The 72,089-nt window shown below is 33.8% G+C and overlaps 6 protein-coding genes across 8 annotated transcripts; 2 read left to right on the top strand and 4 right to left on the bottom strand.

The window, feature by feature from the left end:
- Window positions 1–1,225: 1,225 nt before the first annotated feature.
- Window positions 1,226–6,150, bottom strand: LOC147410260 (GDSL esterase/lipase 5-like). The gene is made up of 5 exons (XM_086433343.1): window positions 5,873–6,150; window positions 5,141–5,259; window positions 4,405–4,635; window positions 3,426–3,675; window positions 1,226–1,523 (listed from the first exon to the last, which is right to left on the bottom strand). The coding sequence occupies exons 1-5, from the start codon at window positions 6,138–6,140 to the stop codon at window positions 1,285–1,287; spliced, it is 1,107 nt and encodes a 368-aa protein (XP_086289469.1). The 5' UTR covers window positions 6,141–6,150; the 3' UTR covers window positions 1,226–1,284.
- An 8,623-nt stretch (window positions 6,151–14,773) lies between these two features.
- Window positions 14,774–19,649, bottom strand: LOC147410259 (GDSL esterase/lipase 5-like). The gene is made up of 5 exons (XM_086433330.1): window positions 19,359–19,649; window positions 18,349–18,467; window positions 17,594–17,824; window positions 16,617–16,866; window positions 14,774–15,094 (listed from the first exon to the last, which is right to left on the bottom strand). Exons 1-5 carry the CDS (start codon window positions 19,624–19,626, stop codon window positions 14,856–14,858), a joined length of 1,107 nt encoding a protein of 368 aa, XP_086289456.1. The 5' UTR covers window positions 19,627–19,649; the 3' UTR covers window positions 14,774–14,855.
- Window positions 19,650–22,823: 3,174 nt separating this feature from the next.
- Window positions 22,824–25,365, bottom strand: LOC147410258 (GDSL esterase/lipase 1-like). Its single transcript, XM_086433320.1, has 5 exons — window positions 25,045–25,365; window positions 24,700–24,818; window positions 24,305–24,535; window positions 23,769–24,027; window positions 22,824–23,179 (listed from the first exon to the last, which is right to left on the bottom strand). Exons 1-5 carry the CDS (start codon window positions 25,349–25,351, stop codon window positions 22,887–22,889), a joined length of 1,209 nt encoding a protein of 402 aa, XP_086289446.1. The 5' UTR covers window positions 25,352–25,365; the 3' UTR covers window positions 22,824–22,886.
- A 4,808-nt stretch (window positions 25,366–30,173) lies between these two features.
- LOC147410257 (putative disease resistance protein At1g50180) lies at window positions 30,174–33,725 on the top strand. Of its 3 annotated transcripts, none has more exons than XM_086433300.1 (2): window positions 30,174–32,173; window positions 33,536–33,725. In XM_086433300.1, the coding sequence occupies exons 1-2, from the start codon at window positions 30,584–30,586 to the stop codon at window positions 33,593–33,595; spliced, it is 1,650 nt and encodes a 549-aa protein (XP_086289426.1). In that variant the 5' UTR covers window positions 30,174–30,583; the 3' UTR covers window positions 33,596–33,725. The 3 variants fall into 3 exon arrangements, with proteins under 3 accessions (XP_086289426.1, XP_086289416.1, XP_086289433.1); XM_086433290.1 differs by having other exon boundaries at window positions 30,176–33,364; XM_086433307.1 differs by lacking the exon at window positions 33,536–33,725 and adding an exon at window positions 33,102–33,236 and having other exon boundaries at window positions 30,176–32,173.
- Window positions 33,726–49,049: 15,324 nt separating this feature from the next.
- Window positions 49,050–56,445, top strand: LOC147410256 (RING/U-box superfamily protein). The gene is made up of 2 exons (XM_086433280.1): window positions 49,050–50,022; window positions 56,197–56,445. Exons 1-2 carry the CDS (start codon window positions 49,175–49,177, stop codon window positions 56,267–56,269), a joined length of 921 nt encoding a protein of 306 aa, XP_086289406.1. The 5' UTR covers window positions 49,050–49,174; the 3' UTR covers window positions 56,270–56,445.
- A 12,214-nt stretch (window positions 56,446–68,659) lies between these two features.
- LOC147410255 (ethylene-responsive transcription factor RAP2-12-like) lies at window positions 68,660–71,796 on the bottom strand. Its single transcript, XM_086433268.1, has 3 exons — window positions 71,322–71,796; window positions 69,168–70,110; window positions 68,660–69,034 (listed from the first exon to the last, which is right to left on the bottom strand). The coding sequence occupies exons 1-2, from the start codon at window positions 71,566–71,568 to the stop codon at window positions 69,206–69,208; spliced, it is 1,152 nt and encodes a 383-aa protein (XP_086289394.1). The 5' UTR covers window positions 71,569–71,796; the 3' UTR covers window positions 68,660–69,034; window positions 69,168–69,205.
- Window positions 71,797–72,089: the final 293 nt, after the last annotated feature.

Genomic DNA, 72,089 nt, shown 5'->3' with positions numbered 1-72,089 from the left:
ATTACTTGAAGATGAGGGAGTTTAGGTCATTTTACAATGATCTATACAAGAAGACCAACACATCTCAAATATTCACCAAAACTTGGAGTTGTATAGCTAAATCACCCTTAAATTTTAGGTAATCTTTTTCTTAGTAACAAAGTTGGGATCCGATAAGCATTTGTAGAGGTTCAATTTAGATAAATTCAAGAATGTTTTTTGAACTTGTTGACCCTAGACCTGCCTAATTATTCGGAATTTTTCAAGATTAGGCTGGCCCCCATACATTTATTTATATAGGATAGTTTATGATTATTACTATTCAACCCTCGAATATTCAATGGTTCAATGCCCCAAAGTTCCTCATGGTGCTTCCTTTTTGGATTTATTGACCTGATGAAGTGTTACAAAGTATTGGGTTTAAAGCCCATGATGAAAATAGGCCATACAATGGCTAAGAATAGCCTACCAAGCGTTGTTGTTGTTATTGTTATTATTATTTTGTTATGTCCTGTAATTGTTACTTCCAATCAAATTAAACAGCTCACCATATCATTTTGTTAACATCAATATGATCTAATTTGCTTGTCTAACAGTTAATGATACCTTTATGAAATGGTTTATTTATTAGGATTGACACGAGGATTCAATTACATTGCATTATCAAAATCCTTGTTTTAGTTCCTTGTTATTGCATAATAATCTACCAACTAAAATTTTGTTTAGGGCTACACAACCCAATCTATAATTCAAGTGTCATACTAGTATAATGATTGGGTCAAATCACCTTAGAAAAAAACATATAGTATAATGTTTGGGCCAACCTATTAAGTTTTGGATTTAGCTTGTTTGGATCAGGCAAATATGTAATTAGAAACAAACACATTCGGGAAAATGTGGGAATAACTTTAATATACAATAATATAAGAAAATGTCAATTTTGATGGTTTGAACATGTTTAACGAAAACCAATAACATCTCTTATTAGAAGAAAATTTAAATGAAAGTCCTAATAGAGCCAAAGGAGGACAAAAATATATATATATATATATATATATATATATATATATATATATATATTGAAAAAAGATAAGAACTCACTTTCAATGATATAAAAACATTTCTCTGGACAGAATGGAATGGAGGAACAAGATTTGTCTAGTTGATGGTAGGACTTTCAAGCTCATTAATTATACTAAGAATGTCATGCATATAATAAAAACCAACAATTTTCATTTATTTATAATATAAAATAAAACAACTTGTGGTACAAACAAATCGATAATAGTATATTTGTTGCTCAAATCAACTCGACTCAAATAGATACTTGAGATTGTAAGAACCCACCACATTAGGGGTCCCACTCCACATTTTCTGTGCTATATATTGATAGGCTATTTCTGTAGGATGAGCAGCGTCCCAAAATAGATGCTCACTGGGGTTATCACATAACTGATACTCTTTAACTGCTCTCTTCCCTCCACAACTGAAGATTCCTCTAAATGGTCCTGTCCCACAACATGCACTTTTTCCTTCCTTCAAACCTTCACCCAAAACATAGAAACAACTTTAGTAGATGGATTCGATTGCTTAGAAAATTTGTAGAAAAATTACTTCCCTTATATATATATAATTTGTAGGCGTTTGATTTGTTTTTTTTTTTTTTTTATTTGTCCCAAGAAATTGATTATCTTCGAGAAGAAAAATTGATTGCAATCCAAAATTTCATGTCCAAATAATTTTCCAGGTAAACAAATTTCTTATGGATTTTCAACAATTAAAAGTATTATAACACTATTTGTATCAAATTTATCATGTCATTTAAGATGCATTTTTTGGGACGCAAGTGACCAAGATACACATCCATGGGCCCAAAAAATTAATCGATTGGGAAGAGAAAATGTTCAAATGTTTTTTTTTAATTTTTAAATTTTTTTAATAACTTTTTTTTACTTTGTATCCAAATAGTCCTCAACAAATATAACGAGCTGATTTTTTGTGAGGAATTTCACTATGGTGAGGAGATCATCCTCACAAAAAATCATTCCAATCTAAAACTTTTAGCCCATATAACTCACAACTTTGGCTGTTGAACCCGACCCATATATATATATGGAAAATGTTTGGCAACCTACTATTTGCCCTACGTGTTTTGTTTTACATGGGTTAGTAGTTTTGGTATGACTGATTTTTGCTGAGGATGATCCCTATGGTGAGAAGATCATCCTCACTAAAAATCAGCCCATTCCAAAACTTCTAGCCCCATGTTTAAAGTTAAAGAATCGTGAACCATCAATTTTTTGTTAACCATTTTGATGGGTTAGAAGTTTCGGAATGAGTTAATTTTTGGTAAGGATAATCCCCTCACTATAGAGATCATCCTCATAAAAAACAAGCCCATTCCAAAACTTCTAATCCATGTAGGACAAAGCATGTAGGGCAAAACGTAGGGTAAATAATAGGGTGCCAAACATGGCCCTATATATATAGGGGCGGATCATGGGAGATATGTAAAAATAATGATTTTTTAAAATATGGGTTAGAAATTTCGGATTGAGCTAATTGATTGTGAGGATGGTCTCTATTATGAGAAGATTGTCCTCACAAAAAATCAGCTCAATCTAAAACTTCTTAGTCCATTAAAAGTGGTTTACAAATTATTGGTAAAAAATCGATAGTCCACATTCTAAATAAATTTTGATGGGGTAGAAGTTTGATCTTGGAGTGATATTTTTATAGTATGATCTTCTCCTCATAGAGATCATCCACACAAAAAATTAGCTCAATTTGAAACTTCTAAGTCCATCAAAAGTGGTTTACAAATTTTCAATAAAAATTTATGGTTCATAATTTCTAAACCATTTTTGAAGGGGTTACAGTTTAAATTGAGCTGGTTTTTATGTGAGGATGATCTTCTCATCATAGACATCATCCTCACAAAAAATCAGCTCAATCCGAAATTTTTAAGCCACATAGGACAAACAAGTTGGATACCGAACCTGACCTATATATATATATGTGGAATGTTAACTTCCAAGACCTTATGGAAACGTTATCATTTAATACTATATTTCTTTTCAATAATACCCCTATCCATTTTATTTTTTATTGAAAAAATAGGGATTAGGTTGCCTTTTACATAATAAATGCTTGTTTGCATTGATTGTTATATCATTTATTGAAGCAACATTTGAGGTTTCATTATTGAAGGAAGATTTGTAAGAAACCTCAATAGACTTTCACTTTTAAGGAGGAGTGGAGGTGTGTATTTAAGGAAACATAGTAAACTACATGCCTCAAAACTTCCTAAATTTCATGTTATTCTAATCCTCTTCTCGGTTTACTCCATTAGATAAATTATATGAATTTACAAGTTAATAAGAATTCTAAAAAAAGCGAAAGGAAATATAAAATATGAGACAGGATATATTATAGACGTAACATACCATATTCCGTGGGGTGATTCATTGCTTGGCTAATATAGTTGTAGGTTTTGAAATGTGAATATTTGAATCCTTGTAACTCCTTTTCTAGTTTGTAGAGGCATTTTAACAAAGCTTTATTGTGTAGTTTTGCCAATGTTGAGGATTCTTTAATGCAGTCACCCTTCGTTTCGAGTACTCTCATAACCGGTACACAACCCAAGGGCATCAAGCCAATAAAACTAAATTTTCGGCCACCACTTTTGTAAATTTCCTATCAAGCCAACCATCTTAGCATTAAACATTGACACATCAAAATCACATGATGAACCAAATCAACCACAATGATCAATACAACACATTAATATTATGGGACCAAAGAATCTCGCCTCCATGATATGCATGTGCACGTAAGAAAAATTAAATGCATTCTATTCCTACCTAACGTCATTGACCAAGTGAACACAGTTTGGATTCTATAAAATTGGAAGCTAATTCCCTAGTTGAGAGTTGTTCAGAGAATCCCATAATAAAGGCAAGGACTAGGACATCAAGTAATCATAACCTATTCGTAAAAGGCGATTCTGACAAAAAAAGAATTTGGTTAAGATCATGCCAACCCATTGTATAATGGATGAGAATTGGAAGCTAATTCCGCAGTCAAGAGTTTTCCAAAGAATATCATAATAGGGTACAATCACAAGGACAAGAAGAAATTAAGACCTATAAGTAGAAAGTGATTCCGACATAACAAAATAAGTTAAGATTTAGGCGAACCCACTATGTAAAGGATGAGAATTGAATGTAAAGGTAAAATGAAAAAAATATTTCTTGAATCTTGATATTCTATGAAAATTGAGATTGACTTATTTGTCAGAGATGTAGTAAGATCAAACTTATTATTCAACTTTAATAACATTAGAGGAGAATTGAAAAAATTACGCACAAATACTACATATAATTCGAGCAAATAATGCTTTAGTACGAGTGCAAAAGTACTTACTTTGATTACAGTAGTCATGTTGCCAATCACCATTCCTACATATTTTGTATGAGAGTAGTACTCTAATACATTTGAGTTCGCTAACCAAGGGACGAAGTAATCATTGCTTCCAACGCTAAATAAATAAACAGCTCTTGATATTGTTTTCTTGGCTTCAACATGACCTAATTTTTGTATCAACCAACTCTCTACCTTCTTGAAGTTCCTTAGCTGTGCGTGTAGATCGATTACCTGAAGAAAAAACATAATAAAAAAAAAAAAAAATAAAAAAGACCCTTATAAAGTTCATGTTGATTAATGAATTTGAAATTAGTAGGTTATATGTTTAGGATATAGCATATAAAAGAAAATTATAGACCCGAACACTTGTAACTTGGGCCAGGCTTATACATAAGAATCTGTTGTTAAATAGGTTCCAATTCTTCCAACTTGGGTGGGCTTTGGGGATCGGATTAGACGTTTTTATTTGGCTCTGTTCCGCCGTTTATATGGGTAGGTCAGGATTGTCGACAGTTTGTTTTGCAGCCCAATTAGTATTGGGTTAGTCACAGTCCAACCCTAACTTAGTCCGGTTCAAACATGGCCACAAGGCCAATACTGCAAGATGGTTAAGATGATGATTTGGGGATTCAAATTAATAGAATTAGTGGATGGGCTATGATACAGTGTAGAAGCGATTGATAATAATAATGTCTAGCGTCATTGGATATAATTTTGGTATGAAAATGGTACATACAAATCCTTGCTGAGTTTCAACAAGAGCTCCTGCTCCACCAGATGCGAAGTTGGCCCCATCACTAAATTCAACTCCAGGTTTATGATACGGTGGAATCAACGGCAACTTTGCATATTCCGCTACAATAAAAAAGAAAATGATTTTAAGTGAAAAAGATGATTTAGAAAAAAAAAAGAATAAATTTTCAAATTTAAAAAATAATGAATATCGTTGGTAGCCCTTCTTTCACAATTTAATATAATTTTAGAATTGACTATATCAAATATTATAATAGATCAACTAATTAATGACAAACATTATCAATCAGATAAAATTATTATTTTTCTACTCTCTAACATCTCTAATAAAAATTAGTTTAATGATTTTCTGATGCCCCCTCTGACACATCCCCCATCATAGAATAGTAGATTATTTTTCTCGGGATATGCATAATGATAAATCTTTTTTTTGCATGGTATTTCAATGCAACTGATCAATAGTTCTGTGGTAGGTGTGTGTCAGAGGGGGGGAGGAGCGTCATATTATCACGACTCTAAAAACTATGGAATAGAAAAAATAATAATAATAATAATAATAATAATAGAAATAAAATAAAAAATAAACACTAAACACTAATGATTATAAAATCACTTGTAACCCCATCTCAATTTACACGTGCATGTTATGTGCATGGGGTCCATTCAATCTCCAAATGGGCAAAAAAGAAAAACAAAATTGTCATATTAATCTTACCAATGAAATCACAGATGAGACGACCATCAGAAGCTCGTCCAGTGGGGTACTTAAAGTATGTTTCACCGTACGGCCAGATATTTGCCCGGAAATCGTTGGTAGTGTTGATGTAGACGTTGTTTCCAGGGTCTAAAACTGAGTCCCCAAAGATGAAGAAGGCCACCGGTTTTTCCGGTCCCCCGGTAGTTGCTGTTGTTGGGATTAGAAGGATTGCATAGAGATGCAAAACATACAACAACAAAAGGTTGTAACTTAACTTAATTGCCATTCTCTCTCTCTCTCTCTCTCTTTGAGTTTGTTCAATAATTATGGATGGTCTAATTTATATAGATCTTTCTAAAACTCAAAACCCATTCAACTCGGATGCTCAAAGATTCAACTCATGATTCACAAGTCCACTTGGATGATCAAATAAATATATATTATACCCTATTATTGGGTAAATTACCATTCCATGAATTGAAAACGAGTTATTTACAATAAATTAATTCGACAGGTTTAAAGTGACAATTTGAAGAATTTTTTCGACTGCTATTAAGAGTGTTTTTTAATTCTTAATATTTTATAGTGTGGAATTATATTTTTATAAATCATGATAATCTGACTACCCCACGCGGCAAACTCAATCCACTATCCTAACGACGTGACAAGTTTGGGAACTGTAGATCTGTACTCCTTGGGATACACAGCAGCACTACTTTCTCATAAAAAAATGTATCTCGAGAGAACCGTGTATCCCAAAAGCATATTTCTATGATTCTGAACTTTTCACATCAGGTAGTGGATTGAGTATGCAACGACTCTATTTTTATTTCTTTATTTTCAAAAGGAACATTAGGCACACATACAACTCGGTCAAGTTATTGTCAAACGAGTTCAATTCCGAGTCAACTCACGTGACTAAGTTTGCATGTCAAAATCTACGGATTGAAAACTCAATCGGTTGGCGCTGTCTAGCTACAAGTCAAAACTGAGTTTTAAAACTAAGATGATTATTTAGACATAACCCCCAAGGATTTGGTAAATATGTGAGATAGGCCCTATATTTTCAAAATGATGTCATACTCCTTGACCAGTGACCACAGTCTTCTATGATCTTCAACTTCTTACCAAAATCTTGATTTTCTTTCCAAAAATCCATGGACTTCAAACTCCTTAAAAAGATATAAATTAGAAAAAAAAAAGGATCTATCTTATTCTTGAGGTGTGAAGGTTGAAAGAGAGATAATATTGAGGTTGAGGATGGTGGGTATTGAAAATATTTGAAGAGGGATGAGTGTGTTGGAGAAATGTTAAGAAGGGTTTCTTGAAAGAGGTTGAATACAAGATGATTTAGGCCATATTCTATTAGTCTCTTATAGATGACCTTAGTCAAGGGATTATTCTTATATTCAGTAAAAATTAGAGGAGTATATCAAAATTAGCCGTCAGATGGGACTCGAAGAGGTTTGAATTCCTATACACTTTGATATACATAGGTTTAATTTGACCAGTAACGACGCTAGCACGGAAATCATCATTTCTAGAGGTTTGAAACTGGGCCAATCCGGGCTGTAATCAAGTTGGTGCTAATCGGGCCTTACCCTTGTTTAATAGGATCCGAAGCGTGCACCTAATATTGAATGAGTGTCTTTTTTTCGAGATATCCGTTTATATAAATAAGTCAATTTGTCAAAAAAAAATTATATATAAGGATGCCAATAGGCACGTGTATGTAAGGATGTAGTTTGTCTCCATCTGATTGGGGATGCCTAACCGATTCTTAATCTCAAAAAAAAAAAAAAAAAAAATTCAGAGATGAGACGACCATCATTGTGTCGTCCAGTAGGGTACTTGAAGTATGTTTCACCGTACGGTAAGAAATTCGCTTGGTGGGTGTTTGTTTCTGATTCAAAAAGCAGTATTTCACGCTTTTGCATTAATAATTTGCGTTTTTTTATCGTGATTACCGTTTGATACAAAAAATTGTAAAAAATCATGTCACGTTTTTGCGTTTTTAAATACAAATATTAAAAGCGGATATCAGTCACTTTTCCAAACTGCGTTTGCGGGAGATTTTTTTATCGAAAAATAGCTCTTGAGAAATTACCGAAATATCCCTCATACTTCGATGAATTTACAAGTCATCCTCATCGATTTTTTAACCCTTTCTTCTCGACAGAGGCTCACACACCCTAACCCTAACCCTCACAATAGCTATTATTGTTTCGTTGGTAGCTCCGATCGATGACGACAAGCAGTTATGATTTCTGATCGATGGCAAATACGCAATCGACAATAAACATTGATGATTTCGTTGGTAGCTCCAATGACAAACACGCGATCGATGACAAACACAGATAACTCTTCGACAATAGCCATTATCATTTTCATTGGTAGCTCCGATCAATGACAAACATTAACGATTTCTGATCGACGACAAGGCAAACCAACTTTTTGTTGTCAAACATTCGCTCCAAATCGTTGACGAAGGTATGATTTTTTTCCACGAAGATGTTCAAGCTTTGATCTACGAATTTTTACCCCTTCCAGATCTTTGAAGGTTTTTGAGTTCCGTTCTTTGTTTGATTCTTTGATTGTTATTTTTTTTTTTAGAATCTATGGGTTGTGGAGTTCTTGTAGAGTTGATTGTTTAATCCTTAGGAATTTTTTCAGATTTTCTTAAATTTTTTTAACAGAATTTGGAGCTTTTTTAGAAATCGAATAGAATGTTATGGTATTTGATAATTTAATTTATAATTTTATCAAATTTATAAATTGAATTGAATGTTATTGTGTATTTAATAATCTAATTTATAAATTTATAAAAAAAAAAAAAAAATTAATAAATTGAATTGAATATTATCGGGTATTCAATAATCTAATTTATAAATTTATAATCGAATATTATTGGGTATTCCATAATCTAATTGAATACCCGATAACATTCGACGTAGTTTGTAACATCCGTTGGATTTCAAATTCAAATTGGGAAAAATAAAATTAAAATCCTAATGTAGTTTGAATCGAATCAAATATTATCGGGTATTCTAGATTCTTGGTGGTGTTGATGTTTTAAGTCACAATTGGTCTAACACAATGTTGTTGTAGTTGTAGTTGCTTTGTTAAAAATAAAAATAAATATATCAATCAGGTTCTTTGTTTGGGAATAATTATGTTCGTAGTGAAGGTTTTGTTAAATTTGTGTTGAATTTTATTTGATGGAGTAAAATTTGGGTTTAAATTCAATTCAAACCCAAGACTCTTACAGTTGTGCAATGGCCTCAAGCCTAAGTTTGATCGGTGGGCCTAGAATCCGCATAATTAGGGTTTAATTAGGACTTTCTTTGAGTTTAATTAGGTGTTATTAATAAGTCAGGCACGTGGGTTAATTTTTGTAAGAGTTTTTAATTTTATTTTGGAGGAATGGATAAGTTTATAAATTGGGATGTACTCATTATATTTTGTAGTTGAATGAGATTTTTTTTGGATTCAAAACCTTGTATGCAAAGAGAGATTCTTCATTGAGTGGTGTGAGAATTTGTAGTCTCTATAGTTGCAAACTTGTAGGGTATGTTGATGTACACAAAAATTTGCTTGATTTTTTTAGCCAATGTGTTTCTAACTTGCAATATGTTCAAAGAATAAATGCAAAATTTTGCAATTTTTGTTGGAATCCATTACTGTTAGCTTGATTTGAGAGTTACTATTTATATATATTTAATGTAATTATATATTTATAAGGGTATTATGATAATTTTTATGCATTCTGAGTGCATTATTGTGGCGCCCCGCCAAACGCTAACACAAAGTCCCATGTCAGATCTCGAGGCACAAGTTGACGTCTTGAAATTTCGGCATAGTCTCCTCCGTTTATGTTAGCATTCCAAGGCGTTCAACATATACTTAATAACGACATACAATGTTGCATATATACATACAAAATATAATACTAGCGGAAGCCTATATACATCTAATAACGTACGATAAATTAGAGTGCAGAAGAAGAAATTTATACATAGGATTATATAAAAATTTCTCACTCTAACAAAAGTCCTAACACTCAGAACAAAATCTATAATATTCTTGGACAAATCGACACCACTAGGGTATAACCCCAATACTCATCAAGTGACAGATTCTGACTGTCTATCTGACCCACCAGATGATTCTCACTTATTTTCTACACCTGTCTCGCCAAGCTTCGGATCTGAAACTAAAAAAATAGAGATGGAAAGGGTGAGTAACAATGGTTACCCAATATGGAAGCAAACAATTTCTGCCAATAACCTTTTCTAACATGAACGAATAAACATACTGAATCATTTTAAAATATACAAAGTTTTACGGAAGAAACTACGATTAATTGATACATATAGTTAGGGATGAGCAACTAAACATTTTAAAACTCACATTACATCAATCAACAGTACCCAATATAACATTTTCTTTTTATACAAATTTAATTGATCAAATGGAAATATTAAACATGCATTTCATTTTATATATCAAAATAAGGCAACAAATACATAATACACAATGGTAGAGTAGTGGAATTATAGAGTTGGAATTCACAATTAGATCGCTCCCAATCGGGACATGATGTCTCATAATAAAGTATTAATTCCTGATTTTGTGGCTAGTCGCTATTTATCATACTTGCGGGACCATTTATCCGGCTCAAGCTAGTCGTTTGACGTGACCGTAAGCAATGGGTCTCTTTTCAATGTGTCAGAACGTTCGATTACTATAGATTATTAGTTATCACTGACTGATCATCTTCGTCTATGCCTATCAGGCGTGCATGTGATTCCCAAATATACATATCATTCGTATACGATCATCTTTACATTACAAGTTCACTAGTAAAAATATAAATGAATAAACCCGGATTTCAGTTGTGACTTCATTCTCATACGCGTCCCATACCACGTATAAGCTTGATGGTCCCTACCGTATATCCCAGGATAGTACACTACTCCGAATTATATGACGTAGTATCCCTTCAAGCATTTACAAACTCTTTAATAGCTCCCAAAATAATTACATATATATATATAATGAATATCTAGTTTCTTATCATGCAACTGTGGCCACTCGGTCTAAAATAAATAACAGAACGGAAAAGTAAACAACACATCACGCTAACAGAAAGTAAATAAATATACAACTAGTAACATTATCCCTGGATATTCGTTCACCACCTACACACAACACAACAATGTAAAATGCAGACATCACCCCTCGGGTGTGACTCTGACATTTTACCATTTTATACCATTTTTCCATTTTTTTGATTTTTACAATTTTCAATCTCTCAAACAAAATAACTTTCTGATATTCATAAACTCAATATGAGTTCATTGAATATTAAATCATTTTTTTAACTATGAAATTTATTTTTATCGATAACATTGAAAAAGTATAAAACTTAGATCAAAACGAAGTCCGAGTGGTGCACAGGATATAATTGACAGAAATAACCCGATGAAATATCCTACTAACGTAAAATTTGTTATAAAATACAATTAAACATATAACATATGCAAGTTCTGACGTGAATTTGAAACAACGAAAAAGAATTCTATATTTTGAAAATATAAAATAAATTTCTGCTAAAATCCTAAATGCAATTTTTAATAAATCTATGGTTAACGATAGAGATTGAGAGTCCTTACTATCACTAGGTGACAGAATTGAAGTACGTGCGCATAAATCGAGACTATCTACACAGAAATTGAGGAGGTTCAAACTTCAAGACGGTTGATTTTCAAATCTAACCCAGTGATTTCAAAGGTCTCGATGCTGTCGTTCTTTCTCTTTTCTACGACGGAGGACGGTTTAACCCTAAAATAGATGAAATCCGAGGTTGAAGTTACGAAATCTTCGTATATATATACAACTGATTTTTTATGATACGAGGTGAAAGAAAAAAAGAAACTGAAAGGAAATTGGGTGGATTTTATAGGGAACGAGGCTGTAGACAATTTTCTTTTCTGCATCGAAGGTCGAAGACGGATCGTTCGCAACAAATTAGGTATTCTGGTCATTTTATCTTAATACAACAGATTCTAGAAGTTGTATCAAACAGTAATTACTAGATTCTACTAAACAACACAACATTTTTACAAAGCTCTATCAGACAAGTTTTTCAGTGTTTCAATTTCTGACAGTAGATTCTGACAACAGATTCTGACAACAGAAGCTGACATTAGATTCAGGTAGTTGAATCAAACGGGGACTTGGTAATCCACGATAGTGTTGATGTAGTTATTGTTTCTAAGGTCTAAGATTGAGTCCCCAAAGATGAAGAAGGTCACTGGTCCTTCCAGTTTTCCGGTAGTTGCTTTTGTTGGGATCATAAATAGTGCATAGAGATATAAAACAAACAACAACATGTTGTAACTTAGCTTAATTGCCATTTTATTTATGGACTTTTGTTTATCTCTTTCTACTGTTATAATACCTTACATCATATATATTTAGAGATTATATTGCCACATCAACTTTTGCTAACAACACTCCAATTCATATGTAATCATTATAGAATTAATACAAATCTTAGTGTGCCGTTAGTAAAACCTTGAGGAAAGATAGAATTTTTATAATAAAAAAAATCAAGAGTTTCCACAAATTGACTATCTTGTGAATGAAAATGATGGATTCAAGATAAGTTGAATGGATAAAAATAATTTACCATAGGGATTGAATGACTTCATGATGATGGAGGTCTGGATGAAAAATCATAGGGTTTTTAAACTAAAGATTAATTAAAGATGAGGGAGGTTAGGTCATTTTACAATGATCTATACGAGAAGACCAACACATCTCAAATATTCACCAAAACTTGGAGTTGTATATCTAAATCACCCTTAAATTTTCTTATGACCTGTAATTTTTACTTCCGATGATAATCAAAATAAACAGCTCCCCATATCATTTTATTAGCACTAATATGATCTAATTTACTTATCTAACAGTTAATGAAACCTTCATGGAATGGTTAATTTATTAGGATTGACACGAGGATTCAATTGCATTGCATTATCAAAATCCTTGTTTTAGTTCCTTGTTATTGCATAATAATCTACCATGAGATATGTGTTGACCCAACTAAAATTTTGATTAGGGCTACACAACCCAATCTATAATTCAAGTGTAATATAAGTATAATGGTTGGGTCAAGTCACCTTAGAGAAAACAATGTAGTATAAAGTTTGGCCCAAGCTGCTAACTTTTGGACTTAGCTTGTTTGGATTAGGAAAATATGTAATTAGAAACAAACACATTTAGGAAAATGTAGGAATAACTTTAATATATAATAATATAAGTATATGTCAATTTTGATGGTTTGAACATGTTTAAAGAAAACCAATAACATCTCTTATTAGAAGAAAATTTAAATGAAAGTCCTAACAGAGCTAAAGGAGGACAAATATATATGTGTATATATATATATATATAGGGTCCCGTTCGGCACCCTAAGTTTTACCACACACTTTAACAAACGAGTTTTGTCTTACATGGGTTAGAAGTTTCGGAATGAGCTGATTTTTGGTGAGGATGATCTCTATGGTGAGGAGATCATCCTCACCAAAAATCAGCTCATTCCAAAACTTCTAACCCCATCAAAATTGATTTACAAAAAATGGACGGTCCACGATTTTTCAACGTGTAAACATGGGGCTAAACATTTCGGAATGGGCTGATTTTTGGGGAGGATGATCTTCTAATCATAGAGATCATCCTCACCAAAAATCAGCTCATTCCAAAACTTCTAACCCATGTAGGACAAAAAACGTTTGTTAAAGTGTGTGGTAAAACTTAGGGTGCTGAACATTTCCCATATATATATATATATATATATATATATATATATATATATATATGGGTCCCTTTCAGCAACAAACATTTTGGCAAACATTTTGGCAAAACATTTTTCAAAACATGGGTTAGAGGTTTTGGAATGGGCTGATTTTTGATGAGCATGATCTCTATGGTGAGGAGATCATCCTCATCAAAAATCAGCCCATTCCAAAACTTCTAACCCCATGTTTACAAGTTGGGAAATCGTGGACCGTCCATTTTTTGTAAGCCATTTTTGATGGGTAAGAGGTTTTGGAATGGGCTGATTTTTGGTGATGATGATCTCCTCACCGTAGAGATCATCCTCACCAAAAATCAGCCCATTCCAAAACCTCTTACCCATATTTTGAAAAATGTTTTGCCAAAATGTTTGTCAAAATGTTTGTTGCTGAACATTTCCCTATATATATATATATATATATATATATATATATATAGATATATATGAGTCCCGTTCAGCAACAACATGGGTTAGAGGTTTTGGAATGGGCTGATTTTTGGTGAGGATGATCTCTACGGTGAGGAGATCATCCTCACAAAAAATCAGCCCATTCCAAAACTTCTAGCCCCAGTTTACAAGTTGAAAAATCGTGGACCGTCCAGTTTTTGTAAATCATTTTTGATGGGGTTAGAAGTTTTGGAATGGGCTGATTGTTGGTGATGATGATCTCCTCACCGTAGAGATCATCCTCACCAAAAATCAGCCCATTCCAAAACCTCTAACCCATGTGTTTGGAAAATGTTTTGCCAAAATGTTTGTTGCTGAACATTTCCCTATATATATATTGAAAAAAAGGTAAGAACTCACTTTCAATGATATAAAAACATTTCTCTGGACAGAATGGAATGGAGAAACAAGATTCGTCTAGTTGATGGTAGGACTTTAGAATAAGGCTTTATTGTGAGGTTTTTTTTTTTTTCCTTCTTCCAAGTATTGTGTTGGGCTCAACCACCGTATAACAAAAAATGCAAGGTGACACCCGTGATAGGCGATCATATTACATCGTGGGCTAGGGCCATTAATTATGCTAAAAATGCTATGCATATAATAAAAACCAATAATTTTCATTTATTTATAAAATAAAATAAAACGACTTGTTGTACAAACAAATCAATAATAGTATATTTGTTGATCAAATCAACTCGACTCAAATAGATACTTGAGATTGTAAGAACCCACCACATTAGGGGTCCCACTCCACATTTTCTCTGCTATATATTGGTAGGCTATTTCTGTAGGATGAAAAGCGTCCCAAAATAGATGTTCACTAGGGTTATCACATAACTGATACTCTTTAACTGCTCTCTTCCCTCCACAACTGGAGATTCCCCTAAATGGTCCTGTCCCACAACATGCACTTTTTCCTTCCTTTAAACCTTCACCCAAAACATAGAAAAAACTTTAGTAGATGGATTCGATTGCTAAGAAAATTTGTAGAAAAATTACTTCTCTTAATATATATAATTTGCAGGCGTTTGATTCATCTTTTTCCCCCCAAGAAATTGATTATCTTGGAGAAGAAAATTTGATTACAATCCAAAATTTAATGTCCAAATAAATTTTCAGGTAAACAAATTTCTTATGGATTTTCAACAATTAAAAATATTATCACACTATTTTTATCAAATTTATTATGTTAATTAAGATGTATTTTATAGGACCCAAGTGACCAAGATTCACATCCATGGGCCCAAAAACTTAATCGATTGGGAAGAGAAAATGTTCAAATGTTTTGGTCATGTAATAAACTTAGAAAGATTAGACTGCCACACCAATTTTTACTTTTAACATGTTAATTAGAGCTCTTTTGAATGCATTTATTTATTTTTTTTAAGTTTAAAAGATAAACAATAGTAAAACCAAACCACTTTATATTTTCTTCCAAAACTACTTTACTCAAGAGTTTTTTTTTTTTTTTTTACTTTGTATACAAACAGTCCTCAACAAATAGAATGGGCTAATTTTTTGTAAGGATGATCACTATGGTGAGGAGATCGTCCTCACAAAAAATCATTCCATGGGCTATATATATATATATATATGGGTCGGGTTCAACAGCCAAAGTTTTTTCTTATATGGGCTATATATATAGGGGGTGGATCATGGGACATATGTAAAAATAATGACTTTTCAAAATATGGGTTAGAAGTTTCAGATTGAGCTGAAACCTTCTTAGTCCATCAAAAGTGGTTTACAAATTACTGGTAAAAAATCGACGGTCCACATTCTAAATCACTTTTGATGGGGTTAGAAGTTTCAACTTGGACTGATTTTTTTTCAGTATGATCTTCTCATCATAGAGATCATCCTCACAAAAAATCAGCTCAATCCAAAACTTCTAACCCATATTTTGAAAAATTATTATTATTACATTATTTTTACATATGTCCAATGATCTGTCCCTATATATAGGGTGTTGTTCGACAACCAATCTTAGGAAGCCAACACGTTTGTTCTATGTGTGTTTGTGTGTGGAATGTTAATGTCCAAGACCTCGTGGGGATGTTAACATTCAACACTACATATTTTTTTTTCAATAATACCCATATCTATTTTATCTTTTATTGAAAAAATAGAGGTTTTGTTGCCTTTTACATAATAAATGCTTGCTTGCATTGATTGCCAAATCATTTATTAAAGTTATATTTGTGATTTCATTATTGAAGGAAGATTTGTAAGAAACTTCAATACACCATCACTTTTAAGGAGTGGAGGCATGTATATAAGGAAACATAGTAAATTACGTGCCTCAAAACTTCCTAAATTTCATGTTATTCTAATCCTCTTTCCGGTTTACTCTATTAGATAAGTTATATGAATTTACAAGTTAATAAAAATTCTAAAAGAGAGAAAGGAATTATAAAATATGAGACGTGATATATTATAGAAGTAACATACCATATTTCGTGGGGTGATTCATTGCTTGGCTAATATAGTTGTAGGTTTTGAAATGTGAATATTTGAATCCTTGCAACTCATTTTCTAGTTTGTAGAGGCATTTTGACAGAGCTTTATTGTGTAGTTTTGCCAATGTTGAGGATTCTTTAATACAACCACCCTTCGTTTCGAGTACTCTCATAACCGGTACACAACCCAAGGGTACCAAGCCAATAAAACTAAATTTTCGGCCGCCACTTTTGTAAACTTCCTATTAAGCCAATCATGTTAGCATTAAACAATGACACATCAGAACCACATGATAAACCAAACCAACCACGATGATCAATGAAACACATTAATATTATGGGATCAAAGAATCTCGCCTCCATGATATGCATGTGCACCTAAGAAAAATTAAATGCATTTTGTTCCTACCTAACATCATTAACCAAGTGAACTAATTAAGTCCTAACGCTATAAAATTGGAAGCTAACTCCCTAGTCGAGAGTTGTTCAGTGAATCCCATAATAGAGGCAAGGACAAGGACATCAAGTAATCATAACCTATTAGTAGAAAGCAGTTCTGACATAACAAAATTAGTTAAGATCATGCCAACCCATTATATAATGGATGAGACTTGGAAGCCAATTCTCGTAGTCTAGAGTTTTCCAGAGAATGCCATGATAGAGCACAAACACAAGGACAATAAGTAAACATGACCTATTAGTAGAAGGCGATTCCGACGTAACAAAATCAGTTAAGATGAAGGTGAACCTACTATTTAAAGGATGAGAATTGAATTTAAAAGTTAATTTTTTTTTTCTTGAATCTTGATACTTTTTAAAAATTTAGAATGACTTAATTGTCGGAGATGTACTGAGATCAAACTTATGATTCAACTTTAATAACATTAGAGGAGAATCAAAAAAATTACTCACAAATACTATATATAATTCAAGCAAATAGCACTTTGGTACGAGGGCAAAAGTACTTACTTTGATTATAGTAGTCAAGTTGCCAATCACCATTCCTACATATTCTGTATGGGAGTAGTACTCTAGTACATTTAAGTTCCCTAACCAAGGGGTCAAGTAATCATTGCTTCCAATGCTAAACAAATAAACAGCTCTTGATATGGTTTTCTTGGCTTCAACATGACCTAATTTTTGTATCAACCAACTTTCTACCTTCTTGAAGTTCCTTAGCTGTACGTGTAGATCGATTACCTGAAAAAAAATATAATAAAAAAAAAGACCCTTATAAAGTTTGTGTTGATTAATGAATTTGAAATTTGTAGGTTATATGTTTAGGATATATAGTATATAAAAGAAAATTATAGACGCGAATATTTGTAACTTGGGTAGGGCTTATGCATAAGGATCTGTTGTTAAATAGGTTCCAATACTTGCAACTTGGGTGGGGTTTAGGTATCGGATAGAAGTTTCTATTTAGTTATGCTCGACCATTTATATGGGGCTAGGTCAGGATTGTGGACAGTACGTTTTGAAACCCAATTAGTATCGGGTTAGTCACAACCCAGCCTAACCCTGACTTAGCCTGGTTCAAACATGGCCACAAGGTCAATACTGCGAGATGGTTAAGATGATGATTTGGGGATTGAAATTAAAATAGAATCAGTGGGCCCAAAACAAGTGGGATGATGGGCTATGATACAGTGTAGAAGCGATTGATAATAATAATGTCTAGCGTCATTGGATATAATTTTGGTATGAAAATGGTGTAGGCATACAAATCCTTGATTAGTTTCAACAAGAGCTCCTGATCCACCAGATGCGAAGTTGGCCCCATCACTAAATTCAACTCCAGGTTTATTATACGGTGGAATCAACGGCAACTTTGCATATTCCGCTACAAAAAAAAAAAGAAAATGATTTTAAGTGAAAAAGATGATTTAAATTTTTTTTTTTTCAAATTTAAAAAATAATGAATATTGTTGGTAGCCCTTCTTTCACAATTTAATATAATTTTAGAATTGACTATATAAAATATCATAATTGCACAACTAATTAATGAGAAATATTATCAATCAGAAAAGATTATTATTTTTCTACTCTCTAACATCTCTATTAAAAATTAGTGTAATGAGTTTGACACCCCCATAACAGAATCGTAGATCATTTGTCTCGGGATATTCATAATCATAAATCTTTTTTTCTTGCATCTCGATGCATTTGATCGAGGGTTCTGTGATGAGGCCGTAAGGGGGGGAGGTTTGGTTTTCACAACTCTAAAAATTTTGGGATAGAAAGAGAGTCATGCCATTGGGTCGCCTTTTTGACTTATTTTTTACACGCTGAAAATTTTTTGTGTGGTCGAGGTGTGATCATAGTGAGGCAGGACCTCTGTAACCACTTTTTTCTTACTTTAGCGCTTAAGGACAATTATCAAGGTGCCATGTCAACCACACAAAAAACTTACAACACTTAAATTTATTGAAATTTGGAGGTCCAGTGACCGTCCATTTTCAAGGTCTTGGATAATGAAAAAGAAAACAGGTTTTTGTCAATTTTTTGTTTGTTTTGAAAATCAGATCTAATTAAACAATTAATACAATGGGGCTATGGTGTTATTTTCCTTTGATGTTGCAGTCTTCTTGACTGTAGACATAGTACTACAGGGTGCTACAGTGAGAAAGAAAGATTATCCATCTTCCTGGATTATTAAGATCATATCTATATCAACAATATGAAACACTAATGATTATAAACATCACAATTTACATGTGCATGTTAATCTTACCAATGAAATCACAGATAAGACGACCATCGGAAGCTCTTCCAGTGGGGTACTTGAAGTATGTTTCACCGTACGGCCAGAAATTTGCCAGGTAATCGATGGTAGTGTTGATGTAGACGTTGTTTCCAGGGTCTAAAAGTGAGTCCCCAAAGATGAAGAAAGCCACCGGTTTTTCCAGTTCTCCGGTAGTTGCTGTTGTTGGGATTAGAAGGATTGCATAGAGATGCAAAACATACAATAAGAAAAGGTTATAACTTAACCTAATTGCCATTATATTTATCAACCTCTCTCTCTCGCTCTGAGAGTTTGTTCAATAATTATGGATGGTCTAATATATATTTTTCTAAAACTCGAAACCCCATTCGACTCGGATGTTCAACGATTCAACTCATGATTCACAAGTCCACTTGGATGATCAAATAAATATATATTATACCCTATTATAGGGTGAATTATCATTTCATTTCATGAAAATAAGTCATTTACTATTTTGACTAACTGTTTATTTTAATTACTAAAACATGAATAATCACATTTTTGTTAAGAAAAAAAATTCAGAATAGTAATGAATTCGGTGGTTTAAAGTGGCAATTTCGCACTTTAAACCTGCTAAAGTCACTTTAAAAAATCATCGAATCCGTTGGAGGGTAAGAGTTATCTTATTTGAAGAATTTTTTTTAACTGCTATTAAGAGTGTTTTTTTATTCTTAATATTTTATAGTGTGGAATTATATTTTTATGAACCATGATAATAAAATGACTACCCCATGTTGCAAACTCAATCGGCTACCTGACGTGACAAATTCAGGAACCGTAGATCTATGCTCCTCGGGATGCATGACAGCAGTTCTCCATAAAAAAGTGTATCTCGAAAGAACCATTATCCCAAGGAGCCTATATCTATGGTTCCGAACTTTTCACATGGTACAACTCTATTTTTATTTCTGTATTTTCAAAAGGAACATTAAGTACACACACAATCGGTCAAGTAATTGCCAAACGAGTTCAATTCCGAGTCAACTCATGTGATTAAGTTTGCATGTAAAAATCTACGGATTGAAAACTCAATCGGTTGGCGCTGTCTAGTCAAAGACAAAACTGAGTTTAAGACTAGGATGATTATTTAGACATAAACCCCAAGGATTTGGTAAATATGTGAGATAGGCCCTATATTTTTAAAATGATGTCATTCTCCTTGACCAGTGACCACAGTCTTCTATGATCTTCAACTTCTTACCAAAATCTTGATTTTCTTTCCAAAAACCCATTTACTTCGAACCTCTAAAAAAAGATATAAATTAGAAAAAAAAAAAAGACTTATCTTATTCTTGAGGTTTGAAGGTTGAAAGAACGATAATATTGAGGTTGAGAATGGTGGGTATTTAAAAAATTTGAAGAGGGATGAGTGTGTTGTAGAAATGTCAAAAAGGGTTTCTTGAAAGAGATTGAATACAAGATGATTTGGGCCATATTCTATTAGTCTCTTATAGATGACCTTAGTCAAGGGATTATTCTGATATTCAGTCAAACCTAAAGGAGTATATTAAAATTATCCTTAATTATATTCACCAACTTGAACTTCTACAAAAGCAGCCAGAGAGGACTCGAAGTGGTTCGAATTCCTACACTTTGATATAAATAGGTTTTATTTGACTAGTAATGACGCTAGCACGCAAATCATCATTTCGAGAAGTTTGAAAATATGGGGTAATTTCACATTAGTTAAGGGCTGTGAATGGGCTGGGCTTCGTGGGACCGTCTGGGCCAATCCGGCTGTAAACAAGTAGGTGCTAATCGGGCCTAAAAACTCATGAGGCTGCAGCGGAGCCAAGCACCCACGACCATAGTGACAAAGTCAGGGTTTGGGAATATTTTGGCAAGAGAAAGCTTCGGCAAAAGTCCGCAAAAGTTAGGAAATTATAGGATAAATTAACAAGAACAAAAAAATGTAAAAAATAATAATATGTATTTTATATATTAAATGAAAAATAATACTTAAAATTGCTAAAAAAGCAAAAATGATCTGTGAATTTTTCAAAAAATCGTCGATCAAATCATATGATTAATCATGATTTTTTTCAAAAACTTCAATTTTGTTTTTGAAAAATCGTAATTTAATTGACAACTATCAAAATTGAGCTACCTAAATGGTAGGTAAGCGACGGATGTATGATATTTGGAGTTGTCTTTTGTGCACCTATCCCCAATTCCTGAATCAGTGATCTGTTCCCCTGGCCCAAGCCTAGATCCATCATATGGCCGGGCGAAAGAAAAATCACAATTTTCGAAGTCTGACTCAGCTCGTAAGTATTTGGACATACTTACAAGCTGTGACACCCGATTCATTTTAGAACATTGTTTCCTTCTATACATTTTAAATATAATTATATGCGTCATTGGTCTGGGCCACCCAACGGGCTTTGCTCTGAAACTAGAATCTCCATCAATAACTAAATGGGCCTGATAACACTACCCAAATTAGGTCCTGGAAAAGCAGGGCCTACCAGCCTTAACATCAATGTAAATGATTGGATCTTAGTCTTATTCCACGTACCTTGTAGAAAGTAACTTCATGAACTTTGTTTAATTATGGGATAGTTTTTTTGGGTTCTATAGAAAATGAAGTTCATGCACTTTGTAAAATTATTGCAGAGCCATTTGATATTGCTTTTCATCAAAATAGGATTGTAATATTTATCAGTGAATGTGTAGAGAAAACCTCAATAAGGAAGACATTGGTTATTGGTGAATGTGTGTGTGACATAGGGATTGAAAAGCCAATAAGAGAAGGTCTGGAATCCAAAGAAGAGAGAGAGGATATGGGTGGTTAGGATGTGCATGCTTTCATAAGGTAAGGATCGGCTCAAAGTCTTACCACTTTTGACTTTATTTTAAATGTCTAAAGTTGGTGAGATATTGCCATGTGGTAGATCCAAGATCAATGGTGTAGATGTATTCTTGTTGCATTGATAAGAGTACTGTACTTGAAGACGATCTAAGGATTATTCTTTGTGACTTTTGAAGGAGAGCGAAAGAATTTTCAACGTACAAATGGATTTGAAAGACATTTTATCTACTAAATGCATCCATTCTAAAACCTTTAGGTTTTAGTTTATTTGACTTAACCATATGGCCAAAAGTTTTGAGACTAAGGCTCTGCTTGGTACAAAGCAAATAATTTGCAAATGTAAATGATTTGTTGGAATCTAATTTACAGATGCTTAGTTACATTTTGAATTTTTTTGCATAAACCGCCTAAACCCTCCACAAATTTCATCAAATAGTTTGCAGCCCCAAAAGTGCTGCAAATCATTTGTAGTGCAAAGCTTTTGCATTTGCAAATGATTTGTACCGTACCAAGCAGGGCCTAAGCCCTGCATGGGTCAAATCTGATGGTTTCTTCTAGGCTTTGAATTCCCATTAAAGAACGACAAGATAATTGATAAAAAAGATGAGATACAAATGAGATAAGAAAGTTATTATATTAGTGTACCACAAACAAGAAAACTATAATAAATATGCTCTTACATTTTAATATAATTGTTCTTCCCCTAGTTTATCTACTATATCTCCAATGGTGACTTTCTCTTGATTGAAGAAAAGGGTTTCTAGGCTATATGGTCCTACTGAAGAAGGGGACCCACTCCAAAGTGCCTTCGCGAATTGTTCATGGATCCTCTCTGTTGGATGGAACGAATCCCACCATATGTGATCATCGACATTGTTGCATAATTGGTAGTCAGATACCGCCTTTGTCCCTCCACAGGTGTATACACCCCCAAAGGGTCCTGTCCCACAACAAGCATTCACTCCTTCCTTGAAACCTTCACAACAAAATCGTGTATAGTTAATGGGTTCGATACTAGAATCAGATGTTACATGTGGAATACGTTTGAACCCTTTGAATATGTGACATTTTTGTGTTTAGATATGTAATATATCGTATCACATCATAGAAATACGTTAGCAAAAGGAGGTTATGTTTCCTAATTTTAAAATTTGGAAACAAATTTTCATAATATGATTATGACAATTCAAAATCAGATTCTTGAATTAGAATCTAACAATCTAAACCTGATAAATTTGGGGGTCCAACTCAAAACCAATTGATAATGAGTGGAGAGGCCCAAGAGTTTATAAGGAGAAAGGCAAGGTAATGAGTGTTCGATGTGGGACTAAACTCAACACGCCCCCACACGTGTGAGTACCAAGATAAGCTGGGGGTCCAACTCAAAACCAATCGGTAATGAGTGGAGAGGCCTAAGAGTTTATAAGGAAAGAGACAAGGCAATGAGTGTCCGATGTGAGACTAAACTCAACAAAACCAAACACCTACAATTTTACTAATAAAAAGTATTTGGTGCCCATGGGAGCAATAAGTATTAATAAAATTAAGAGAGAGAGAGATCATACCAAACTTGGGGGGATTTTGAATTCTATCAGTGAGCCAATTGTAGAAATTGGAGTTGCAATATTTGAATCCTTTGAATATGTGTTCTAAGCTTGTTAGGACAGCTGATAATGCATTGTTATGTGCTAGTGCAAGTGCACAAGCTTCTTCAAAACATCCCCCTTCTTTGGCGTTAGGGTTCATGGCTCTAAGGGCTGGTAAACAACCCAAAGGAGACAAACTAAGGAAACCAAATTTTCTTCCTCCTTTCTCATACAATACCTGCACAAATCCAATTAATTAATTTCCCTAAGAACTTCTCATTTTGTTAAAAAACACGTTACCTTAAACTCTATTAGATTCCTACAAACGCTAAAAGCCGGAAGTTGATCTAGACAACTTGCAAAAAGGGAAAAGTTGAGCTGCCACCATATCTTAAAACATTTTTGGGGGCCAAGAACATGGAAACGATCCCCGAAAATGCTCCCGAGCGTTACCTTACATCCTACGCTTTAGGTCTATGCATTCAAAAATGCTATTTCAACGGATTTTGACTTACTTGGATTGCATGAGTTAAATTGCCGATTACCATCCCTACGTATTCTTCGGGACGATATAATTCTTGCATTTTAGGATTCCCAAGGTAACCACCCATGTAATCGTTACTACCCATGCTAAAGAAATAAACGGCTTCCGATATCAATTCCCTTGCTTTCTCATCACCCAACTTTACTATTAATGATTTCTGCACCTCTTCAAAATTCTTTAGTTGTGTCTGAAGATCAATCACCTGAAAAAGTTTAAAATAAAGTTACAAAATTGTTACTAAGCTATGAAATTAAGAGACCTTAGATGTTTTCGAGCAAGAAATAAAAATGAAAAAACAGAACAAGATTGTTACAAAAATAGAAAGTAAGGGATCATCAATGTTTTTGAGTGAATTACTTTACTTACAAATCCATTATTGGTTTCAGATAGAATTCCAGCTCCACCAGATGCAAAGTTAGCACCATTAGTAAATTCAGCAGAAGGTTGTAAAAATGGTGGAATTAGTGGTAATTTTGCGTATTCCGCTGCTCGATAATATTAGATAATTAGCACAAAAAATAAAATAAAATAAATAATCTAATATTAACATAGATCGAAGCAATTTAAAAACAAAAACGAATTACAACCTCTAGCATCCTCATCAATAATTTGATCTATAGCATATAACACATTTTCATGCATCCTCATATATCAAATGAAACCTTTAGAAACTAATATTTGTAAAAAATAGTCTTTGAGATCCATAATTACAAATAAAATCCACGATGACACGGCCATTGGAGAAGCGCCCAGTGGGCCCATTAAAGAACCCATTTTGCCCATATGGCTCATAATCTGCTCTGTTTTCGGGGATGGTTTTGATGTAGTTGTTGTTGCCTGGATCGACGGTCGAATCCCCGAAGATGAAGAATGCACTAGTGTACTCCAATGGGCTACCATAGGATGTGAAGTTGATCGATAAAAGAACCATTAGAGCTATAGTTACTAAATCAAAAAGGGTGATTGGACTCGCCATTACTAAGAGTTTAGCTATTTCCCTTCCCCATTTGCTTTGCATTATATAGAATTCATAATATATCTGCTAGTCCTGGCGATTATTTCAAAGAAACTCTATATTTAATTTGAAGGAGACGTCACAGGGACCATATTAAAGTCATTTTGCACCAAGTTTCGTTGGGTTGGACCCCCAACCATAAACTTTGAACTACCTCAATGGAGACTTTTTAATTAGTGTACAATATTGAGAATCATTTTGATACAGATTCTAAGTGAAAGGTTTGATACATAAGTCCTTCAAAATTTGCCACATGGCCCACACTCTTTTGAAACGGTAGGCATCAAAATTTCAAGGAGGCATTTACAAATTGTTATAAATAAATATCCCTAATTTTATTAGTGGGCCTCAAATCAAAATTGAGTCCATTAAATGGGAATGTACCTCTTATAAGTCTGAGTCTTGGGTTTTCACAAATAAAGTCCATGATCCAGCAAATCCAAGTGATCCATATTAAATATTAGGCCTTATATCCAAATAAATAAATTTGGCCCAATAATAATCCATAGAATCCTTAAATGGGATTTGGACAAATTTAGCCTCTTAAACAAATCAATTAAGCCTGTTTAAGTTGGGGTATAATTGGAAAGCTAAATTATTTTAAGTCTATAAATACAAGAACCTCTCTCATGGAGAAGGGACCGGCATCACTTTCTCTCAAAAGACAAAAGTTCTTCCTCTAGAGAAGAAGAAGCTCTCAAGCCCTCATCTAAAGATAAAGCAAGGTTTTTCAGAGATCTGGACTCCGACTAAAGAGAAGATCAAACACAAAGCCCTTCCCCGAAAACCAAGAAAACCTTCTCAGTCGATAAAGCGCGAAATCCGGAGAGAAGAAAATCTACAAAAGCCTCTACAGAAGATCAAGTACAAAGCAAAGCCAACGTTAAAGCATTATTCTCAGTCGATAAAGCGTGAAGCACGGAGAGAAGAAAAGCTACATACATCATCATCACTATTTTTGTATTTGACTGTTAATCAGAGGAAACATTGAGATCTGTATCCACTTTTCATCAAAAATCAATAAAATCATTTGCGATCTTATTTCACGAATCTTGAGGTAGATCCGTTAAAATTTATTGTCGACAGAAACTATTGATCTCATGGATCTTTGTCCCAGTCTTGATGGGTGTACATATCAAAATTGAGGCTGATTGGCAATTTAGATATTGGAACAAAATTCAATGGACCTTCGTTCGTGGAGTTTGACGAATTTCATCAAATTCAACGGACCTCGGTGTCGAATTTACCCCCCCCCCCTTTTTTTTTCTTAAGGTAGTGTGTCTCTTCTCTTTTTTTTTTTTGGTAGGCCATGTGTCTTTTTCTCTCATGAAACTCAGAATGGAAAAAAGAAAAAAAAGTGTTCCACATGGCACTTGATGGAACATATGTATCAAACTTTTGATACAAAAAACTGCACCAAAACAGACAGAAAACATCTTGCTTTGGAGGTTGTAGCTGGTTCGGGTCTGCCTTAATCCTGTTGACCTTAAAAAAAAAAAAAAAATCTTGCTTTGTAATAATCATCTACTAATCCTTGAAGCATCTGTCTTTGTGATAATCACTGAGAACTTCAGAAAAGATTATAATATTATCCTTTGTATCTATCTTCATTCCATATTTTAAAATTGGATTAGTTATTTTAATATGCAACAATAGAAAATGTTTCCTAGATATTGCTTTTTTCTTGTCATTATGTATTGATATTTATATGATTAGGGATATTAAGCATGGTTAGGTCTTTGTCTTATTGTCTATTACTTTATCCAAATATTGGGATTAGAAATATGAATCTTATTTCTCCACTCAAATTGATTTTGAGTAGGCTTTCTATGGATTGGATTAGACCCCCAAACTCCGATTTGTTCCAATAAATTTGGATTTGGATCACGGATTTGTCTCTTATAAGTATCCGATTCGATAAGTTTTATTTGACTTGGTAACCTATTGGATTAGCCCTTTGATCAATTAATTCTAATCCTCATAAAATTGATTTGTTTTTTATTATCAGTAATCCTAATAAAATTGTTGGCTTAATTTAATTTTCTAAAAAGCTACTATTAAGAATAATAATTATATTTGTTTGATTGAATATAAATAATTGACTAAACAGATTTGATTAAAAAAATGTAAAAATATATTCTCAAGGATTTTCATTAAAAGTATAATATAAAGCAAATTACCAAAAGGATTGATACAGAAAATAAAATTAAAAAAGAAAAAAAAAGATAAGAAGAGATTTGTCCACCCCTTACATATTTGATCAAGTCATTTTTTGCTCACAGGCTCCTCAGTACTTGCCACATCAGGTAGACGAAGGTACTTAATTTCATCAAATACAAATCATCTATTGCCACACCATTTTTTACTAATGCCACGCCAATTCTTATGTAAATCACTAAAAGAATTGCACATAGTTGGTGTGGTATTAATAACAGTTGGTGTGGCAATAGTAACTCTCTATGTTAAATAACTAATATTACTAGGATTTTAGAAGGGATATTCCAATAAGTATTTACTATTTAGTCAGTAACCTCGACCAGTTTCATCCTTCTTAATACTGAAACAATTTTTAGTTCATCATTTAATTTCAATATTGAATCGATTTTTGTTTCATGAATTTAAATATTAAATCGATGTTTTATTTCATCATTTTCATATTTTTATAAGGTTATTACTGTTTATTTTCATTCTCAAGAGCGAACAAGTGAATATACTTAATTTCATCATTTATAATAAAATTTTATCTCAGAACCGCTTATATGAGTATTATCCTTTCAGTGAAGGTTCTCATTTCATTGCACTCTCAAGCTTTTGTTATTCCAATCCTCACATTCACTATAAATTTTGATATTGGTGTGGTGCCACCCTTTTCTTTTCTTAACACATTGATAATTCACACAATTAAAAATCAGACAAATTAGATTTATTACTATGATACAAGCATAAAGCAGGCTTCATAAGGTAATTTATAGCATAATTTTCATGTTTTTGATTCCTAGGTGTAATACAGAATCTATCTGTGTAACCTTTTGCTCAAGAATAACGTCGACAATTGAAGCATCTGAGGTTACATTAATTGGAGATATATGATAGAAGGAATTGTTCTCTTTCCAAACTCACCGTCAACAAGCGAAGGTTTATTTCACTAGTTTTTTTTCTTTCTATCTTGAATCATGGGAATTTCTATTAAGACTGAGAACCATAAATAAATAAACATAAGCAAATCGGTGTAACATGTCTTTTATATAGGCCTGTTTAGGCATTCACAATTTGACCTTAAGAAAAGCATTTGTTAAAGGAAAAATACTTTATTTACTAAGTAAGATTTTCAGTCATACTAAGGGTCGAATTGCTATGGATTACCACATTGGCAATCCAACACCACAACCCTCTAGATTTCAATGAAAAACTCGTATAAAAAAAATTCAAAAAAAGGGAATTTTAACCTTCATCCAAGGTTTCGAATTGATGGCTACCAAACTTCAATGAAACTCCTAAATTTAAAATTAAAACTCAACGGTGAAAAATATATATATTTTTAATTTATTTGAAAGTTTATAGAATTTTGTCTTCTACAACCTTGAAGCATTGGATCATGCTTTTGGATGCCCCAAGGTGAGCTCAAGGACCCTTAGTAAGGCTAGTCAAACAATTGTTAAAATGGGTCATAAGAGGATTCTCTGGGATAAAACAATAAATGTGATAAACAAACAGTCATATAATCGTGCTTGCATAGACATTTTTTTTATGCAATAACCTTAATTAAAGGTATAAGAGTATTAGCTGAACTAATTCATGTTTTTTTGATAGACAAGTAATTGATAGAATTACGGACAATGTCGGTGTTACAAGTTTTTTTCCGTACAAGGAGGGATCAAATAGAAATATTTTTTGCTTACAGAAATCTCGGATCCACTAATCACATGTACCCATGTGTATTGAATAGCATTCCTAATTTAAAAAAAGTATTCTTGTTATTTATAAAACTACCCTTGTATACTTGACGTGGAAAGTATTGAGGAGTCTATGAACAAAAAATGACTTGATCAAATATGTAGGGGCAGACAAATCTCTTCTTATCTTTTTTATTTTTATTTTATTTTTTATTTTATTTATTTATTTATTTTTAATTTTATTTTATGTATCAATCCTTTTGGTAATTTACTTTATATTATACTTTTAATGAAAATCCTTAAGATTATATTTTTACTTTTTTTTTAAATCAAATCTGTGTAGTCAATTATTTATATCCAAGTAAATAAATATAATTATTATTCTTAATAGTCACTTTTTAGAAAATGAAATGAAACTAACAATTTTATTAGGATTACTGAAGAAAAAAAAAATCAATATTATTAGGATTAGAATTAATTGATCAAGGGCTAATCCAAATAGGTTACCAAGTCAAATAAAACTTATCAAATTGGATCCTTATCAGAGACAAATCCTTGATCCAAATCAGAGTTTGGGGGTTTAATCCAATCCATTGAAAGCGTACTCGAAATCAATTTTCATGTTTCTAATCCCAATATTTGGATAAAGTATTAGACAATAGGACAAAGACCTATACCTAATCATATAAATATCAATAAATAACGACAAGAAGAAAGCAATATCTAAGAAGCATTTTCTATTGTTGCATATTAAAACAACTAATCCAATTTTAAAATATGGAATGAAGATAGACACAAGCGATAATATCATCAACTTTTCTGAAGTTCTTGGTTATTATCACAAAGGTTAAATTATGAAGGCTTATATGGCCCAGTCAAAACATATGTTAAACATTAGTTTCATGCATGATGATCATTCATGAGGCACCCCCATAAAAATATTATGGGGAGCATTCAAGTATGTTGATGATCATTTATATCCATTGGATGAATTTAGATCTTTGAATGGGAATAATCAAAACATACAGTAGCAAATATTTAAAGCTGCCTTCGAATAAATATCTTTGCCAAACTTATCACTGATGTTCGTTTGAACTTATCTCTGATGTTCGTTTGAATGTATAATTTTCTACATTTAAATAAATATAATGGGGGTGGGTATTTAAAAGTCATAAAGTCAAATCCACTTTTCAAAAAGATGTTTGGTATTTAATAAAGTTCATGAATTATTGACTGGAAAAGATTCTGAATGATGAGGTACATGCAATATTCTTATACATTTAGTACTTATGCAATAATAATCCTTGCAAGAAGAAGAAGAAGAGATAGCTAGCATACATTCATGGCTGTTGAGGCTGTTGTTTCTGGGGTGGCAAAGAAACTTGGTGATCTTCTCATTGATGAAGCAACTTTACTGTATGGCGTGAAAGACAAAGTCCAGTGGATTCAAGCAGAGCTGAGGCAAATGCAATGTTTTTTACAAGATGCAGACAACAAACAACAAACAAATTTGAATGTTAAGAATTGGGTGAATGATATTAGAGACGTTGCTTTCGATGCAGAGGATGTCTTGGAGACCTACATCATCGACAAAAAACTACAGAAGCAAAAGACTTTCATAATGAGGTGGGCTTATATCCTCATTAACTTGTGTACCCAACATCAGATTGGTACAGAGATTGAGCGGATTAAGATTAGGATCCGTCAGATTTCCGACCGTCGGTCCACCTATGGTATTGAAGCTATTGGAGGAGGAGAAGGGTCAAGCTCTGCAAGTGAAAGGTTACGGGGATTTAGACAAATTTATCCTCATCACGAGGATGAAATTGAGGTTGTTGGTTTAGAGAAATATGTAAATGCCTTAAAAGCTCAACTAATTGGGGAATCCCATTCCCCACGACGAGGACGATGTGTGATTTCTATCGTTGGGATGGGTGGTTCAGGCAAAACCACACTTGCTAAAACAGTTTATAATTGCGATGAAGTTGCGAGGCATTTTCAATGTCGTGCTTGGGTTTCAGTGTCTCAAGTTTACGATATTATGGATATTCTGCAGAACATAGCAAAGGAGTGCTTGGGTCTCAAAAGAGAGGAATCCCAAACGATGAAAGAAGTAGAACTGGGAGAAATGATCTATGAATTCTTGAAAGCACGAAGACATTTAGTGGTCTTGGACGATGTTTGGGAAGTTGATGTATGGAATCGTCTGAAGTCTGTATTTTCCGCCACGAATAATGAGAGTAGAATAATCTTCACTACTCGCTATAGGGACGTCGCCTTGCATGATGATAAAAAAAGCCTTCTTGAGCTACAACCTCTAAGTAATGAGGACAGTTGGGAGCTGTTTGTTAAGAAAGTTCTCTCAGTGGAAGAAGTTAATACTCTTCCAAAGGAATTAGAGGAAGTTGGAAAATCCATCGTCAAAAAGTGCAGCGGTTTACCTCTTGCAATTGTACTATTGGGAGGTTTTTTATCAAGGAGAGGCAAAAGCTCTGTCCACGACTGGTCTAACGTGCGTGATCGTGTAAATTGGCAGCTCAATCAAAAAGAAACACCGTGCACACCAATATTAGCTTTGAGTTATAACGACTTGCCTTTCTACCTGAAATCATGCTTTCTATATCTTGGTATTTTTCCCGAAGACTATAAGCTCTCTGCAAGGAAGTTAATACGTATGTGGATATCAGAGGGATTTGTGCAACAACGAGGTGTTGAGGTAGCTGAGGACGTCGCGGAGGACTACTTGCAGGAGTTGGTCAATAGAAGCATGGTTCAAGTGGTAGAAAGGAGGGTTAACGGGAGAATCAAAACATGTCATATTCATGATGTTTTGAGAGACCTGGCAATATCCAAAGCCGAGGAAGTTCAACTTTTTCACATTCATCCTCTTGCAAATTCTTCTTCTGCGGCATCTTCTCCAACATTAAACAAGGTTCGTCGACTCTCATTGCATTTTACAATCAATGACCTTTCTATGGAGCATTCCCAGAAGTATATCCATTCTGCATTTTGCTTTCTCTTATCGGGTGGAATTCTTAATGGAGTCATTCATAGTATTGTGAGTTTTGGAATGCTTAGAGTGCTTCATATAAGTTGTTCTTTTCCATATGGGTATAGATCTACTTTGCTTAAGGAAATAGGGAAACTTATTAATTTGAGGTATTTACGATTACAAAATATTGTTGTGAGAACATCAATCACGAGCAACCTTGAGAACCTAGAAACATTAGATCTAAAATGGACACGTATGGAATGTGATAGTCCTTACGCCATATCAAAAATACACCACTTGAGACACTTGAAGTTGGCTCAATTCAATGAATTCCGATTGGATCCGCCAAGTGGGGATGACTCTTCTTCTATAAGGAACCTTCAAACATTGTGGGCACTATATATAGACAACCAAAGTCTTGTGAAGGATGGGTGGGACAAGTATACCAACCTCAGAAATTTGTACCTGCGTGGTGATTTAGATTCGCATGTAGAGGCATTAGCTGATTGGATTGCTAAATTGGACCGCCTTGAATCCTTGCACTTGGATTTCAAAGTAGGAAGTAATTTCAAGAATCCAATTCAAAGATTGAACATGTTCTCAAGGAATAATCACTTCAGGAATTTCTACAAGCTCTGTTTAGAAGGCGTGTGGATAGAAGAGCTACCCGACCCTTCTGAATTCCCTTCCAACTTCTCCTACCTATCCTTAAGTTTTTGTACATTAGGAAAAGAAACGTTGCCAATGCTAGAAAAGCTACCAAACCTCAAGTTCGTCAAAATAGTGCACAGTTTTCTCAATGTAAAAGATATCAATTTTCTTTCTGGAGGGTTCCCTCAGCTTCAACGATTGGAGTTTTTTTGCCTAGACGGTCTAGAGGAATGGAAGTTGGAAGAAGGCGCACTGCCCTGTCTTAGAGAGTTGTCAATTTTCCATTGTGAAAGGTTGAAGGCTCTTCCAGATGGATTGAGTCATGTAACCACCCTACAGAATTTGATATTGGGTCGTGAATTCGAGCCACGGGTCAGGCCTAATGTGGGAGAAGATTGGGGAAAGGTTAAGCACGTGCCCACCATCAGATACGTCATCACACGTTTGCTATCGGAAATCGTACGTGAAGCCTTGTAATCGGTGAGCTTAGTTTTATTTGTTATTTCGATTTATTACCTTGCAATAAATAAAAAAACGTTTGAAGAACATCATATATTTAAATCATTTTCTATATGTCTTGTCTCAATTCATGGTCTTCTGTATCTATCTAATCTCTATAAGTACACTTTGTTTAAAAAAAATTAAATGCAGGTTGGAGATGATGTGAATGCTGCAGGGAAGACAATGCTTGTAATTGTTTTTAATGTTTAATTCCATTTGTATGTTTCAGTTCTTGGATTGGATTTGGGCTTTGTTCTGTAGTAGGAGCTATGACTATGAGAAAGTACTGTGTTGCTTGTATTGAAATTCTATTTTATTTTATTTTTTATAATTTCTGCTATGTGATCTTTTTAATTTCCATGTGGTAGTTTAAGACTTGATGTGGTTTGATGGTTTTATTTTATTATAATTACACATGTGGAAGTGAAACATTTTGGCGAAGAAAAAGGAGAGAAAAAGGGTCTTTTGGGTATGAAAGTTACGTAAACACCGTTCATTTTAATTTTTACCCATTTGGTAAAAAAAAAAAACTTATTTTTGAAAACAGTAATTTATCAATGCACCATTTTTGGAAGTAATCAATCTTTGTGCACCATTTTGGTAAATTTCCCTACTTTTTTTTCTCTCCTTCGTTTTGTGGAACCAGTTCACCAAGTCAACTTGAAAAATCATCAAGTCAACTCATCAATTCGGTAAGATGGCGTTTGGATAGGACTCCTTGGTTACTTCTGACTCTTGCGGGGAGTTAGAAATCGTTTGGATAATTTAGATAAACAACTCTTTTGAAGAATTACTCCGTGCAAGAGCAAAAAATTGCTCTTTATGAAAAAGTCGCTAAAACCTACTTCTCAATTTCGCATCTTGTGGGGAGTAATATTCTAACGGCTCATTTTATCGAAATACCCCTAACTTTATTAATTTTCTACGAAATACCCCTAACTTTACCGAAATGCCCGTTTTATTAATTTTCTACGAAAATACCCCCGTTTTAAACACATTATATTAATATTTAATATTTAAAATATTATATTATATTATATTAATATTTATTATATTATATTATATTAATATTTATAGTTAAAATGTCAAAAACAGTATAGTTTCAAGGCATATTATGATATTAAAAAATAAAAAACAGTAACTAATATAATATAAGGGTATTCTAGTCTTTTTTCTAAAAGTCATGAGAAGTCAATATGGTTCCCAAACAGACTTCCAGCATAAAAGTACTTCTGTCAGTACTTCATAGAGTTGATTGCCAAACGCCCTTTCTGCACAGAATTACTTTTCCAGCTCCTCCACAGAGTACTCTAGCTCCTGCTCTTTGGAACAGTAGTTCTGCTCCTGGTATCCAAACACGCCCTAAATTTCCCTATTTTTAGTTAGTTGCTTGTATAACTAAAAAATCTTAGTTTTGAGCTATAATGACTGCCTCTCTTCCTAAAATCATGCTTTCTATATGTTGGCATTTTCTTTGAGGACTATGAGATTTGTGTGAGGAATTTGATATAGGTCTGGATGTCAGAGGGATTTATACAACAACAAGGTGAGAAGTATCAAGGGACATCTCAGAGGATTATGGCATGTAAAGTTGATCGATAGATGCATGGTTCAAGTAGTAGAAAGAGGGTTTAATGGGATTATGAAAAAAAATGTTGTCTTAAAATCTTTTGAAAGACCACAAAATACTCGTTTTGTATCCTACTATCAATGACGCGTTCCCCTCAGAATATCCGTTCTGCATTTTACTTTCTCTTATTCGATTATAAAATTCTTTATGGAAGCATTCATGGTATTGTGAGTTTTAGAATGCTTAAGAGTGCTTCATCCAAGTTTCCATGAATACTTTGGTTATGTAGCTGACTTGCCTAAGGCAATAGGGAAACTTATTAATTTGAGCTACTTAAGATTAATAAATATTAATGGGGGAACATTTTCATTGACCATAGGCAACCCTACATTTGAAATGGACAATAATGAAATGTGTTTGTATTTATTGAATTATATTTATTTTTCTTATAAGTAGTCTTTCATTAATTCAGATCGATAGTAGTTTATAACTTCTTTTTTTTAAAGCGCTCTGACAAATTCTATTGGGTGGGGAGCTTTCTTTTCAAATAAAATTCTGAATCTTTCCTTCCATAACTGTTAATGTTCATTGATTGTTAAAATTTTGCAAAGATCCTCTTATAATAAGAAGATGTATAATAGTTTATCACTAAGAACACAATTAGAAATGAACCTATTTAAAAATAAAATTGTAAGAGCAACTCCAATAGAGAACTAATGGAGAGAATCTATATTTAGATGATTGGGACACGTTCAACAAAGGTCAATTACAACTCTACTTAGAAGAAATGTAAAACTTGAAAGGTGGTAAAAAAGTGAAAGAATGGCATTGATTGGGAGAGTAGAATTGAATATAAACTCACTTTCAATAGCCAAAAACATGGCTTTAGACTGAATTGAATGAAGGAACATGATTCTTTTAGTTGACTTCAAATCTTTGGGATAAGGCTTTGGATGATGACGATCTCAAGAGAAAAATATTTTTAAACCAAGTATCGATCAGGCTCTACAAGCTTTCCTTCTTCACAAACAGCCATTAAAACGTTCGGAGTCTTAAGTTACTTGGAGAGAATGCCAACTACTTTCACAAAGCTTTTACAATGAAGAAAAATATTACCATTCTTCTTTGTCCGTAATGTGAGATGGTACCATTTATCTCACACATAAAGAAAATAGTTAAGTTGGTTGGAACATATCTAAGATAGCAATGGAAGTTCGAGAACAAAACTCTGAGCTACACCTTGGTTATTCCTTCGTTGAGAGGGGCTTTTCTTCCTTCTGATACCATTCCCCTTTGTTTACCTGTACGATGATCATTGATCGTGTGCCCATTTTTTCACTCAATCCCATAAGATTGGATTCACTAAAGCTTGATCAATACGTCCTTGAGCTCGAATGTTTACATCTCATCAGTGGTTTCTTTAACATCGAACAATCAAATATATATATAGTAAACTTGTCTTTCACAGCTTAGTGTTCTGCCTTGATCACAAGATAAATGTTCATGATAGAAGATTTATATTTAACAATGAAGCTTTCTCCATGAGAGGGTGAAGATTATTGTGCTTGACATCATGCTGGATTCATCCAAAGACACAAGACACTCTTTAAGATAACATATATTTATGAAGTTAAATAAGAAAAGATGAAAATGTTTGAAAAAAAAAACATCTCTAATTTATTCTAAACAATTATTTTACTTCAACAAAACCCAAATGGAAATTACAACAAGAAACATAGTACATTGTTTGATGACATAATTAGCTCAGAGCTTCAATGTTAAATCAAGCTCTACACAATCAACTTTAGGGCATATCACGCCTTCAAACTCCTGCCGCGTTCATTTCAACTTGGCACTCAAGCCATTATTTCTAAAGTTGTTGAGAGGAACAGCCTCCAGTGCCAAAATCCATTCCTCAACCTTGACTCGTGATGGACCTTTTGCTGGCCTATCACCAGTCCCGTTAGCAAGACTAAGGTCTAGAGAAATCGGTGGCAGCCTTGGAGATGGTATTGTCTCCCTTGAGAGAAGTTTCAGATTTTCCCTCTCTTCGCTTATCTGGGTATCTATTTCCCTTGTGTGTGCATGAAGATGACCTTGTGGCACGAGACAGGGTGATGCTCCCCTTCGAGACATAATAAGAGTTCCTCCTTGTTGCCATCTCATAACCTCTCTTTCTTCTTGGCAAGCGCCCTGGTGATAGCCAAAGGCCCGTGGGGTGGTGAAGAATTTTTGACACAATTCACATGTACAAATCAGGCGAGTCAGTTGCCCCTGCCTCTGCTGATCCACGGCACCTAAACTCACATGGTCATTGCCTTGCAATGCCCGTTGAGCCATAGCTCTCAACTCATTAAGCCACAGCATGAGTAACAAAATTGAAATGTTTGTTCCATAGGTTCAGCAACAGTTCCATGGATTGCATGATTATGCATAGTGATCAAATTGGGCAACGAAAAAGAAATGTAATGGATGAAAAGGTAGTCAAAGTACCAAAGAAGAAACAACAGATGCACAAAAAGAGAGAGATTAAGTTGTTGCGACATGCAACAATGGCACCTACAGAAGAAGAGCGAAGGTTGGGATGACCTCATTAAAAGGAGAGAAGAAATATATTTTTCTTGCTGCAATTGTAAATATAACACATTCCGAGTCCTGTAGTCTATCTCCGTCTCAAAGATCTGCTTCTACGACTTTCCCTACAGGCCCTGCTGCCGCACTGCATCCAGCCTCAAAAGCAAAATGCACGCCACTACAAAATGTCTTCACAGCTTTAGAATCATGACCTCACCCCCAATCTGTTTCACATCAAACGAAAATGTTACATGTAAAAGTAATCGAGTGTTCATTTTTCTTTTATCAGACAAGATTAAATTCAGTAGTTTTTATAAAAATGCTGAGTCCATGTGAAAAAATATTCTTAATCTTTGTGTTTATCACAAGCAGTTATTTTGTGAGGATTATATTACAAGTTGATGACTCCTACGTCCCTGACTCTGTCAATTGATTATAATGACTTCCCCAGGCTAATAGTATCCTGCAATTGGTGGGGCACCTATTCAATGGGGGGTATGGATGCCACAGGAATATCCTTAAATTCTATATAATAAAATAAAATGGTTGTTTTCCCCCAATCATCTCGAGAAATCCTTTCAACTTAATTCTTTTTTCTCTCCTCCATTTTCAAAAATACTCATTCAACTTTATTGTTTTTTCTCTTCTATCCCGTTTTCTATAGTACACTTTTAACTTTATTATCTTTCATTTTCTCCTTTTCCATATACCCCTCTAATTATATTATCTTTACCCTTTTACCTTTTTTCTAATAATACTCATGTAACTTTATTGTCTTTACCCTCTTACCCCCTTACCCCCAAAGAGGAGGACCGTGCCTTAGGCAAGGTCAAACTTTAGAGCAAACTAAAACTCAAACTATATAGAGAATTGACAATCATGCAAAAAACCTTGAATCAACTTGCTGTAAAAATTAGGGTTGTCAATGGCTTGGATCAAACCAAAAAAGTGACCCCGAATAGATTTGATAATTCAATGTTTGGATTGATGTTTTGGGATCTTGTAAGGACCCCAATCCAATTTACCAAACCTAGTTTTTAAAGATAAGGCTTTGATAATGGTGGTGGTAATATATTTGTTTATTAAAACTAATTTGATCCAATCCAGGATTAGGTAACGTTGTTGAGAACCAATTAAGACCACCTCTAATAAGTAATTGGATCACATCTGGACCCAACCTGAGCCGAACTTGATCAATTTGAACAACCTTAATAGAAACTCTAATTGATGTGGATTTTCACTACAGCTTACTACGAGGACAGATTGAACAATCTAATTGACGAGTCAATGTGCCATGTCTTTGCTATGAAGGGAAAGCACCATAGATCTTGATGGGGATTGAAATCATCACAAATACATACGTAAAAAAATATTATTTAGGGTGTGAGATGGTTCTAATAATTTTAACCACTCCCTTCGTACTCTCACCGAACCACTAGGAGAGACCACTGATTAGCTAATTCTTGTTCTTGTTTTGCAAACTCCCTTTCTCTTTCAATTTTTTTTTGGGTTTTGCTGATATAGTGTGTTTTTTACTTAGAGCAACTCTAATGCAACAACCTCTACCCATACCCATAAATGAGTCTTTTAGGTATTGTGGGTTGCAATTATGGATATCCATATGATATGCACTCCAACCATACTACTTATAACTTGTTTAATAATCCTTTAATTCAATTCAGATTTAAAATTTTCTGAAATTGGCTTATTTTCAACATGACTGCCTGAATTTTTTCCCTCCAAAAATGATGGGTAACCAAGTAGAAATACCTTGGTTTGGTATAAAAATTTTCAAGACCCAAAAAATAGAGTGGGATGGGTCTTGGATGAGAGACACTATTTGGACTCCACTACCCAAAACAGTAGTTGGGAGGGATGGGCATGGCGTTGGAGTTACTTTTAGGTGTGCCTTGGTAATTTTACTTTCTTTAGTTTGATCTCTATGAAATAGTGGGTTGTACATAAAATTATTTTGGCTTGATTAAGTTAGAAACATTGGTAAGAAATAAGAGAGATAGGTTTATCATATTTTTAATCCAAGAATTATTTTATTTAAATATGAAGTTTTACTTATATAAATATGAATTGAGGTGATGTTAGAAAAAGTTGGTGTGGCAACAAAATCTCTTTAAAAAGGGTTTGGTCTATACCACGAAAGGGGTCTAATTCAATGGATTTGTAAGAGAAGGAAAAAAAAAAAAATCATTGATTTTTTTATATTAAACAATAAAGAACAATTATCTATATCCTTACAAATCATTGAATTTGAAAAGATTGGTGTGTTACAATTAGCAACCAATGTGCAAATTTAAGTTCTAAAAAAATCATTTTTTTGTTTAATGTGATCAAATGCAAGGGGTATACAACCAATTTGCAAATTCAGGGGTATATCTAACTTCCACAAAAACCTAGGGAGGTACACCTCTAGATTATCATATTATTTTGTCTGACAAATGAGAAACAAATGTTAGTTGGCCCAATCTACCCCCCTTTTCGATGAGTCAAAAGTCTGCCCAGTCCTAGGTTTATTTCATGAATTATAGGACAAAGAACTTGGGCTAATGTTGGCTAATGAAAGGCAATACAAGAATGTAATACCCCGAATTTTTACTTCATATCTCGAGGAAATTAAATATTGAAAATTTGAGAAAATTTTAAAAGAGGGATTTAGGGTATGTAGACATGAAATGTTCACAATGAACCTCAATGCTACATTGTTTAGAGTCGCCACCATTCCTTTTTGGAAATGAGTGTGAATGGGCACCCGAATTGATTTTTTTGAAAACCATTTTTTCATGGCATTGTAGTGACTCTTATTTGTTGAAAAGGGCAAGGTCTACTTAAGATCTAGGTAATGAGGTCCGGTTAGAGAATGGAGAAGGTGTTAGGCACCCCATCCTCTCCACCAAAGGTGGTTACCTTACTTGGCCATTTTATTTTGTAAAAACTTGAGAAAACAAATATTGAAAATGCATGAGAATGCATGACAAGGGTGGTGTGTGCATTAAAGTGAAATGTCCTCTTTTTAAAAGGGTCTTGATTTTAAAGTGACATTAAGGGCATTCTATGGAAGAGAATGACCCATGTAGTCACATTAAATTTATGAATATGAATGTAGGTTTGAGCTTTTAGAAAGACTCCATGATGAAGTTCTCTTGAGGCCATAACCTTGATGCATGTATGCATGGCTAGAAACTTAGTGTTTCACCCCATCAAGAGGGTGACACATTTCTTCATCATTGCCATGCATAAGTGAGTGTATGCATTGTGTACAATATGATGCATGATTTTAAGGTAAAAATGAGCTTCAACCCCCATCCTTTCGATCGAACCTTAGTCCAATCTACCGGGGATGGGAGAGGGTATACATTGCATCTTAGGGATTTCTAAAAATAAAATAAAAGAAGAGGGCTAGAAGAAGAGAATGCAAACTTTGAAATAAAATCTACATGTTAAACCCCACATTGTCCCTTGATGAACTTGGACCTTGAAAGGTAGACTTGAGAGTTGAATGAGATGGTTGATGGTTGAGTGGATTGAAGTTTAAAAGATGAGAGAGTGAGTAGAAATTTTGGTAGAGTTTTAGGTTGAGAGATGGGGGCTTGAGAGCATGAATTGTTCTTAGAAAATGAGGGTATTTATAGAGTTTTTGGAGAACTTTTAGGGATAAAGTGGTCCAACCCTAAAAATAAAGAAAATGGACATAGGGTTTAGGTTATTTCTTTTTGAATTTTTCATTTATATGAGGGCAAAGATGACATTTGTGAAGAAATCCTAAAAGCATTCTTTGATCCTTGATTTTTTGTAAATAGAAGTGAGAGAACAAAAGTACTTTTGGGAGGGTGAATAAGGGAGTGACATGTGTAAAGGTGGAGTGGTAGGTAAAAAGTAGATCTTGGTTCATTTGTAAATAACAAATAAAGCAATGGTGGAAGTATAATTTTGAAATAGGCCAATGGGAAAACAAAAGTACTTTTTGGAGGGTGAATAGGAGAATGGCATGTGTAAAGATGAAGTGGTAGGTGAAAAGTAGATCTTGGTTCATTTGTAAATAACAAATAAAGTAAGGATGGAAGTATAATTTTGAAATGGACCAATGGGAGAACTCCATGTATGTACTTGAAGATTCCCACCTTTTGAGGGCATAATGGGAAGTTCTCTCAACTTTATGAATTATTACCAAAGACCAAAGTATCTTTTTGGTTTGACTAACCTTTTTAGGAAGGGCATTACTGAATTTTCACAAATGGGGAGTTGACTCTCCAATTAGATGATGCATTGGGTATTGGGGGCTTATGAGAGATTAACATGTGTCATCTTGTGAAGGGGTGTGAGAGAATGAGTTTGGAATGGACTTGGGTTTGGGCTTAGAATATGGACTTAGGTTTGGGCTTAGGATATGGATTTAAAGTGGATTAGGGACAAGGTATGGGCATGCAATAATATGATATGCAATAAGTATGCACGTATGCATGAATAATGATGTCAAGTGGCAATGCCAGCCCGTCAAAAATCTTGAGTTCTAAATCGGAATCAATTCGAGAAAATTTGGATTTTCCTAACGAATTCGTGCAAATTGGGGTGTCTATAGGGTAAAACACTCGGATTTTATTTTGTTCATTTTTAACGAAATCTAACATCACCATTGGATTCAAAATGTCTAAAAAACATACTTTAGTTTGTAAGCACACTCAAGTTCAGATGGAAAAATTACAAAATCCTCGATTCCATGTCGGACAAGACCTAAATAGGTGAGTTTTCTTTATAACGAGAATTAGTAAAATCTGATCACAGCATTAAGTCTGCAATGAAAAATTATAAAAAATGGAGTGCTTATTTGTCAAATTCCGAGTCTGGAAAGTCAAGTTACCGTCAAAATAAAGACAAATAAAAAAATACCAACAATACCCCTCCAATTTTTTATAAAAGAATAAACTATTCTTTTATTTCATTCTCTTCTTCTCCAAAGAACCCGAAACTTAGCCGATTGACACCCAAGGGTTTCCCATTGCCTTCTCATCAAGATTCGTTGCTATCGAGTCATCGTTAAGCCTCGATGAAAGAGAGAAAATTGTCGGCGTCTCTACAACCTTTGATCTTCGTTTCTCTTCCTTTTTCTCCATCTCTCATCAATAACCAACGAATAGGTTTTGATACATTCCACTCGGAGTTTCCTCTAGTAGAAGGAGAGTCATTCTTCATCGTAGAAGAATCGAGAACACCGTTATAGAGAGGTTCGTAAACAACCTAATTGTTTCACATCCAAGTCTATCCAACGTTGAGTTTCGCACTGTAAATCCTTGATTTCCGTGCTAGCCCATTGTTTTCGACAACCACAAACTTCGCTAGAAAACTTTCAATTCCTATTGGTAATCGTAGATTGCAAAATTACATTTAAAAAATTTTTTAACAAAAATTTGTGATGTGTTTCAAAATATAGAATTATTTTCATTTATTTCAAATTCATGCCAAAACCTTTATGTTTGTGTTTTTTTATCATATTTTTACAATTGATTCATGGGTGAATTAATTGATCAAAAAAATAGTGAAAGAATCCGAAAAATTTGGACGAAAGACCACACAGCAAATTTGTTATTTTTCCCTTACTTCCGGTTCCACCGGTCCATGACAATGTTCCCACCGATTTTAGCAAAATGTTGTCAGAATTTTTTTTATAAAATTTATTATGTTTTGTCAAGGTGTTCACATACAAAAATTGAATATCTTTTGCGTTACTTTGAATTGAGTCATAAAAATTACATAATGACAAATCTGGTATTCAAGGCTTTCATATCCAAAAAATTCGTTTTCAATTTAAAGAACTTTGAAAAATTGTTTTTCCAACACTTAGCCAAATTTTCATCAGCTTTTCATAGTTTTGAAGACAATGATTGGATTTGTTTTTAATTTTTAATTTTTAATTCCATTTTAATGTTTAAGGTCTTGTATTGGGTTTGAGTTTTTTTTTTCATTCTATACCACGTAATGATTATGACTATGAGCAAGTTCTGTGTTGTTTGTACTGAAGTTTTATTTATATATTTAATTTCTTCTATGTGATCTTTTTAATTTCGATGGTAGTTTAAGACTTGATGTGGTTTGATGGTTTTATTAAATTATAGTTATAAATGTGGAAGTGAAACATTTTCATGATAATAAAAGGATTATGAGAATATTTTTTTTTGTTAATTTACCAAAACATGCATTGAAAATTGATTAATTGTCAAAATGGTGCACAATTCAAATTATCCGAAAACGATAAATTACCATTTTCAAAAATAAGTTTTTTTTATCGAATCGGTAAAAATTAAATTAAACAAAGTGTTTTGGTAATTTACTAAATTTTCATATGCAAAATACCCTTTTTTAACACTTTTCTTACTAACATGGTAAGATTTTAGGCCTTCATAAGGGTTGTTTCGCTCAAATGGATTACCACATCAGCAATTCGACACCACAACCCTCTAAATTTCATCAAAAAACTCATAATCCAATTTTTTTTTTTGTTTTTTTAGCTTGATCCAACTTTTGAAAATGGATGGCTATTGAAAACCCCAACTTAAAATTAGAATTCAACAGTCAAAAATAATTTTTTTTCAGATTTTTTTTTCAAAAATTCATAACATTTTATCCTCTACAATTCTGAAGCATCAAATAATGATTTTTGATGCCACAAGGTGGTACGAAGAAGAAACTTTGTTCTTCTTCTCCATTTGTTGCTTCTGCCATTAATGAATCAGACAAGAAAACAAAAGTTCTTAGGCTTAGCTTTTGGCATCTAAAAAAAAATTTTGATCCCATATTTCAGGTTGTAGAGGATAAAATTCTATGAACTTTGAAATAAAAACTCAAAAAAAGTTATTTTTCACTGCTGAATTTTAATTTTAAGTTTGGGAGTCCGCTAGACGTCCATTTTCAAAAGCTTGGATCAAGCTCAAAACAATTTTTTTTTCTTTTTCGGATATGAGTTTTTCAACGAAATTTAGAGGGCCGTGGTGTCGGATTACTGATGTGATAATCCATTTGAGTAAAATGACTCTTAATAAGGTTTAAAATATTACTATGTTGTTAGTAAGGAAAGTGTTACGGAAAAAAAAAATGAAAAAAGAGAGAAAAATGGTATTTTGGATATGAAAAATTAAGTACACACCGTTCATTTTAATTTTTACCGATTTGGCAGACAAACTTATTTTCGAAAATGGTAATTTATCATTTCGAAATTAATTTAAACAGTGCATCAGTTTGGGAATTAATCAATCTTTGCGCTCTGTTTTGGTAAATTTTTGTATTTTTTTTCTCCCCTTCATTTGATGGAACCAATTCACCGAGTCAAATTGAAAAAGCATCAAGTCATGGACCCAATATAAAAACAATGGGTACAGCTTCTTATTAAGTACTTCTTACAATTTATCAAGGAGAAGCAAAAACTTTGGCGAGTGGTCTAAAGTTCTTGCTGGTATAACTAAAAAATCTTAGTTTTGAGCCATAATGACTTGCCTTTCTTCCTAAAATTGTGCTTCCTATATCTTGGCATTTTCCCAAAGACTATGAGATCTGTGTGAGGAATTTGATACAGGTCTGGATGTCAGACGAATTTGTACAACGAGGTGAGAAGTATCAGGGGACATCGCAGAGGACTATGGCATGCAAAGTTGATCGATAGATGCATGGTTCGAGTAGTAGCAAGGGGGTTTAATGGGATAATGAAAAAAAAAATGTCGTGTTCATGATCTTTTGAAAGACCTTACAATAGGTTTGAGTTACGTGATATCGAAAATGTTCCACTTGAGACACATGAAGTTGGTCTTCTACAATGAATTTCGACTGGATCCGCCAAGCAGGAATGGCTCTTAATTCTTACTCTCCAATAGAGAACCTTCAAACCTTGTAGGCACTATAAGTAGAAAGGCGTAGTCTTGTGAAGGTGGTTAGGACAAAGTATACCAACCTCAAAAAATTACACTTGAACGAAGATTTAAGAATCACAAGTAGAGGCTCTTGTGGATTGGATTGCTTTTATTTTTGTGCGATGTGAGGTACAATCTTCAGATCACTTCAGCATTCTTCTTATTTTTATATAGGCAATTCACCTAATATTCGAACCTCGTCAGGCTTAATCTAACAGTACTCCAGGCCTTTATTTTCATCTATAAATTCATTTTATTGGCTTACTTTTTGGCTCCCAATATAACTTTAGTAATTATTGAATTCTATCTATTTTTCTTATAAGTAGTCTTTCATTAATTCAGATGGTAGTTTGTAACTTCGTTTTTCAAAGAACTCTAATAAATTCTATTGGGTGGGGAGCTTTCTTTTCAAATAAAATTCTGAATCTTTCCTTCAATTGATTTGTTATTAGACAGCTAACCTCATTAGGCTCCTTTGGAACGCCAAATAAATCTGATATATAGCAGTCCTGTTGTATGGAACTCATTTTCCTGTAAAAGCTTTCAACTCATTTGTACACACATTTAAGTGGAATTGCTTTTTGACAATGCAAGAAGGTATAGAACAAACTACATTTACTTAATATTTCCAATTACGATGATCTAGATCTTATTACTCATATTGTGTGCCATCAAATTGATTTTGAATGACATTGCTTTATCATTTTCTTCTCTTTAAGAACATTCGTTTCCCAAATCACATACTTGACCTACACATAGGGCTGTCAATGATCCAAAATATATCCGATGTCCGAACCGGTCCGATCCGATCCAAAAAATGAAAAATCAGATTTTTGAATCAGTCTCAGATCTACCCCAATCCATTCCGAAAAAAATCTGATCCGAACATATTTTACTACTTTTTTTATTATTCTAAATTTCATATACATATATATAGATAAAATGTTTTAGTCTTTTTGTTTTCCCTAAATATTTGTAGTTGGAAAGTGGATTTTTAAAAAATCTATATGATTTTCTATTTTTTGAACATTGATCATTTGAAAATAAGGCATGTGCTTGGATTGGATCGGATCGGATCGGTTTCAGATTAAGGATGAAATGAAATAAATCGAATCCGGTTCACATATTCATTAACCTGTTTGGATTGGATCAGATTGGTACATAATGAAAAAAATTGGATCAGTACTAGAATGGTACTGAACCGATTTGTTGCCAGCCCTACCTACACATGCATTCGTGTAGACAATGTTTGTTTTGTCTTTCTACCAAAACAATTTGATTATTGGTGATTGTTAGTCATATTACTAGCTACCAGTTTCTAACACCTCCCTAAAGATTTTACATACATGAAATATTTATTTCTCTAAATTTACGTTTTATACGTTGAGTTCATTATTTTTTTGCTAACCGAGTGTCCGGGCCAGCTTGTGCGCACCACGACTAATCTCGGGGAGGACTACCACAGCAACCCACCGCCATGATCCCCCAGTTAAATCATGAGAAAAACCCAAGAGGGGAATCGAACCCATGACGTGCGCCTAACCCACACTTCACGTGCTCGCCCTTACCACTTAGGCAACCCATGGGTGGGTCGTTGAGTTCATTATTATGTTGCTTAGTTTACCATTTGGGTTTGTATCCATCTTTATTACCATGAACATGAATTCATTTGTAGGGGTTTGTTCAAATCACCCGTTTTGTGCAAGAAAATATATTTTCACGATGCAAGATCTTTAGAATATCTTATTATGCTGCAAATGGCGATCCAAACAGGCCCTAAAACTCAACTCAATACTAGGTTCTATATGGTTGTCATTTGATAGCAAATCTGGATTTCTAATATTTAGTTTAGTTTACATAATTGTTGTAGAAATGCACTCTATCCTCATTTAAGGGAGGGGAAAAATCTGTTTTAACACGACAAAATCCAAAGTTTGTTCATTTGTAACCTACTTTGTTTCCCTTTTTTTTGTCTGTTATTTTACCTCAAGACTTGTTTGGATAGTAGTTCTCAAATCCACATTTTATTAGTTACTTTTTTAAGAATCGATCGAACATATACAAATCGAAGAAATTTGGGAGCTGAACTTTAGTAAGGCTAAGCAAACAAATTATCCAAACAAAAACCTTGATTGCCTAAATCCTTTTTTGTACTAGGTGATTCTTGAATACCAAATCAATCCAAACAGACCCTTTAACTCTTGCACCGCTTACCAAAATGCCATGCCAACTCTTTAAGGTCAAAAGATTTTCTTATAACTAATAAAAGTAGAATAAAAAATTAAAAAAATCCCGAAAGTTTCTAGGTGCCTATTGGCATTTGCAAAGTTGTATAAATTTCAACGCCCTTAGCTGCTTATAGCATCCCCATAGTTTCATAAATTGGGGGTCTTTTCACCTTCACTCTTTTGCAGAGGCCATTGTAGTATGTCACGATTTAATTTCTCTATGTTTTTATTGTTTTGTTGTTTCTTCCTCAGTACTCGATTACCTTTTCATCAATTCCATTTTTTTTCTTCTCCTGATTTGTTCACCACGAATAACCATGCCACCCATGTTTGTAACTCGGGAAATTGTTTTTTCAGTTTGAGAACCACAACTCAACCATAGCAGCAAGAATTCCCTGTATGTCGTTTGTACTACAATTTTATATGTTTGAGAGCTATGTGGCTCAACAGGCATCACAAGCAACACAGACTCATGGCTCAACAATGCTTGGAATCACCAGTACTCCCACCAACAATGCTCTAGAGGTGTTGAACTTGACATTGAAGCTTTGAGCCAAGATTGTAAGAGTGACATGAGTTTGTAGGTTTATGTTCTTTAGCACTATTCTATCTTTCTAGATAATGTAGTTTCATTTTAAGAGAGGTTTTTAATAAATTAGAGAAATAAATTTTTATTTATTTTATGTACATCTTCATTTCATTAACATAATTGTGATGTCTTTTGGTGAATTCAAGTGATACTAAGCATAATATGCATCAAAGTTTGTGTAAGATATGGAACCATGTATACTTATACTTTGTACTTCCCCTTATGGAGGAAACTTAATTGTTAAATATAAATCACCTATAATCGACATTTACCTTATGATTAAGGGCAATCTAAGCTAAAAAAGAGAAGCTTATACATGCTTAGTGGCCTCAAGAGTTACATTTCTTTTAAAAACGGATCAATTCAATTAAAACAGATTTGTTTATAACAAAAGGCGCATTGTGTCATGGAGTGGTTGAAAAATAACAAGTGATTTAGAATGTCCCTCTATATTTTGATTAATATTAGAGATACCTTTTTATATTTTTCAAAATAAAATCATTCCCCCTTGAGCTTTATTTTATTAGAGATACCTCCTCATATTTTGGTAAATGACCAAGATAACCTTGTCTTCAATCTATTAACCTCTAGGAGGGCATGAGTTGAAATTTGAAACTAGCACGTTTGGATCCTTTGACTAGATCCGGATAAAAAATGGGTTGGATAATGTTTAATATCCCTTGACCTGACTCGGATTTAGGTCGGATACGGATCCATTCCTAGATTTGCCAGGATTCGAATGACATGGATTTAATTTAACAGCTTAAAAGACTTATCTTTGGTTAGTAACAGCAAATCCCAACTCCCAAGTCCCAATTGAGCTTCCAATTTAAATGTTTCCTCTGCTCGAGGAAAGAAGAGGAGCGTTTGTTAGAGACTGAGAGAGGGAGAGACTAACAACAAAAAACCAAAGAAGAGAAGATGGACGATGGAGGAGATGTTAGCATCATAGAGATTCTCGATCTCGACAACGATCACTTCTACTACACCCCCATTTCATGTAGAGGAACCAACACAAAGGATGCAATCTCAGTCGAAAAATACACAGAAGACAAAGAGCTTCATCAAGCAATCATGGCTTCAATCCAAGGAACCCAACAAATTATCGATCTCACAGAAGAAGATGAAGTAATCGAAGTAAAATCCATTTCTTCGTTTCGAAAAAAAACCCTTTTTTTTCCTTCTTTTATCGAAACAGGGGAATCTTCAAGTTCGAAAGATTCTTCATTTATTTGCAAAATCTGTGAACCCAAAGCGAAAAACCAATCTTTTAGCATAAAGGGTTGTACCCATTTTTTCTGTTCCGATTGTATGGTCAAATATGTTGCTTCGAAGATCCAAGAAAATGTTACTTCAATAAGATGCCCTGAAATTGATTGTAAAGGAGTATTAGAACCTGAGTTTTGTCGTTCGATTCTTCCAACAGAAGTGTTTAATCGATGGGGTGATGCTTTATGTGAGTCTTCGATTCTTGGGTCAGAAAAATTTTACTGCCCTTTTAAGGATTGTTCATCGTTGTTGGTGAATGATGGAGGGATGGTTGTTAAGGAATCTGAGTGTCCTTATTGTTGGAGATTGTTTTGTGCCCAATGTAAGGTTCCTTGGCATTTAGGGATTGAGTGTGAAGAATTTCAGAAATTGAATGAAGATGAGAGAGGAAGAGAAGATATTATGATGATGAAGCTTGCAAAGAAAAGTAAATGGCAGAGATGTCCAATGTGTAAGTTTTATGTGGAGAGGTCTCAGGGTTGCTTGTTTATGAAATGCAGGTATATTTCTTTTTAGGATTAATATTTTATTTCTTTTTAGTTTCATTAATTCATGTTTACTTTAGTTTACATAGATTTGTTATTTGCTAATGTCTTCGTGTTTTTTTTTTTTTTTCAAAGAATGGTAGAGAGCAACAAGCTTCAACTTAATAACATATTAAGAGTTATGGTCACATTATTAAAAAAGACTATACTCTAGGGTACATTATTAAATTGTTTGCATATTTCGACGAAATATTCCTATTTCGATAAGGTTGGGCATGAAGTTTAAGTGGAAGTTTCTTTTGTATATATTTTGGTGGGAATCCCTATTTGTTTTGTAAAATATTTTAGTGAAGAGTTAATTTCTTTGAGCAAATTCTAGTTCTAGATATAAAAATGCAAGATTTCGATGGTTCGATAGTAAAATTTAACTGAAATATTTTTTTATAAAAATTACTTCAAAACAAAATTAAAAACTTGTTTATTTTAGTTTTCATAGATGTGTTATTTGCTATTGTGATTGTAGTTTATTTTTTGAGAATGCTAGAAAGCAACAACTTTTAACTTAATAACATACTAGGACTTAAACACTAGAGCACAAGTATTAAAATTTTTACAAATTTCAACGAAATATTCCTACTTCAATAAGGTTGGCCATGAAGTTTATCCGGTAGTTTCTTTTGTATATATTTTGGTGGGAATCCCTATTCATTTCGATAAGCAAATTCTAGATATAAAAATGCATGGTTTTGATGGCTTGATAAAGAGTAAAATTCAACTGAAATATTTTTATAAAAACTAACTTTAAAAAATGAATCTTATTTTGATGTATTCTAAGCATGTTTATATTCTAATAAGTTCAATATGTTTTTTGCTAATCCTAATAAGTTGAATATATTAGTTATTTATTCATACATATTTAATATTGTTTTTTTTTTTCTTTTTAATTTCATAAATTCAACATTAATTTAGTTTCATAAATATGTTATTTGATACTATGATTGTATTTTATTTTTTAAGAATGCTATCAAGCAAAGCTTTAACAAAATAACAGATTAGGACTTTTAGTCTAGAGCATATTATTAAAATTTTCACATATTTCGACGAAATATTCCTATTTCGATAAAGTTGGGCGCAAAGTTTTATCGGCAGTTTCTTTTGTATACATTTTGGTTGAAATCCCTATTTATTTTTCAAAGTACTATAATGAACAGTAAATTTCGATGGGCAAATTCTAGATATAAAAAGCAATATTTAATGGCTCGATAAACAGTAAAATTCAATTGAAATATTTTTATAAAATATTAACTTAAAAAAAATTGAATCTTAGCTTGATATATTCTAAGCATGTTTATGTTTTGATAAGTTGGGTATATTAGCTATTTAGTCATACATAATTAAAAGGGTGTTTTACCAAATCATGGACGAAAGGTTGTTATATTAAACAACAAAAGTAGGTATATTATCTCTACAAAGTGCATTCAAAACAAACATAGAGGGTCTTTTTGGTCCATAATCTATCTTCTCCTTTCTATTCCCTCATTTTTCCGATTTGAGTGCATCCCCATTCTATGTCCTGTCAGTATGATTCACAGAGAACTTGACCAGAATACTCATTTTTCTACTGAATTTCTTCCAAATGAGGAAAACATCCAGGGATCACCATTTGGCTCTTTGTTTAGAATTATCCCAAATATTTGAGGTTGGCCAAATGAATCCTTTTCCTTCATTCAATTATGTCTAAGCATTGTTTATATTAGAAAAACACTTTCCTCACTAAGTTAGTCGGGAAACGACTCCTAATCCCATCTTTGACCATTGACCGATTACTTTGGTAGCGGGAGAATCTAGAAGAAAACTAATCCCGTTTCAATTCAAGAATATGTGGCTATTGCAAGATGGCTTTGTAGACTTGATTCAGGGTTGGCGGGGTGAAGTAGTTTGTGAGGGGAGACTGGGGATTGTTTTTAGAACAAAGTTAAAATTCATCAAGGAGAAATTAAAGCAGGGAAACATTGATAAGTTCGGCTGTGTGGAAGCGAGGAAAGGATTAATGTTAGCTCAGATTGATGATCTGGATAGGAAAGAGGAATTAGGTGGGTTGACAAATGAGGAAAGAGCAGCTAGGTTGAATTTCAAAGCAAGATTTCAAGAGTTGGTAAGAATGGAGGAAGTTTGTTGGAAGCAGAAATCTTGTGTGAGGTGGCTTAAAGGAGACCAAAACTCGAAATTCTTTCATAAAATGGCAAACTATCATAATAGAAGAGACTTCGTATCCAAGTTTAAGATTAATGGAAGTGTGATGATGAAGGCATCAGGCAAGGGATTGTGGACTCTTATACAAAGCTTTACTCGGAAGATAATTTGTCAAGACCGCTCTTAGATCAATTGGATTTTGATGCTATTTCCTCTAATCAAGCTGGGTGGCTCGAGCGCCCTTTTGAGGAAGAGGAGGTTTGGTCAATGGTGTCAAGTATGAGTAATGATAAGGCGCCGGGGCCGGTGGTTTTTCGATGGAATTTTTCAAGGCTTGTTGGGAGGTAATTAAAATGGATTTAATGGCAGTGATTGTAGACTTCTTTATGGATGGATTTCTAGATTTTGGTTCAAATGGGACCATACACTTTGATTCCTAAGATAGAGGGAGTGGAAAGCATTGCTGATTTGAGGCCTATTAGTCATGTGGGTGCTACATATAAGATAGTTTCGAAGTTGATGGCAAATAGGATGAAGGTGGTTTTAGGCGGTATTATCGGGAAGCATCAAGGAGCCTTTGTTAAAGGTAGACAGGTTCTAGATAGGGTTATGATTGTAAATGAATGTATTGATTCGAGATTGAAATCGAGTTCTCCGGGGATTGTTTGCAAGGTAGATCTTGAGAAGGCATACGACCATGTGAGTTGGAATAGCGTGAGGTATTTGATGTGGCATATGGGCTTTGGTTAGAGATGGGTTAATTGGGTCAAGAAGTGCGTTTCCACAGCGTCCTTTTCGATTTTGGTTAATGGGGAGCCAGCTGGTTGGTTCAAGAGTTCTAGAAGGCTTAGACAAGGTGACCCCTTGTTTCCATTTCTTTTTATTATTAAGGCTGAGGCTCTCAGGAGGATGGTGGGTAAGGCGGTTATTAACAGGGACTTGTCAAGTTTCGGAGTGGGATCCCAAGGCATGGTTGTTTCCCACCTTCAATTCACAGATGACACATTGATTTTTTTGGATGCTTCTGAGGATCAGGTTAGATTTTTGTGTGATGTTCTTATTTGCTTTGAAGCTTTCTCTAGTATTCCTTTGAATTTAAGCAAAAGCAAGGTATTTACAGTGGGCAGGGTGGTTATAGAAATGCTTGGGGCGACAATGGGTTCACAAGTGGGTTTCTTACCTACGACTTTTCTCAGGTTACCCCTGGGTGCAGCTTACTCTAGCATTGCAATCTGGGATCTGATTTTGGAGATAGTGGGGAGAAGATTGACCTTGTGGAAAGCAAGGTATTTATCAAAAGGGGGAAACCTAACCTTGTTAAAAGGCTGTCTAACTGGTATACCGGTGTACTTTCTTTCACCTTTTACTATGCCAAGTTCGGTGGAGAAGAAATTAAGTAAGTTGTTTAGAGATTTTCTTTGGTATGGGGGTGTCAGGAGCAAAAAGTTTCATCTTGTGAATTGGAAGAGTGTTTGTCTTCCGAGGAAGGTAGGGGGCTTCGGGTCCAGAATTTAAAGAAGATGAATCAAGCATTATTAAGGAAGTGGTTATGGAGGTTTGACACCAAGCGCCCTAGTCTTTGAAGATAAGTTATAACATCAAAGTATGGCGAAGGGAGTTTTAGTTGGGTTCGTGGTTCTCCCCAGTTGGCTTTTGGTTGTGGTGCTTGGAAAGGAATTTTAAAAATCCTCCCGTTGTTTCAAGACAAGATTAGTTTTAATATTGGGGATGGGATTTTGGTAAGGTTTTGGGAAGATTGGTGGTGTGGCTCTAGCCCATTAAAGGACCAATTCTTGGATCTATTTGCCTTATCGTTGAGGAAAGGGAAGAACATGGCTTCACTCTTGAGACATTCGAGCACTGGTATTGCTTGGGATTTTGGCTTTAGACGAGTCTTTAATGATTGGGAAGTGGAGCGTGTGCGTAGGCTCGCTGTGAGTGTAGAGTCGATGATCTTATCCTTGTCGGAAGTGGATATGCACATTTGGGATCCGGGTAGGAATGGCTTATTTACAGTTAAGTCCTTTTATTGCGATTTGGAGGAGATGTTAACAACCTCTTTTCCTGTGGTGGAGGTGTGGGATCCTAAGGTTCCTTCTAAAGTTGCCTTCTTTGTGTGGGTAGCTTCCTTAGGCAAAATCTTGACCATGGATAACATTAAGAGAAGAGGGTTGTTTTGATTAACTTTTGTGGGTTATGCAAGGAGGATGGGGAATCCGTTGACCATTTACTCATACATTGCAAGGTAGCCGCAGAGATCTAGTCTCATTTTTTTAGGCAATTCAGGGTAATGTGGTGCGCTCTGAGGTCCTTTCGGAACTTAGTGGAAGGTTGGCTACACATAGGGCAGAGTTTTTCTGCTTTTAAGAGAAAGCTTTGGAGCATCATTCCATTTGCAATTTGCTGGGAAATTTGAAAGGAGAGAAATCTTAGGACCTTTGAGGGGAAAGATTCATCGGTTCAAGGCATTAATTCTTCTATTCTAAGGACTATCTTTTTGTGGGGCAAGGCTTCTGACGAGTCAAAAGGGGTTTCTTTTGTAGACTTCATAACCAAGTGGGATTGGGTATGTAGCATTGTTGTTTAGCTAGTTATTGTTCGTTGTGTCTCTTGGTCGCTTTGTATGTTTGTGTATCTTTTCTTTCTTTTCCTTTCTTGTTCTTAGCTTCATGGTCTCCTTAACCATGCTATCAATCAAGATCTTTGATTTATCAAAAAAAAAAAAAAAAAGAATGTTTCCTTCTTGCAAGTTCGGATGCCATGGGGATCTCAAAATTTTAAGAGTTTTAGATTTTAATCTAAGTTTGGGATTTTGGTGGCTATCCATTTCATAGCCTTAGATCAAGGCTAACATGATAGTCCACGTGGCCCCAACATGGTAGTCACACTAGCTTTACTCTTTCTGTTATTGCAATTTGGCAAATGTGTTCGTGTCTGCTCTCAATAGCCAACTCTTCTTTTTGGGTCTTCTCTCTCTCTCATGTTAATAGTATCTGCTCTCAATACCCATACCATATCTTTCCATCATCACTGCTACATCTATAAGTATTTATGTTGGCCATACTCCATCAAAATTTATCTTAATCTAGCCCAACTCATGCTTTCCATTTCTCTTTCTTCAACATTGTTCAAACTCCTTGGTTCACCTTTACCTGAAAAGGATTCGAAACTATTAACATTGTCGTTCAATATTCTATAAATGTTATCCATAATCCATTTTAAATCATTGGACTTCTCTTCAAATGATTTTTCTGTTCATATGCTGCCAAATATACAAGTTTACCGTCACATCAAAACTTGACAAGTTTTAATCTTCCTCTCTAGTCTAGAATGGTTTACTGAAAAGCTATTTAACCCATTCTTTCACCAATCATCTTGGAGATAATGTGTTTTATAAATGAAAAACTCTCAATAGATAGTGCCGTATAAATCATCCAAAAGAATACAGAACTATATGAGTGGTACTTAAGCATACAGAACTTGAATGTTAAAACACCATCTTATAGAACTACCAATATTCTTAAAACACTGTATGGTCCACCATGGCTTGTTAAACACCATAATACCCTTATCATTATATATATTACTATCTAAATGAGGATTACAGATTAACATTTGGTGTCGGTACATATCTGCGAGATATCGGTATTGTTTTTTCTTTGCCAGCATTGCAAAACATACATGCATGGTTTGTCTCTCCCCTTAAATCTTCATGGCAGAAACCAATCCAATAAACATAATCGGTTATTCTTCTCTGTTACTGTGGAATCAATAATCTAAATTATAGCTCTTTAGTCCTTTTTGGTCTTGGGGTAGGGGTTCTGTGTTTTTTCCAAATTTCTAAAATCAAATAGGTGCTACGAGTTTATTGCATTGACCTTTAACATGGGAGATTCATAGGTGGGACCTATCAGATATATTTATTTATTCTTCTTGTTCTTTTAACTTATTGTTTTTAATGTGAATTAAGCTTGATTTTTTTTTTAATGGAAACAGGTGTGGGTTCACTTTCTGCTACAACTGCGGAGCTCCATTGAAAGACCATTACTGTTCTAACTGTGGGCGTTAATTTGATGAAATTGTCTCCAAGCCATAGAGATGTTGATTGATGTTTTTTTTTTTTTATTAATCTATTTTTATTTAACTTAGAATTTTTTAACATTATAATTGTACTTATCACTTGTATACTTAAATTATATATATATATTTATGCACAATCGAACTGATCTAGGAACCAACACGAACTTTTTGTAATTTTTTGATGACATGAGTCCAATGTAACTAATATTTATTGAGGTTGAGTTAAATAGTTTAAAAATATTTTAGTATTAAAAATTTTGTATTATATTTATCTTTTATTTTCAGCCAAAGAACATTAAATATAATTAGAATGAGTTCTTAATCCAACAGTAAATATCAATAAATCTACTTATCGCCTAGGTGTTTTTGATGTGCTGGTTAGGCTCTTTATTAGTTGTTCCTTTCAAAGGACCACCATTTTTGAATTGAGTTAGATTGGACTCGGTGGATATGGATTTTATCAGAAAAATCAGTTTGTAAAAGCATTGTAGACAAAGTATATAAATCAAGATTATTGAAATAATCATGGTCATATTTGGATGTTAGAGTATTAGTTATGTTATAATGTATTAAGATACATTAATATGCACTGAATAATTATTAACTATAATCTTGAATAAGATGATTCAGTGCATTTCAATATGCCTTAATACATTACGACATAAGGAATACTCTAACAGCAGACTTCCTATTTTTAAAAATGCATCAACAAGAGGAAACAAAAGCATGCATGAAGGTGTGGGTACAAAACTATTCTTTGGAGATTTTTTTTTAGGTAAGTAGCCTCTTCGAACATATTGGTAATTATATTAGAAGGTTTGATCATTTTTATCATTAATAAAATATCATACAAGAATGTTGTGTGTATGCATGTAGTGGGTGGAAGGGTATTTTAGTTATTAAATAAATAAATAAATGCAATATTGTTCAAAAACCATGTAACTTGTTTCATTAGAATCTCACGATAATTTTCAGTGCCAAAAGCACGTATAAATGTTATTCCTCCATTCCATTTTGTCCAAAGCCGAAAGTGGAGTCAAACTTGAGCGAATAATTCTTAAAAAATTAGAATAATGATTTTCTGACACCTCCTCTGATATACGCCCCCATCACATAACTGTATATCATTTGCCTTGGGATACGCAGACCCGTTGTTCTGTGGTGGGGGCATAGGTAGACCTGCATATCCTGAGGCAAATGGTTTACAATTTTGTGATTGGGGCATATTTCAGAGGGGGGCGACATATTATCACAACTCTAAAAAAATTTGAGTCACATGTTCTCTTAACAGCATCACATTTGAGATCCCCCAATGCTTGGGATTTTTTCTATTCAATCATTTTCCTTATTTGAATCATTTTCATTAATAGGGTCACATATGAGATCCCTAAATGCTCAAGAATTCCTCTATTCAATCATTTTCCTTATTTTTTATTTTTTATTTTTTATTTTTTAAATGATTTACAAATCAATTCCGCTAATAGGATCGCATCTGAGATCTTCAAATACTCTAGAGTTCCTCTATTCAGTCCTTTTCCTTATTTGTTTTTTAAAAGGAATGATCCATGAACTGATTCCATTAATAGAGTCATATCTAAGATCTCGAAATGCTCTGGAACTCCTCTACTCAATCATTTTCCTCATTTTTCTTTTAAAGAAATGATTTTGTTATCGGGGGCCCAAAGTGCAATAACTACACTTTGGAATTGGATTTTGTACTGAAAATGCCATTAAAAAAATTAGTTTTTACCAAAATACCCTCAATTTCAAATTTCCAAAACGTATTTATTGCACTTCAAAGTGTGCCTTTAGGGCACACGTTAACAAGACCCTTAAAGAAATTATTCACAAATCAATTCCATTAGTAAGGTCACATTTGAGATCCCTAACCTTTATTCAATCATTTTTCTTATTTGTTTTTTTTTTTTAGTGAAAGAAATGATTCACAAATCAATTCCATTAATAGGGTTACATATGAGATCCCCATATGCTCGGGAGTTCTTTATTCAATAAATTTTTTTTTATATGAAAGAAATGGTTCACACATCAATTCCATTAATAGGGTTACATATGAGACCACAAATGCTCTCTGTTCAATCCTTCCCCTTAATTGTTTTTATAGAAAATTATTCACAAATTAATTTCATCAAAAGGGTGACATTTGAGGTGCACAAATACTCCAAAGTTCCTCTATTCAATCATTTTTCTTATTTGTTTTCAAAAAAAAATTATTCACCAATCAACTCCATTAATAGGGCAAAACTTGAAGGTGCCAACATCTCTAAGTTGGTAAAGGCGTGTGGAGAGTTGATCCCACTACCCATGTTCAAACCTCATTGAACCCACTTTCACGTTGACTACTAATTACCTTACTCAGCCAACAAAAAAAAAGGGGGCGGGGGGTATCAACTCCATTACTAACACACGACATGTGGGCCTACGTTTGGGAGATCAACTAGATCAGAATAAATGGTAAGCTATTTTAACACATGAGATCTCCAAGTTTGTAGTCAAAATTGTGGTTTTGATTTTGATAGAGCTAGGGCTGTCAATGGATCAGGTCCAAATCGGATCAGATCCAGGACTGATCTGATAAGTATCACATCGTATCGCTATTGGATTGGGGTTTTATCAGCTCTCAATATTAAGATCCATTAACAATCGGATTGGATCAGCCTAAATCCCATTTTTGTATACAAAATCTAAATAAAACTGTCTATATTTCAACAAATATATAATATAATTATATACTTTCTAACATATTTTTGGATCGGATCCTTGTAGGATCGAGATATGATTCATCTAGATCCGATCCAATAAGATATAGGATTGAAACCTTATCGAAATCCAAACCCAAAGTTATTGGAATGGATCGAATTTCAGGTCTAATCTGATCCATCGACAGCCCGATATAGAGCCATGTGCAATGACTCGTATATAGTCAACTGATCGAGATTGATTGAAGTTTGTAGGGAGATTAATTGAATGGACAGTCTTGATAAGAGACTTTGATTGAACCTTTCGAAACCTTAAATCATATTAAAATAATTAAGTAAAATAAAAATAAATTAGTAGAGATCACCAATAGTCCAAGAATTATTGCTAGATATTATCTCAAAGAACTTTATGTTATAAATCATTATATCGATTAACTTTAAAAGATACGAGTGCCTTCAACAATACAAAATATGAAAATAAGTTATAAAATAAATCGATTTCAGATATCCATGCGTACTAGTCGATAGAATCAAAAGAGGCTTTGTTTCTATTAATTCGATTTCTTTTGGATCCGAATCTAGTTGTGGGGAGGTGATATATATATTCAAGCATTTTAAAGGTGGAGTTAGTAAATTCCACTAGTTTTCCTTGGCTCAGTTAAAAGGTTGTACGCACTTCAATGGAGACAGCAGTAGCAGATCAAGTCATGGGTCCCACTATTAGCTCACCGTGAATTACAAGGAAACGTTGTGGGGTCCACTACTATACTCTTTCTCTATTTCTGACTCCCCACTGTCCTCCACCAACCAACAGAAGCTTTCACCGACCTCACTTCCCATACCATGCCCCACTACACACACTTCTCGTGAAGAAAACAAGACGACAGAATAATAATAATAATAATAAGTGCCACGTGGAAATTATCATAATACAGAAAAATACTGATTTTGTCATAATTAGTGAACCAATCATATAATTTTAATTTTAATTTTAATATATATATATATATATGGGGGCGGTTCAAGGGCCATATGAGAAAACATATGAAAAAACTTTCGTTTTTCAAAATAAGGGTTAGAGGTTTTGGATTGAGCTGATTTTTTGCAAGGATGGTCACTATGATGAGAAGATCATCCTCACAAAAAATCAGCTCAATCAGAAACTTCTAAATCCATCAAAAGTGATTTACAAATTAGTGATAAAAATTGATAAAAAATCGACGGTCCACATTCTAAATCACTTTTAATGGGGTTAGAAGTTTCAGATTGAGCTGATTTTTTTTTTTTGGATGATCTTCTCATCATATAGATCATCCTCACAAAAAATCAGCTCAATCCAAAAAATTTAACCCATATTTTAAAATTTTATTAAAAACAAAAGTTTTCTCATATGACCCTTGAACCTGACCCTATATATATATATGGAAATGTTCAGCACCCAACCATTTACCCAACAATTTGTCTAACATGTTTTGTCCTACATGGATTAGAAGTTTTGGAATTGGCTGATTTTTTGTGAGGATGATCTTCTAATCCCATGTTTACAAGTTGAAAAATCATATATGGGAGACAGTTCATGGGCCAAATGTAAAAACATATCTAAAAACAATGATTTTTCAAAATATGGGTTAGAGGTTTTGGATTGAGCTGATTTTTTGCGAGGATGATCACTATGATGATAAGATCATCCTCACAAAAAATCAGCTCAATCTAAAACTTCTAAATCCATCAAAAGTGATTTACAAATTATTGGCAAAACTTGACAAAAAGTCGACAGTCCACATTCTAAATCCCTTTTAATGGGGTTAGAAGTTTCAGATTGGACTGATTTTTTTTTTCCGAATGATCTTCCCATCATAGAGATCATTCTCCCAAAAAATCATCTCAACCATATTTTGAAAATTTATTAATGTTACATTGTTTTTACATATGTTTTTTCATATGGCCCTTGATCCGTTCCCATATATATGAAAATGTTCAGCACCCAACTATTTGCCCAACATGTTTTGTCCTACATGGGTGAGAAGTTTTGGAATGGGCTGATTTTTGGTGAGGATGATCTCTCAACATGTTGGGCAAATTGTTGGGTAAATGATTGGGTGCCGAACGGGACCATATATATATTTACAAAGAATTTTGATAATATGATGCAGTTTTTGGCTAACACCCTTGGTGCTAATTTCTCTCCCCTGCCCATGTGATAAAAAGAAAACATTGAGATCTATCACCTTGTATAGTGAAAAAAAAAAAAAACACGATCTAATCCGATGCAATGGAGTCATAGAGGATAAATTTATATGAACTTTAAAAAAATAATTATTTGTTATTGTTGAATTTTATTTTTAAATTTGGATGTTCGCTGGCCTTCTATTTTCAACTCTTTGGATCAAGTTCAAAAAATAATGTTTTATTTATTTTTACTATGAATATTTTCATGAAATCTAAAAGACTGTTCTTAGATTATAATGTGATAATCTACGTGGGCCAACGACCTTTTTTGAGATTTGAAATCTAAGAAAGTAAATATATGTAGGCAACATGTAAGAGAGAATCTTTTTATTATTGATGCCATTCACATCATATGTCAAACATTTGTTAGGTTGTGAGCAAACACGTCCAAGACGTGCGCTAAAACCGCGTCATATTATCAATACTCATTTACAAAAGGAAAATATCTAAGTTATAAGCTAACTAATACTTTTGGATTTGTGAATTAGAACCTATAATGAGTTATCTCATTTAGACAATCAACTTTTCGTCCATGCCAAGAAGCCTTATTAAGTTTGAGATCAGCACTGTGTTGGTGAGATTAGCCCTATTTTGTAGAAAAGCGACCAATTTCATAAGTGTATATATATATATATATATATATATATATATATATGGGAGCGGTTTAGCGGCCCTAAAGTTTGCCAAACATTATGCCAAACATTTTTCAAAACATGGGTTAAAAGATTTGGAATGGGCTGATTTTTTATCATCCTCACCAAAAATCAGCCTATTCCAAAACTTCTAACCCTAATTTACAAATTGAAGAACCGTGGACCGTTCAATTTTTGTATATCACTTTTGATGGGGTTAGAAGATTTGGAATGAGCTGATTTTTGGTGAGGATGATCTCTACATCATAAAGATCATCCTCACAAAAAATTACCCTATTCCAAATCTTATAACCCATGTTTTGAAAAATGTTTGACGAACTTTAGGACTGTTCATCCTCACCAAAAATCAGCTCATTCCATATCTTCTAACCCATGTTTTGAAAAATGTTTGACAAACTTTAAGGTTGCTGAACGCTCCCTCTCTCTCTCTCTCTCTCTCTCTCTCTCTCTCTCTCTCTCTCTCTCTCAATATATATATATATATATATATATATATATATATATATATATATATATATATATATATATATTGTTCAGCAACAAACATTTTTCAAAACATGGGTTAGAGGGTTAGAGGTTTTGGAATGGGCTGATCTTTTGTGAGGATGATCTCTACGGTGAGGAGATCATCATCACCAAAAATCAGCCCATTCCAAAACTTTTAACCCCATCAAAAATGATTTACAAAAAATGAACGGTTCACGATTTTTCAACTTGTAAACTGGGGCCAGAAGTTTTGGAATGGGCTGATTTTTGGTGAGGATGATCTCCTCACTGTAGAGATCATCCTCACCAAAAATCAGCCCATTCCAAAACCTCTAACCCATGTTTTGAAAAATGTTTTGCCAAAATGTTTGTTGCTGAACATTTCCCATATATATATATATATATATGGGTAGCGTTATTTGGCCAACAGTTTGGCAAACATTTTGGCAAACACATTTTTCAAAACATGGGTTAGAGGTCTTGGAATGGGTTGATTTTTGGTGAGGAGATCATCATCACCAAAAATTAGCCCATTCCAAAACTTCTAATCCCATCAAAAATGGTTTACAAAAAATGGACGGTTCACGATTTTTCAACTTGTAAACTGGGGCTAGAAGTTTTGGAATGAGCTAATTTTTGGTAAGGATGATCTCCTCACCGTAGAGATCATCCTCACCAAAAATCAGCCCATTGCAAGACCTTTAACCCATGTTTTGAAAAAGTGTTTACCAAAATGTTTGCCAAACTGTTGGCCAAATAATGGGACCCTATATATATATATATATATATATGGGGACGGTTCAGCAGCCGTAAAGTTTGCCAAGTTTGGTGCCAAACATTTTTCAAAATATGAGTTAGAAGCTTTGGAATGAGCTGATTTTTTGTGAGGATGATCTCTATGATGAGGAGATCATCCTCACCAAAAATAAACCTATTCCAAAACTTCTAACCCCATCAAAAGTGATTTACAAAAATTGGACAGTCCACGATTATTTAACTTGTAAACTAGGGTTAGAAGTTTCAAAATGAGCTGATTTTTTGTGAGGATGATCTCTTCACCTTAGAGATCATTCTCACAAAAAATCAACATATTCCAAAACTTCTAACACTATCAAAAGTGATTTACAAAAAATGTTTGGCACCAAACTTGGCAAACTTTAGGGCTGCCGAACCGTCCCCTATATATATATATATGGGAAATGTTCAGCAACAAACATTTTGGCAAAACATTTTTCAAAACTTGGGTTAGAGGTTTTGGAATGGGCTGATTTTTGGTGATGATGATCTCTACCGTGAGGAGATCATCATTACCAAAAATCAGCCCATTCCAAAACTTCTAACCCCATCAAAAATGATTTACAAAAAATGGACGGTCCACAATTTTTCAACTTGTAAACTAGGGCTAGAAGTTTTGGAATGGGCTGATTTTTGGTGAGGATGATCTCCTCGCCGTATAGATCATCCACACCAAAAATCAGCCCATTCCAAGACCTCTAACCCATGTTTTGAAAAATGTTTTGCCAAAATGTTTGTCAAAATGTTTGTTGTTGAACATTTCCCATATATATATATAGGGAAATGTTCAGCAACAAACATTTTGGCAAAACATTTTTCAAAACATGGGTTAGAGGTTTTAGAATAGACTGATTTTTGATGAGGATGATCTCTACGGTGAGGAGATCATCATCACCAAAAATCAGCACATTCCAAAACTTCTAACCCCATCAAAAATGGTTTACAAAAAATGGACGGTCCACGATTTTTCAACTTTGTAAACTGGGGCTAGAAGTTTTGGAATGGTCTGATTTTTGATGAGGATGATCTCCTCACCGTAGAAATCATCCTCACCAAAAATCAGCCCATTCCAAAACCTCTAACCCATGTTTTGAAAAATGTTTTGCCAAAATGTTTGTCAAAATGTTTGTTGCTGAACGGGACCCATATATATATATATTGGACATGTTCAGCAACAAACATTTTGACAAACATTTTGGCAAAACATTTTTCAAAACATGGGTTAGAGGTTTTGGAATGGGCTGATTTTTGGTGAGGATGATCTCTACGGTGAGGAGATCATCATCACCAAAAATCAGCCCATTCCAAAACCTCTAACCCCATCAAAAATGGTTTACAAAAAATGGACGGTCCACGATTTTTCAACTTGTAAACTGAGGCTAGAAGTTTTTGAATGGGCTGATTTTTGGTGAGGATGATCTCTACAGTTTGGTCCCTATATATATATATATATGCGGTTCAAGGGTCATATGTAAAAACATATGAAAAAACAATGATTTTTCAAAATATGGGTTAGAGGTTTTGGATTGAGCTGATTTTTTGCAAGGATGGTCACTATGATGAGAAAATCATCCTCACAAAAAAATTAGCTCAATCAGAAACTTCTAAATCCATCAAAAGTGATTTACAAATTAGTGACAAAAATTAATAAAAAAAATCGACGGTCCACATTCTAAATCACTTTTAATGGGGTTAGAAGTTTCATATTGGACTGATTTTTTTTTTCGGATGATCTTCCTATCATAGAGATCATCCTTACAAAAAATCAGCTCAATCCAAAATTTCTAACCCATATGTAAAAACAATGTAACATTTATAAATTTTTAAAATATGGGTTAGAAATTTCAAATTGAACTGATTTTTTGTGAGGATGATCTCTATGATGGGAAGATCATCCGGAAAAAAAAAATCAGTCCAATCTGAAACTTCTAACCCCATTAAAAGTGATTTAGAATGTGGACCGTCGATTTTTTACCAATTTTTGTCAATAATTTGTAAATCACTTTTGATGGATTTAAAAGTTTCAGATTGAACTGATTTTTTGTGAGGATGATCTTCTCATCATAGTGACCATCCTCACAAAAAATCAGCTCAATCCAAAATTTCTAACCCATATTTTAAAATTTTTTGAAAAACGAAAGTTTTCTCATACACAATATAGTGCAAAAGAAACACTACACAGTACGTGCTTGCAGTATTTTATATTTCCTAGTGATGAGATATAGTTGAGTGTGTTTGCCAAACAATTGTAAACTCTGAGATTGGTTGATGGATTTCTGATTTTTTATTTAAATATGTTGGTGAGGAAAGAATAACCTATAAAATCAAGTTCAGTTTTAGAACATATTTCTCTTTACCATTTGGCAGGTACGCCAGGTGATTGGAGCCACATTATCAAGCAGATTGGAATGTTTACTTTCACAAGATTGAACACTAAACAAGTTGCCTTCATGACCAAAGAGTTTCACATCTATTTGACGTCCGATGGGTAACAATGCTCTTTCCCCTACTATTATTTATCTTTTTAAGGACTCTTCACCCTATTTGCTCACTCTTGTTTCTGTGCAGGCGAATTCGCATGGCTGGTCTAAGCTCTAGAACAGTCCCTCACCTTGTAGATGCTATGCATGCAGCCGTCACCCGTGTTGCTTAATTAAAGGCACATGATATTTTAATAGTTTGATTTTTATCTCCTATTCGACATCTCTACGGAGCATCCTACAACATACTATGAAGACAACGAAGAAATGGGATGACACGTCCAATTGAAAGTGGGATTTTTTTTTTTTTTTTGTAAGACTTCGATACATTGATGTATGTGAATATGATCTCAGGAATTCTTCCAATATGTGAGATTAAAATTTTGAATTATATAAGTAATTTTTTTTAAAATCTTACTATTCTTTATACTATAAATTGAATGCAAATTGGTGTGGATTAGATGTGAATAGATGGGATGGAATGTGAATGTTGATGTGGATATGAATGTGTGATTTTTTTTCACAGGTGTAGGTTGAAAACAAAAGCATTTTGTCACATAAAAGTTCTGATCGTCGAAAATATGGTAAGAACCCAGATTCGACGGTCTTAAACCGTCGAAAATATTTATTCGACGGCTTATAGCTGTCGAAAATATGTTATTCGACAGCTTATAGCTGTCGAAAATATGTTATTCGACAGCTTATAGCTGTCGAAAATATATTATTCGACGGTTTACGGCTGTCGAATTTATAAAGAATTCTATGGTTTTTAGCCGTCGATTTTTTTTTCGACAAGAAAAAATTCGATGGTCCCATTCGACGGTCATGACTGTCGACTTGATCCATAATTCGACGGTTTTAGACCGTCGATCTTTGGGTATTTTCACCTAGTGATATGGCCCTTGAGCCTGACCCTATATATATATATATATATATATATATATATATATATATGGGTAGCGTTCAATGGCAAACTTTTTAGCAAATTTTTTGGCAAAACATTTTTCAAAACATGGGTTAGAGGTTTTGGAATGGGCTGATTTTTGGTGAGGATGATCTCTACGGTGAGGAGATCATCCTCACCAAAAATCAGCCAATTCCAAAATTTCTAACCCATGTTTACAAGCTGAAAACTCGTGGACCGTCCATTTTTTGTAAACTGTTTTTGATGAGGTTAGAAGTTTTGGAATGGGCTGATTTTTGGTGATGATCTCCTCACCGTAGAGATCATCCTCACCAAAAATCAGCTCATTCCAAAACCTCTAACCCATGTTTTGAAAAAAGTTTTGCCAAAAAGTTTGCTAAAAAGTTTGCCATTGAATGCCCCCCTATATATGTATATATCACAAGTTCAAGGGCCATATGAAAAAACATATGTAAAAACAATGTAACATTAATAAAATTTTAAAATATAGGTTAGAAGTTTCGGATTGAGTTGATTTTTTTGTGAGGATGATTTCTATGATGTGAAGATCATCCGAAAAAAAAATTAGTCCAATCTGAAACTTCTAACCCCATTAAAAGTGATTTAGAATGTGGACCGTCAATTTTTTACCAACTTTTTTTAATAATTTGTAAATCACTTTTGATGGATTTAGAAGTTTCTGATTGAGCTGATTTTTTGTGAGGATGATCTTCTCATCATAGTGACCATCCTCGCAAAAAATCAGCTCAATCCAAAACCTTTAACCCATATTTTGAAAAACCATTGTTTTTTCAAATGTTTTTACATATCGCCCTTGAACTGCCCTCTTTATATAGGGGGCGGTTACATTGTGCCAAACATTTTTTAAAACATAAGTTAGAAACTTTGGAATGAGCTGATTTTTTGTGAAGATGATCTCTACGATGAGGAGATCAACCTCACCAAAAATCAGTCTATTCCAAAACTTCTAACCCCATAAAAAGTGATTTACAAAAATTGGACGATCCACAATTCTTCAATTTGTAAATTAGGATTCGAAATTTTAAAATGAGCTGATTTTTGGAGAGGGTAATCTCTACAAAGAGATCATCCTCACAAAAAATCAGCTCATTCCAAAGCTTCTAACCCATGTTGGGCACAATATTTGGTAAACTTTATAACTGTTGAACCGCTCCCATATATATATTACCAAAACGGTTGTATAGCGCACACTTTGTTAGAAAATTCCACAATTTTTCCTTTATATCCTTGAATTAAATTAAGGGACCAACTGATTGCACACCAACCTTTAAATAAAAAAAAACCCTCTTTTTTATTTGTTTTATTTTATATAATTGCAAACAATAATTTCTATAAGCATGGTTGAGATAGAAGAAAAAAGTGCTAACATTTCCCTTTTAAGTGTAATCCAATGGAGAAAAAAGAATTTTTAAGTTTTTTTTTTTTTTTTTTTTAAGTGTAATCCAATGGAGAAATAAGAATTTTTAAGTGATGGAGTGCAATTGGTAATGGATGGTGTACAACTAAATTGGTCCCTACACTAAATGAAGAAAGTTTCTATTAACACGCCAACCTTTATGTAAAACACACTATAATCATTTTGAAATAAAAGAGCTACCCACACCTCAACCTAACGTTTGTTTTCAACCTCATCTTCAATTTCTTTTTCAAAACTCAAAATCATTTTCACCTTCCAAGACATGATTAAAATTACTTTTCCTTAGAAGTTAATATAGCCCATGAGTTTAAAGAAAAAAAAAATTATTAGGAAATCTTTAAAAAATAATAAGTTCGCTTATGTTTTATGATTTGATTTTATGTGTAGTTGTGACATAATGTTGGGGTAATATCGCAGAGCCCACAAGCAAACAGTATTTGGGTAAAAAGTAAATAATAAGGAAATCAGGTAAATAACCAAGTTTCCTATACAAGAAAATCCATACAACAGAAAACAAATTCAACATTTCCCATAATACCCCATGCCAGACAAGTAATTACCAAGAAGAAAAGCCAGCAAATTTAGAGTGACCACTGCATCCCCCAAAAATGACCCATATAGGATTGAATGATGAGGAAATTAATTACTAAAACAGCTTTGTATTTTGCAAAACTTACTGAACCAAACATTCTAAATATTTACAAAAAACTAGAATGATCTTAAGTTCTTAACCATCCCATAGATCAATCGGGACCATCCGATTGGTCACTGTCATTTATAAAATTTCCATCTAAAATCTAATGTAAATAATAAAGTTGGTTGGTGTTTATTACCACAGTATATCATCACATATCATCATCCACATAATATTCAAACAAAAGCCAAAACACATTAAAAATTACTCAAATAAAAAAAGACTTACTACCTATATGTTTTTTTCTATAAAAATAAAGCTGCCTGCAAAGACACTCCATCCATAGCTGAGAAATATGTGTTTCTTTGATCTCCATTTCCATCACCATCAACCATTCCTGAAACCAAATACCCAAAAAAAAAAAAAAAGGCAAACAGAATCAATTAAGTACAGAGAAAAACATGGAAAAAATCATAAACATGTTGAAAATAATTTAAATAAAAAATGGTGAAGTATATTATAACATGTACCCTTATTTACATAAAGCCAGCTTTCATAGAATATCCATTTAGAAGACCCCTCCGACCATCTGAGTGGGTTCATCAAAGCTCCAGAGATCCATCAAGGATCCGCCACCACCCTGATTAGTGTCCCGGCCAAGAAAGCCCTCCATTGGTGCATCCCAGCTCCCCTCGAGATATGGAATTTCAAAGAACTTCATCTGAGACTCAAATGCTGATACCTCTTCCAACACATTCTTTGTGGTATTTTCCTCATTTCGCACCGCGACCCCAGAGTTCGTCTTCAGTTTCTTCTTAGGATTAGCATCTTCCACGAATTCAGACTCCTCATTGCTCTCTATTGTGGTCGAGAGAACTGATGAGAATTCTGGAGTCTTGGACTCACGCTCTCCCGCCCATCCATAGTCAGAACAATTAAAAGAGTTGCTCCCTTGATCCGAGTTAAAACACAAGGCAGTGCCATCGGAAGTGGAAAATGATTTTAACCCAACATGGTCTTCAATGGCAGAAAAGCCGCCCATATAACCGGATCCCTCTATTGGAGCCTTCTGTTCCATAAACCCAATATTATTGTAGAAATTATGATCCGGGTTGTCAACGAAATTGAAATCCTGGTTGAAATTTGGCTTTTCCAAGGTCGGATTGGCTTTGGGGAGTAATTTCTGAGAGTTTGGCTTCACGTTAGTAGTGGAGGAAGTCTCTTCGGGGAAATTCACCTTAGCTTTCGTACCACGTATCCTCCTTGCCTCAACATCATAAGCCCTCGCAGCTTCCTCAGCAGTGTTGAAGGTTCCAAGCCAGACCCGGACACCTTTTCTCGGGTCTCGGATCTCAGCAGCCCATTTTCCCCATGGGCGCTGTCGGATACCTCGATATTGGTTCTTTCTCTTTCTCTTTGCTGATTTCTCAGCAAGCCCAGTGTATTCCACAGATTTTACAGTAGTAGATTTTTCTGTGATTCAATTGGAGAATAAAAAACAGTAATATAAGCATGTGTATCAATAATCTCTAATGGATCATAACATAGAAGAATTTTCACACCAAAAAAAAAAAACTCTTAAAAAATTAGGATTTGTGTCCAAAACATAGAAAATATGAGTATATCAATCCAGTTTAGATTCATAAAAGAATTACTTAATGCAAAAATCAAGGGTCTGCATCCTTCAACCTGGAAAAATATGTAGTTTTTGCACAAATGCTACTCAAAATATCTTTTTGGCACAGAAACAGAACTACAAACAGACCCTAAAGTTCTTGTCTTTAGAAATTAATTTCCCAACCAATTTTTTTTAGGATTGATAACCATGATCCGAACCAGAAAAACTAAATCAATTTTTTTTTTTTTTTTTTTTGTTATTTCTTTTTTTCACCCTTCATTACAGCTAATTGTGAACATGGAATAAATAAATAAATAACATATTTAAGGAACTAATGCAAATACAAAATTTGTTAATTCTCTCAAGAGATCAAACCCAAGATTCACCTCTTTCTTTTGGTTGATCTAAAGACAACAAGGGGTTTCAAACTTGATTGATGGTAGAACATTTGATCTCCTAAAGAGAAGATAACCAGTTGGACCAAATCATCGGGATTCAAGCAAAACCCAAATAAAATGAGATTGAAAAATAATATATATAAAAATAAAAAAAAATCCAACCTGTAAGAAAATTAGAAGATAAAATCAGATTAGAGGTAACATAAGATCCATCATCTGAGATGGTGAATATCAAACAAAAACCCTTAATAAAACCCCACTTGGAAAAAAAAACTTCGTTTTTCACGAAAAAATAAAACATTTTACTAAAAATCACAGAAACCCATATAAAACGAGATTTAACACAAAAAAAAAAAGTTTTAAGAGAATTAGAAGATAAAATCAGATTAGAGTTAAGATAAGATCCATTATCTGAGATGGAGAATATCAAATAAAACCCCACTTCAAAAAAATACACATATATATAAGGAAAAAAAATTAATCACAGAAAAATCGCAGAAACCCTAAAATGAACCGAAACTGTGAGATAAAAAAGAAAAAATATATATTTAACCAAAAAAAAAAAATTTAAATCACACAAATCGCAGAAACCCAGCTAAGGAACCAACATCAAACCCTAAAATGAATCGAAAATTTGAGAGAGAGAGAGAGAGAAGAGTTGCGGATACCTCGAGAGAGCCCAGATTTGGAAGCGAAGGAGAAGGATTTGAGGTCTTCTTCCTCATCTTCAGAATTGGCTTTGAATTCCTGAAAATCTGCCTCGAAATCTTCGTCGACATCAATAATCTCAGAACTAAGAGGCTTCGAGTGGTAATTTGCAGCATTTTTCTTCAAATCTGGCCACAAATGGTCCGTAGTGGCTCGTCGAGACCAAGCAGTTGGGATGTAATCGGAAATTATAGCTCCACCACACATCTTACCTTCTTTTACAAGATCTTCAAACAAGAAACAGATATATCTAACTCAAGCAGAAGTCTGATCTAAATTTGATTTCTTCAAGCTGTAACGGAAAATAAGAAAAAAGAAGAAAGAACGAAGAAAGAAAGGTGTCTGAGATTGAGAAATGGTGGAAAGGTGGGGTTTTTATTGATGATCGAAGCACAGATTCAGAGAGAGACAGAGAACGTGTCGTAAAACGAGCAATTTGAGACTGGAGCTTCTGAGAAGGATTTTAGTTTACTTGAAAAAAATAGGGGATTTAGAAATACCCCTCTAGATTTTAATGAATATTTCAAATACACCCCCCTATGTTTGTAAAATGTTAACAGATCTATTGACATACGATATTGACCTTGTTCTTCTATCAGAGATTAATAGAGAATGACTTAAATGCCCTCTTGTTCAACCACTAGTTAGAAACCCTTGATTTTTCAATTTTAAACTCTTGGATATTTTAGAATAAAATATTTTTTTTAACCTTTTCAACCTCGTCTTCA

Source organism: Akebia trifoliata, chromosome 1 (genome assembly GCF_017979445.1).
Source record: "Akebia trifoliata isolate Shusen 1 chromosome 1, ASM1797944v1, whole genome shotgun sequence".
Lineage (NCBI taxonomy): Eukaryota > Viridiplantae > Streptophyta > Magnoliopsida > Ranunculales > Lardizabalaceae > Akebia > Akebia trifoliata.
This window is presented reverse-complemented; position numbering and strand designations above follow the sequence as displayed.

Excerpts from the sequence above, each read along its gene's own strand:
- LOC147410260 (XM_086433343.1), bottom strand. The coding sequence starts at position 6,140 with ATGGCAATTAAGTTAAGTTACAACCTTTTGTTGTTGTATGTTTTGCAT. Across the intron at positions 4,636-5,140 it reads TTGAAACTCAGCAAGGATTT|GTAATCGATCTACACGCACA; the intron begins GTATGTACCATT and ends TTTTTTCTTCAG. Across the intron at positions 3,676-4,404 it reads ACATGACTACTGTAATCAAA|GAAATTTACAAAAGTGGTGG; the intron begins GTAAGTACTTTT and ends TTGGCTTGATAG.
- LOC147410259 (XM_086433330.1), bottom strand. The coding sequence starts at position 19,626 with ATGGCAATTAGGTTAAGTTATAACCTTTTCTTATTGTATGTTTTGCAT. Across the intron at positions 18,468-19,358 it reads TCTTATCTGTGATTTCATTG|CGGAATATGCAAAGTTGCCG; the intron begins GTAAGATTAACA and ends TTTTTTTTGTAG. Across the intron at positions 17,825-18,348 it reads TTGAAACTAATCAAGGATTT|GTAATCGATCTACACGTACA; the intron begins GTATGCCTACAC and ends ATTTTTTTTCAG.
- LOC147410258 (XM_086433320.1), bottom strand. The coding sequence starts at position 25,351 with ATGCAAAGCAAATGGGGAAGGGAAATAGCTAAACTCTTAGTAATGGCG. Across the intron at positions 24,028-24,304 it reads ATTTAACTCATGCAATCCAA|GTATTGTATGAGAAAGGAGG; the intron begins GTAAGTCAAAAT and ends GGATTTGTGCAG. Across the intron at positions 23,180-23,768 it reads TCAAAATCCCCCCAAGTTTG|GTTTCAAGGAAGGAGTGAAT; the intron begins GTATGATCTCTC and ends TTTGTTGTGAAG.
- LOC147410257 (XM_086433290.1), top strand. The coding sequence starts at position 30,584 with ATGGCTGTTGAGGCTGTTGTTTCTGGGGTGGCAAAGAAACTTGGTGAT.
- LOC147410256 (XM_086433280.1), top strand. The coding sequence starts at position 49,175 with ATGGACGATGGAGGAGATGTTAGCATCATAGAGATTCTCGATCTCGAC. Across the intron at positions 50,023-56,196 it reads TGCTTGTTTATGAAATGCAG|GTGTGGGTTCACTTTCTGCT; the intron begins GTATATTTCTTT and ends TAATGGAAACAG.
- LOC147410255 (XM_086433268.1), bottom strand. The coding sequence starts at position 71,568 with ATGTGTGGTGGAGCTATAATTTCCGATTACATCCCAACTGCTTGGTCT. Across the intron at positions 70,111-71,321 it reads CAAATCTGGGCTCTCTCGAG|AAAAATCTACTACTGTAAAA; the intron begins GTATCCGCAACT and ends ATTGAATCACAG.